This window comes from Euleptes europaea, chromosome 6 (assembly GCF_029931775.1).
Source record: "Euleptes europaea isolate rEulEur1 chromosome 6, rEulEur1.hap1, whole genome shotgun sequence".
Lineage (NCBI taxonomy): Eukaryota > Metazoa > Chordata > Lepidosauria > Squamata > Sphaerodactylidae > Euleptes > Euleptes europaea.
The window spans coordinates 96128297-96200385 of NC_079317.1; the positions used below are offsets into that span (position 1 = coordinate 96128297).

Here is a 72089-nt window from a genome sequence, read left to right on the forward strand (position 1 = left end):
TTTTCTGTTTCAGCCCCCCACCCCAGCAATGTTCCAGCAACCCTCAATATGCCTGCAAGAATCACTTGCAGACCCTCTGGGTGGCTTTCTCATTAGAGAAGCCAAGAACTGCACGAGCTACAGAGAGTTTCCTAGAGAGGGGTATATCTTGTGCTGTTCTGTCTGCCCAGGTGAAATCTCTGTTAAGGCTGATGCTCTCCATCTGTTTAGAATCATAGAGTTGGAAGGGACCACCAGGGTCATCTAGTCCACCCCCCTGCACAATGCAGGAAACTAGCAGTGGCTTGTTTAATTGATGACACACATGTTCCTATGCCTAAAGGATTGTTCATACATGCATGTTCATTGTTTGGCGCAGGATCCGGTGTCAGCTTGCATGTGTGGATGAGCCATTACAGATAGGGCTTTTCATATCACCTCATACACAGTTCTTTTCAAAGGGGTCTGTTTGTGCACTTGGCTGCTACCAATCAAGTGATATACCCCAATCTCTTAGCCTAAGCTACCTCAAAAATGGTTGTTATGGGGATAGAGTGGAGGAGAAGAAAACAAGGTGGATAAAAATCAATTTTTTAAAAATAAAAATAAAAAAATTGGATTTTTTTAAATAAAATGCTTTTGGAGGAAAAATATCTAAAGATAGTTTTCTGTTTAAGATACATTGTAGTCCAAAGGCTATACATCAGGAAATGATTAATTTTTAATAATATTATATATTATATTATGTATAATAATTATATATAAGGCTTTATATTTATGCAATGTTTAATTTTTTTGGTAAATGAATTCCATTAATCCATTCACAATGTCATGCTCTTCCAGAGGTTTCTGTAAGATTATTTGGGGCAGTTTTTCTAATAAGATATTGTCACAGTTCTCAAAAGTGTGACTTTGTGTCTGCAGAGATAACATGCCTCTTCTTCACAGCAAAAATGTTATAAAGTAAACATACAGAGTTGAGGAAAAAACCTTAATCTCATTGTTCCTTTGCTAATCTATATACACTTAATCAACCTCTTAGCTCTTAAATGCTAAATTCCAAGAGGTTCAATGAATAGATTGTTTGGAGTGGAATAGATCTGCACAAGTAGCCAAGTGTGAAGAGGGAGGGGCAAGCAGTAAAAATGAAAATGCAGCCTTGTGAGCCGAATACTCCACAAGTCTTGGGATCTTTGTGTAATAATTGCGCAAGTCAGTTGTGTGCCTGTGCAACTCAGAACTGAGGCAAGCGCTGAAGACACTTCAGGGCTGGCAACCTCTTTCCAACCCCACTGGGCTCCAACAACTGCACTAGCACTTAACAGTACAGGATAGGCACTTGAATGTAGAAGCAAATCCAAAGGGGTGGTGGAAATAGTAACTGGGATCTGTAAGTCCTTGGCGAGGCCTTGGAGTGCTTGCCAGTCAACTAATAAAGAGTTCACTGGTTCCAGTCCCGTCTTCCCAGGGCTCGCCTGACACTGTCCAGTCCTGCAGCAGGAATCCCTGAAGTTCTCTGCTCCAGTCCTTGGTTTCCTTTTCCAGCTTTCCAACAGCCTGTTTCTCCTCCTCGGCCTGTTCTTGCCCACCAACTGTATCCTCCTCCCCTCTGGAAAAAGGAAGGCCAGCCTCTCCAGCTGGGAGATACAGCTCCTTTGAAATCCCATTACATTTGTGTGTATAGCCTGAGGTTTATCACAATATTCTCTCCCTGGAGGAGAAAACCTATAATGGCAGCAGGTCGTAAAAGAGACCCAGTTTGGGGATATTTCAATGAAGTTCCTTTTCCTCGCAATAATTTCATAATTCTCTGTCTGTGTATTTCTAATGGTATAACCAAATCAGTAATTTTTGATATAACTGTAAAAACTGCTCTGAAAATGTATTATTCCAAAAATGAAACCTTCATCTGGTTGTAAATATTATTATACCAGCAAGAATGAGTCTTTCTGTAAAAAACAAAAAACAAAAAAAACCCACCATGATTTACATCAAGTCTTACTTACTAGTGATTTAAATTGTGATTTAAGTCATGATGTAAATCGATTCGATTGAAATCAAATCCACCCTGGAAGAAAATGATGTCATAAGCAGCTGGGGTCCTGCTTCGAGAGAAAAGCGGTATGTAAATAAAAACAATACGAAAATAATATAGAGATGAGGTTTAAATGTGTACTTTAGTATTGACTGTGAGTGACCCTGTTACTGGAAGGAAGGTGATATGATGTTGAACAATTTCTGTGTCTTATTGGATTGTACGTGGACTTGCATAAAACAGCTGCAAGCTGTCATGAAGTTCCATCTGATGTATGATTATGTTGCCTGTATGTAATGTTACTGTTCAAAATAAGGCTTTTGTACAGCATCAAAATGTAAATGCTCCAGCCCTTTAATACGCAGTTAGTAGATCTTCCTTTCTAGGGCATCTCCTACCAGTGAACTGCTTATTGCATTGAATTTATATGTCCACCTGCAAAATGGGAATTGTTAGGCTCTAATGCGAGCTTACTGTGAGAGGGTTGACCTAAAAGCCACTGAAAGTATGAAATCGGGTGGGTTTGATTACTGCTTTCCCCCCAAAAAAGTATACCGAACTAAGCCAAAATGCACAGCAACTTGTTGTGCGTATAGGAGGTCGTGAAAGTGGAATTGCAGAACTCCCAAATCAGGTCTGCCTCGCTCCTACTGTTGCAACGTTTGGGCTGCAAGCTGAGAGCTTTTGGGATGTCTTGATTTCCTTGATTTGAACAGCTGCTGCTATTACCTCTTTGCTGTGGCTTTTATTTGCAGTTTGAGGTGATCTGAGTTCACACTTTGGGGCCTGATGCACTTCTTCTTAGCCCTCTTGAAGATCTCAATCAAAAGATGCGTGATAAATAAAAGCAGGTTAACACAACAGTGTTGTTTTCTTTTTGAATACAAATGTGTAAACTGTATGTGTCGGCACACATGTGGGACAGATCTAGCAGTTTGTTACATCAGCTTTGCCCCACTGTCTGCTGAATCAAATATTCTGCAATCTAATTTTATACATATTTACTTTTGGAGAAACATTATGAATGTCTGACAAATTTGGTTGCTTGTTGGAGTTATTTTGGCCATTGCTAGTATGTCTTTTCTGTGCGCCATGTTTGAGTATCCCAATGACTACAGTCGATAAAAGTCTAATATTTTCATGTAATCTCAAGTAGAATGCGCAATTTACTGCATTTATTATTTTCTTGGGTGTCTACATTTGCCCTATTTGCAGATATATAGGCATGAACAATAAATAATAGTGTTATGTTGGTAGCTTAATGGATAAAAAGGTGTGGACATCTCAATTAAGTCTTGTAATGATATACAGTATTTTTTGCTTTTCTGAATAAAATAACTTTCTGCACAGGAAAATAACCCTCAATTTCACTGTTGACTTTTTCATGACATAAAACACAAGTCTTCAAGTATTAGGATTGCTATACTCTTAGTTCCTGAGAACTTTACCTAATACTTGCTCTGCCACCGGCACATAAATACTCAGAATTGAGAGTATCTGCAGCTATGCATTGTAGTACATTTTGCCTCTAGAATCTTGTGCAGATATGACAGCAAATGTTTCAGGATCACAGTGCAAGTTGTTTATGCAAAGCACAAAGGTTCTCTATGCTGTCAGAGAAGGAGGGATAGTGATGCTTTAAATATTGGAAGAATTGACATAAAAGACTTTTTCTTTCTTAGAAGGTTTTTTTTTTAAAAATTTATTTAAGGGATGTTAATTCTCATCCTTCTGGAGGAGGTAGGCAGAGACCTGTCCAAGGCCAAATGCAGCGGTAAATACCCCCCAAGTCTAAGTCTGTTGGTCAGAACGTCGCTACCAAGTTGGGCTGACAGCAGCATGGGTCTCAAGCACTGGAAAATCACAATACCTTTGCATGAATGTAAGCAGAGGTTTATATAATACCACTTAAAATCAGTTGGCAGGAAATTCCACTGGGAGAGAAAACTTGCTCATCCAGAAACTGCTGGAATCTTCTGATCCAGAAGAGCTACTAAAAAAAACATAAGGCAAGTTGAAAACGGTGTCATCTTCGACCATTGCTTGGGGAAGCATATCTTTTATCCTGACAAACTTACCAGGCTTTTCAAATTATTTTATTTAAGTTCCCTTGCAGCATACCAAGTGTCTTCCATGGAATTAGAATATATAAGAAGAAACTTCACTTATCTGGATGATCTGGCGAACTGATAATTTTTTTTTAAAGGGTGTATTGATGCAGGGTTGAGGGCACATTTGACGAAGACGTGAATTGAGTGAGTGGTTGTACTTCCTTGATTGACACATGTTTAACTTGCAAAGGGCCTGCTGCAGGATGGGTAATCTTGTGGCTGGTTCCTGTAGCCTCTTGAATGCAGAATAGTGCTTGTACATCAGTGGGAAAGGGAAAGGCGTCAGAGTCTGCAGGCTTGTTCTACTATTTTAACACCTTGCTTTTCTGTAACAGGCAATTCCCGAAGAAAGACTTTTCCCAAGTTTACCTGTAGGGCTGTGAAAATGTAAACTGCTCTGAAGGAACAAACAATTGCAGAAATTGCGTGTTTTGCCCAAGGCAAATATTCTGTTCTAGATGTTTCAATCAGGTTGATTTCAAGTATTACACACTTTTTGAGAGGGAAATCAAAACTTTGCTCCTTGCATAAATGAAATTCTTGCATTATGGGGAAGGGGGTATTGATATGAGTGGTCTGGCATGTTGGAAAAAGTATTCTTAAAAACCTGTTACAGGAAAAACAAACCCACCAGCAACACAAGGAGGCGGCACTACATATTCTCTTGGTCCCCCTCCCCCAAATCCCTGGTATCATTTTGATCTGCATTGGGGATGATTCTCTCCCTTTTTCCTCCTAAAATATTGCCCTCTAACTGTTTTTGTTTGCGTGGAGTAAGAGTTGTTGTTGTATACATCTCAACGCTTTGCTTAATGCTGGTACATATAACAGGCTGCGCATTTTCTTCATTGCAATGTGCCACTTTCAGCTTCACTGACTCAGAAGGCACTTCCATAACAGAAGATGACTCAAAGTCGGCTGGTATCCATAATATAAAGCTTGCAGCTATTGCTAGGCGCTGAAGCTGGCGCTCTGGATAATAATGAAAAAGAGAATCCATTGGTGATATCCCTCCCCACAGTGTGACTTCATCAATAGATGGGCCAGAGAATACACCTCTGCATAAGCATGAAGTGCTGCTATTAATCATTTCTTTGTCTAGATGGCAAAGGTTGGCTGGCTGGCATTGCCCAGCAATGCCCAGAAGATCATGTGACATTCCAGCTCGGGGAGTAAACTGTGTCCTTTCTTGGCCAAGGAGTGAAGAACAAACTTTACTATTTCTCCTGGGTTTGTTAAGGGATGGCTTATGGGGGAGAAGATTATTCTATTTTCACTTTTTTTTTTTTTTGCAGGGGGAGAGAAGGAGTATCATTCTGTAAACCACTGAGCTAAAACCGGGATGTTATTTTGAAAACACTCCCCTTCGGAGAATGTGCCTCTTTGTACACGCCAACCTCTTCTGGTGGGTACTCAAATGGAGGGGGGAATGTTTGTACCTCTCTGACTGCACTCCATGCCCAACTTTAGTACTCCCTCCCCCATATCCCTGGACGTATGACCCCTCAACAGATCCTTTCCTATTTTGCAGCCCCATTTGATGGCTGTTTTAGTACCTTTATTTAACTGGCTGTATGATCTCCCTTCTAGTGTGACTTCAGTCTCCATACAATCTTGTTCAGGTGGAGCAATCCTGCAGTCCCACTGTCCTCGTGCCATGCAGTTGTGATTACAGCAGCAGAATTGTATTACAAAAGCGAACACAGGAAAGTTGGCACTCTGTTCCTGGAAAAGCCATTGCCACCCCCAGTCAGGATCTTGTGTACTGATGAAGTCCTAGGCTACCCAAAGAGAATACCTACGTGTATTGCTGTGATGGAAACCAGCTTTTTCTGGAAGTACATACACAAAACCAAAAGCCACACCAGCCAAGTTATGGCAGGTAATACAGTGAGCCACCTGGGTGCTCAGTTGAAAAGGGCAATACAGTAAGCATCAGAAGGTGGGGGGAGGCGGAGTCCTGCTCTGGTAAAATACTAATATGGACCATGTAAGGCCCAGCCTACCTTCTGGACTCTTGCAGGTAACATTGTATGGATAATTAAGCGCAGTGGGAGCCAAGCCCCAGGGTACCACTGCACGAACTGATACTCGTGGTATGTAAGGTTATACATGCAAAGGAGGAAGGGATACACTGATGGGAGTCATGCAGACAGAAGGGAGACCCAAGATATTGTCTGTAATCTGATGGGGGACTGTGATGCCTCCCTCCTCCCCAGCATGGAACAGCTTCCAAACATGTAGCTTAATACTAGAGCCACATTTGGATCTAAAGCTCAGTGGAATGTAGGGTTGCCAGCTCTGGTTTGGAAAATATCGAGATTTTGGGAGTGGAGCCTGAGGAGGGTGGGTTTTGGGAAGGACTTTAATGGGGTATAATGCCACAGAGTCCAATTGCCAAAGCAGCCATTTTCTCCAGGTGAACTGATCTCAGCCTGGAGATCAGTTGTAATAGCAGATCTCCAGCCACCACCTGGAGGTTAACAAACAAAGACAAGCACTGATGGCACACAGTGTATGTAATGAAAATTTTCCTTTTCAAAACAATTACAAGAAATAAACTGAACCCGACAAGCTGTAATATTTACAGAGACATATAACGCTAGGTTGGTGAAGCGGCTGCAGTCAAAACGGAGGCAAGTCAGCTCTCCAGATGAAAGATGGAAAACCCGGAATGGATTTTCGTTGTGTTAAACACTCCAACTGTGTGCTTGCGTTCACAGTGTACAGTTCATCAATATAAGCCACATAAGGTGTTAGGAATTACTTTATCCCGAGATGGGAGACCGGTAAGACCCATTTCGCCATGACTTTGTCCATCGGGAAAGTAAGAAACAGCGAGAGATGGCGCCTATCTCTATAATACAATGCAAATACAAGGGGATTCAATATGTATACAATATTCCAATATAAAGAAGGAATTTTACATACCAACGCTGAAAAGCATGTAACATACAGATCAAGGGATGGCTTCTAGTGATCTTACAACAGAATGAAACTGCCCCTATTTTAAGCATAGTAATTGGCAACAGGTGCGGTTACGAATGGTTACAGAAGACAGTCTTAAAAGAACATGCTAAATACATCTTATAATAACAAGAACAAAAACAATTAATTATACAGCGCAGAAGAGTGCACTATTATGATGCCAATGTGTGGTAAAAAGCCACCATGTGTAATTGGAAATTTATTAATGCTACATTATGCTGTTACAAAAAACAACTCAGATCAGAAGCAGAGTTTAATCCATATGGAATTATCGTATTAAAAAGAAAAATGAAACATGATTCAGCCTGGGAAAGAATCCTATCAATGTTTTGTCTAGTAAAAGGTTTGGGTTTGTACTGCCAAATTACAAAGAATTGAATGTCGGTATCTGAATGGCATAAGGCTTGATAATGGGAGATAAGGGGCGCCTCAACCACATGATTTTTGATGCGTGATTTGTGTTCACCCACTCTAAGTTTTATTTGACATCTCGTTTTACCCACGTACAAAAGCCCACGGGGCACCGGAGAAGGTAAATTACATTTTTACTGGCACAGATTGAAAATTGCCTTAATTTAAAGACAAAATCTGTATTGGTACTTCTGAATTCTTTTACCGGTAAGGCAAATTGACACATGTTGCATTCCCCGCATCGAAAATGGCCGAAAGGTAAGTTAGAGGTTGATTTTGGTAAGATGTCTGTGTGTGTAAGGAAATCTCTAAGGGACCTAGTTTTATAGTAGCCAAAGCGGGGTATAGTATCACAACCTGGCAACCCACATACTAAGTGCCAGTGTTTTGCAACAATAGTTTGTATATCCCTTGTGTAGTGATTGAATTCTAATGAGGAAGTGATGCCTGTGTGTGAGGAACGTTGTTTAGCTGTGAATAATTGAGGGCGGTCCCTCTGGTCCTCTCTAGTTCTAGCGCTTTGTATGATTTGCTGTGGGTAGCCTCTAGTTTGAAGAGTTTGAGCTAAGGTTATTGCAGCTGAAGCATAATGTGAATATTGGGTAGAGTTTCTTTTCAGTCTGAGAAATTGTCCATAAGGGAGATTCTTGCACAAATGCAACAGATGAAAGGATTGAAAATGTAGGAGAGCCCCCTTGTCAGTTACTTTTTTATATGGAGTAATTATAAGTTCATTGGAATTGTCCACAATCACTGTCAAAGCCAAAAAATTAACCTGTTTGGGATGAGCAGTACCTGTGAATGTAATGATTTGATTTCTGGAATTAAGCCGAGAAATAAATTCTTGATAAATAGTCAGATTATCAATCACCATGAAGGCATCATCAATAAACCTTTTATACATCAGAATGTGTTGTGAATATGGGTTATTATTGTATATGTACAGTTTTTCAAAGGCTATCATAAAAATGTTAGCGCAAGCGCATCCCATCGCAACGCCTTTTTTCTGCAAAAAATCTTCCATCAATCGAAAAAAATTATTCTCCAATACCAGATCTAATAAATCAAGGAGGAAGTGGGATGGAGGAGTCAGATTACTGTGGGTGTCGAGGAGCTCAGATATAATAGCTTGCACTTCATCTAAGGGTACACTCGTATATAAAGATGTGACATCCATGGTGACCAATATAGCTCCCTCTGGTGTATTTGTGTTTTCTGCTGTTTGAATGAATTGTTTACTATCAAGAATGTAAGAGGGAGTATCAACTGAAAAACCATGCAAATGAAATTCCAAAAATTTGGCAAGCGGTTCTGTAACAGATTGGTTGCCAGATACAATTGGGCGGCCGGGAGGGTTATCAAGTCGTTTATGTATTTTTGGAAGTGTATAGAATATTGCCATGCGTGGATATTCATTAATTAAAAAATCAGCTTCACGCTTGGTGATGTAGTCGAGGGATAAACCCTCTCGGGCTACCGTGCGGATCGAGAGAGCAACTTTATCTGTGGGGTCAGAAGTCAGTTAAACATAAGAGGCTGTATCATGTAATTGTCTAAGATTTTCTGCAATATAGTCCTTGGTATTTAAAAGGGCTATTGCCCTGCCCTTATCCGCTTCTTTGATCGTGATGTCAGTATTGTTAGTCAATTTTGTAATGGTATGATAGTCCTCCCTGCTGAAATTACTATCACCAAATCTGTGTCTTTTCTCCATTTTTTGTAAGTCAGAAAGTACTAAGTGTTGGAAAGTAGATGTTAAATGACTGCAAGAAGTAGGAGTAAATGTAGACCGGGGTCGAAAACTAACTGCACTACTGGTTGAGGGTCCAAAGTGTTCTCTAAGTTTAATTAAACGCACCAATTTGAAAATGTCAATGCGTGTTTGAAACGCGGAATAGGAAGGTTTAGGTACAAACCTGGAGGTTGGCAACCCTAGTGAAAAGGCACAGGCCTGGTCTAAGGTCTGATGCCTCAATATGGTCTGGCGGGAGGCGGGGAAGAGATTCACTCCTGCATCTGGAAGTGTAGTCTAGCAGGTAATCAGCATGATTGGCACAAGATCCAATAGCCTCACTGATGGTAATCAGTCCTAGAATGCCTTTAATCTCCCCCCCTTTATCCCACCATATCGTGTTCCCCTATCTTTAGCACTCCTCCCCAACCCCTGGCTGATCATTAGGTTAACTTCCAGCACATGCTGGTTATTGTCCTATTAGCAACCTGCCCACCCTCCACAAACAGCAACTCCATGCAGCCAAGTTGCTGAGTTTATCATTACACTTGCATGTAGCTTAAAAGTCAGGAAGACACTGCAATTCTGAGCCGCCCCCCCCTCGCCCGCTATTCTAACATACTATTATCAGGGTGGGACCAGCCCAAGTGAGCATAAGCTACCAATGAGAAGCATGGGGAGGATGAACATGCTTCTAATTATACACAATTTCCCTCTTTGTTCTAGGGGAATCCAGATGTGAGTGTTTTGCTGCAGAAAAGGTAGCGCTTTATTTGCTGATGAGGTAGCTTTGTCTTCAACAGCACAATGGGGGGGGTAGAAATTAATATGTCCAAAATAGTGGGTATAACTTATGGCTGGGACAGTTCTGTTTAGAGAAACGTTAAAGATATTCTTCTATATACTCAGCTAAATCCGTGTGTGTTTTTGTAACTTCCTCTGATGACACTGTTAATTTAACATTATTACATTTCCTTGCTTCCCAATCTAATTCTTCCATTTTTGACCTTTTTTGGTGTTCCATCATAATATTGTTCTAGATATGTTTCTTGCACAGCCGTTTTGTATTTCTCCTCTCTCTGTGTTTCCTCTGGTTAAGATTTTAGACTCTATAGTAGTGAACTACAAGAAATATCCTTTAATAATTTCAGTCAGAAAATTCATATTTTTCTCTGTTGTCCCTTATTGGAACTGTTTTTTCTAATATAATACTTTTCTGTTTGGATTTCCTACCCCCCTTAGCATCTTGATCTGCTGTTTCTTAAAATTACTGTATTTTTCCGTGTATAAGATGCCCCCATGTATAAGACGACCCCTATTGTCAGGCAGGGTGGGCGGTGACCGGTTTGAATGGTGGATGCCGGATGGCCAGGGTGACTTGCCTCTTTCGCCACTCGCTCTCTTCCCCGCCCGACAGCTGACGGACGGGGAAGAGAGTGAGCAAGAGGCCAGTGGCCCTGGCCGGCTGGCATTCAAACCACTTGCTGCCCACCCCGCCCGTCAGCTGTCGGGCAGGTTGGGCAGCGACCAGTTTGAATGCCAGATGCTGGCCGACCAGGGCAACTGGCCTCTTTCACCGCTTGCTCTCTTCCCCGCCTGACAGCTGATGGGAGGGGAAGACAGCGAGCAAGAGGCCAGTTTCCCTGGCCGGCCGGTGGTCAGTGTTCAAACTGGTTGCCGCCCACCCCGCCCGACAGCTGATGGGCGGAGCCAGTGGCAACGTCTTCGGGTCAGGCTTCTGTGTATAAGACGACCCCCAATTTTGGACCAATTTTTTAAAGAAAAAAACATCGTCTTATACACGAAAAAATATGGCATATCTTCTAGTATCAGTGTTTGAGATCCTCAGGCACTGAGGTAAAATATTTTACCAATTAGATAATTTATTTTACCAAATTGTGGACTATCCACAACACAATTTCCTTAGTAGTTTCTACAAATTGCCTTAGTTAATCACAGTGGGGGGGAATCTCTTAAAATCAATTTTCCTCAAATATAATTAACTGAGAATTTTATCATCTGATAGTTTCTAAGTCACTGTCCTAATTAGTGTAATACACTTCTGTTTCACAGTCCTTCTGGTTTGAATACATAACTAATTTTAATTATTTAAGAGCATTCAGAGCCTTAATATATATTAATGCTTTCCTGATAAATCAATATATCAATATATCCTTTCCTGATAAATCAATTAACTGTTAAACATTTAAATTCTCTGAAATTAGGAGAAGCCGTCTTTAATAGATCAGCTCACTAATAAAAAAGAGCAAATTAAATGTATACACAAAATCAATTATTAAAGTAATACTTCGTTAGATCCAAAAAAGGATACAGAAAACATTAGTTGAGTATCAAGATACGTCAGTCATACAGAGGTACCTTAATACAGATAACATTAATCCATTAATCAGGTAAGTGAATCAGAAAATTCTATTTATTACCTACTTGTCCTTGTAAGGTAGTCCCAAAGACAGTAATAAATCAGTTCAGATCTGAATTAAAAGTAGCTTATTAATTTTCAATCTTCTGTAACTAGTTCATTTAATCACTATCATCAAAAGTTCATTTAATCACTATCATCATTATTAATACATTTAAATAAAACAATTCTTCAAACCAACTTCAGTCAAATACAGGTAGTTCGCTAGTCAGAAATTATTATGGCTATTAGTGATTTAGCGCTATTTCACAACAGTCCCTATTCAAATCAGTAACTTCTGTCCAAAACCAGTTCTTCAGTTTTCTAATCAGGTAAAGCTAATCCTTCAAGAGTGATTATTTTTTCCTAGCTAATGGGTCAGATAGTACATATTTCAGGCAAGGCTTGTTTTAGTGCAGGATTAAGCGTTCAATACTTCTTTTCAAACAGTGGCTATTTCATGATGCATTTAAGAAAAATCCCTTAGTAATTTTACTGCAAACTGGGTGCAGTTCTGCTGCAGATTAAGAAAATCCCGTACGATTGAAGAGTTCAGGAGAGATGATCTTCATTTATGGCATATATCTTTGGTCTGGACTTGGTATCCAGATAGATGGCCTAGCTAGCTATACCTTGCTATCAGCAACCAATGTCCTCATAAACTGGCCAGGAGAAATTTTACCCTTGAAAGGGTGAAAGCGGGAAATGGGAAATAAATGAAAAAATGAAAAATGCCCTCCAATCACCATCTTGTTCTGAGGGGGTGGAGCTTTTTATCTACTGTGGGAGTCAAAAAGGAAGGTGTGCTATAACCGATAACGTATCCTTTATGGCTTTTTGCTTTCAAGTGCAGTAGCAACTTTTGAACATGTGGCTTACCAGTTTTGAAGAGGTGAAGCCAGATATTACTACTTAAGGAGGACTTTTGCTGTTAATGCAAATGTATTTTTGTGGTTAAATTAGGCCTCAGTGAGCTGGAAGCATAATTTCATGTTTGACTGGCCATGTGGGATTGTGCAATTTGAAGGAAAAAATTGCATGGGCACTATATGCAAGGGTAACATGCTTTTTAACAGCATGAAATAAACCAATTATTTAACAATCAAATGACTTTTCGTAACAGTCTTGTGGGCATAGGGCTTTCCATGGGAGAGGCACGTGAGTGGGATGTAAAGGGCATTTGGATTTTCAGTACCTTGGATCTTCCCAGCTGTCCTTCAGTGTTTCAAAATGCCACTAGCAAACGTTTTCTAGGAGCTTGTTGGCAATCCATGAGGTCTGTGTTTTATCTGGAGTCAAGCATCCTTTCTAACTGGATTATCAAAGACTGCCCTTTGCATCCTTTGGCGAAATGCATTTTATTTGGAGGTTTGCAAAAAACCCACACTTTTTAAAAGTTTTTCTTGATTGGCAGAAGACTGGAAGGAAGGGGGATGTCAGTTGTTCCCAAGCAGCATCCCTATTTACCAATAGCTTTGGTAAGTACCAACCATCAAAGCTTTGTAAATACAGCTGGCCCTCCTAACTGGAGACCATAGAATAGCCAGTTCACACCTTGGCTGGAATCTGACATGTAGAAGGGGCACAGACCTGGAGGCGCGAGGGCCTAAATGGCACCTTGCTGGAGATTTCAGGAAAGGATCCTTTGACCTACAAGGGGGCTTGGAAAACAAAATCCCTTGGCATGAAGGGAGAGGTCCTTTTTGACCAATTCCATATGGAGGAAGGAGCTCTCACGATTAAGCTCCATTTTGAAGGCTGCCATTGCCACATCGAGTAGACTAAGGACTGCCTGCCTCAACAAAGACTCTAAGGTAATAGGAAACTTTTAGAACACTGTTAACTTCTGAATGAAAGAGCCTGCCTTAAATAAAATCAGCTAGGGCACATCTGCCCTGACCTGGATGGCCCAGGCTAGCCTGATCTTGTCAGATCTCAGTAGCTAAGCAGGGTCGGCCCTGGTTAGTATTTGTATGGGAGACCACCAAGGAATACCAGGGTTGCTGTGCAGAGGAAGGCACTGGCAAACCACCTCTGTTAGTCTCTTGCCATGAAAACCCCCCAAAGGGGTCACCATAAGTCGGCTGCGACTTGAAGGCAGTTTACACACACAGGGCACATCTAGTGTTGAAGGACAGAGGACCATGTGTTCACTCATTTTCTTTGTCCTCCTTGGTCAATCTGTTGCTTTGTAGAGTATATGTGTGGACTTTTCCCTTTTAATAACTTGTTTACTAGTTTAAATGCTGGTAATTGTTTTCCATACCAGATAGACCTCTACCATTCAAATATGTAGGGTTGCCAACTGCCAGGTAGTAGCAGGAGATCTCCTGCTAATTCAACTGATCTCCAGCCTATACAGATCAGTTCACCTGGAGAAAAATGGCCGCTTTGGCAATTGAACTCTATGGCATTGAAGTCCCTCCCCAAACCCCGCCCTCTTCAGGCTCCGCCCCCAAAATCTCCCACCGGTTGAGAAGAGAAACCTGGCAACCCTACAAATATGCTATTTGAAATGGGCACCAGAGAAAGGGAGGCAGGCAGTAGCTGAACTGGTATTTCCCCAGGAATGTGTAAGTGCGATAAGCCATCCCTCATGGTAACCTGTCGTTGGGTAGCCAGAGACAGGGGCACTATGCTTAGCACCACTGAAGCTAGGAGTGCTTGCCCTCTTGGTACATAATTCCCAAAACAGCCAGGTGGTGGCAGCGTACTGAAGAAGTGAGGAAATTCCTCTGAGGATCAGGGTCACATCACTGAGTGGAGACTCAGGACAGTTTCTGACAGCTGGACACCTCAGAGAACTGAAATGGAGTAGCTCTCATGGTCAGTGAGGCCGCACGCACACAAACAATTGAGTGGCAAGTGCACTTCCTAAATCCTTGAAGATTTTCCATACTAGGGTTTTGTGGGGTTTTTTGTGTGTGTATGTGGGGGGTTCTTTTGCTACTCAGAGAAACAAGGAGTATTCACTTCCTTGGCAGCATTCCTGATTATATACTCCCTGCTATATTATTGTAGGGGAGAAAGCACTATTCCTTTAGTAGTCAAGCTGAAACACTAAAGCTCTGGGGAAATGTCCCACTGTAAGCGAACACAACCGTTGCATTTGGAAGTGCTGTGCAGTTAACTTGCTACCACCACCACCACCCCCCCAAAAAAAGCTGCCTGCAGCTATCTTGTAATTTAATAGTGCTTTTAAAAACAAACAAACCCAAAACTGTGTCCTTTACAGGCTGCATTCCATACAATACCACTCCCAACAAAGAACACTTTGGCAATTCCTTAAAAGCAAAATATACAAAGCTTCCTTGGGACTTCTAACCCATGAATAGTGGTTGGTTTGTTTTTTCTATTTTTGGGGGGTTTTTTTGCATTTCTCCCATTTTTATTATTCTTAGCTTGTTGAAGGCGATATGCATGTCTCTTCCTTGGCAGCTCTTACAAAGAAACAAGCTTGCAAGAAATTAGCTGCCCGTTGTCCAGGCAAACCTGTCCCCTCCACTGCGAGGCTCCATCTTTTCACGCCTTGGTAACTCCAGTGGTACTCCATCAGAGCAGCTACCCCACCTTCAGCAGTCTGAATGCAACCACTTTTGTGGGAATTTGGAAAGGGCCAGTGGCATTGACTTATGCTCATTTACTCTGGGTTGTTTTAGTTGAGCGAAAAGCATATTTTGCGTGTGTTGGGGGGGGGTCCCTCTCTTGAGAAAGGAGGAAACATGTTGTTATTGTTGGCCTCTTTGCAGAAACAGGACAACTTGATTAGATTAAGGGAGCCTGCAGTCTGAAGAGATTATTAGTTTTGCTTATGAAAATAGCACACTGTGTGCTCCACGGAGTTGTAATAGGCTACAGAGATTGAATGGGGATGCATATAATACCAGCCATCTTTGTGCTTTTGTGGAGTGAATTGATAGTTAGAAAAGTCCTTCCCCTCCTGTCTCTTTGAATGCAAAAAAGATCTCTTCCCCCTTTTTATTTTGTTCTATATATCACAAGAGAACAGGCAGAACATAATTTGAGTCAGGGTTCATGGGGGGGGGGAGATAATCCTAGAAGTGATTCCAGTATCAGGACTCGGATTGAAATATGAAGCAGAAGAGTATCTTTCAGAAGGTGCTTTGTACATACACATCACCCCAAATAGTCATAGTGACTTCACATACATCTGTAACCAGGAATAAGGTCTTCTAGGGCAAACAGGAGGCACAGACTCCATGTCTGTTTAGGAATTAACATCTTGCATGTCAGGGCTTCACAGTTGCTGATCTCATGGAGAGGAGTGTAACTCCACCATTAAACATGTGCTTATATAGCAGGGCTCAATTCAGGCGTTTCACCAAACCATGGTTCATCCTAAACATAGTTTAAAAACGCCATAGTTTCAGTACACCAAAATGTATAGGCAAGCCATGGTTTAAGAGCTGCTTGTTTGCTTTCATTTTGCATCTGACAGCACCTAGGTGCAGTTCTATGGCTGTTCTATCTATGGTCTGTTAACTTAGATATCATACCAAACCACAGTTTAAGAAAACTCATGATTTGCAAATCCACTTAAAAAATGTTTTTCCTCTGCCCATTGCAAATCAAAATTTAATTCAGCCATCACATCAAGCCAAAGGACTTCCTGCCAAGATGTGTGGGACAGCTATTTAGAGTTCTCCTCTATCCCATATGCCAGAACGTCAAGATGCCTACTATGTGGAAATGTGAGTTTTAACCAACTTCCATGTGCAGGCCTCCATTAACCCTCAAAAAAGCCTTAAAGGGTTTGCTGGATCCCAGACCTCACGTGTCAGTTTTTCAAAATTAGGAATTGTTTGGCAGGACAAGTGCAACGATTATGTCTGGAGCTCTCAATTATGGTTGCAGCTTGGCGCTGTGAAGTGCAGATGGGCCGGTTGTGAAGGTGAATGGCAGCCATTCTAGGAACAAAGGCCTTAGTGGGAAACTCCCGCAAAAGATCTGTAGTAGTGGACATGGGGTGTAGAAAACCATGTGCCGCAAAGACATACCAAGGGGTGGCAGCAGCGCCCTTTAATTACACTTACTCATAAATCAGAAGACACGTATTTATGCAAATTACTTTTTGGAATTTTATTACAATTTGAAACCAGGTAATGCCATTAGTTCATGGAATGTGCATTCACACACGGAACATTTTTTTTCCCTCCTAACCAAGAAACAATATAAACCAGACTCAAATTTCATATACATGATACACAAAAAGGGCATTTTACAAACAAGGTCGGGGCTTCTAGAACCATTTATGGTCTCTCAGCCAAACATACATTCAACCTTCCCATGTCTAGACTTGCCGTTCCTGGCATCAAAATGAGAACATACATCAGCTTTGAACAATGTAAACACAAAAAATCCAACTTTACTGGCCAAATGAACAATTCAGCACGAAATGTTACCAGTAATTGCCATTTCATTCCCTATGTTAAAATACAGCTGTTATAAACTGCAAAAGTATCAGCAATTCTGCTTGGTCTTATTCATCAGCATTCGAGTCTAGGCAGTTCTGAGCTGCTGTCATAAGAAAAAGTGGAACATGCTCCTTAATATTTCAGAAGCAGACTGCATTCGCAGCTTAAAAGCTGGTAGTAAAACGCCACCTACCAAGTTAAGTGCATTAGGGTCATTTTCTGGCTGTAATTCCTCTCACCCTAATTGGAAAGTTTGGGATTCCAGTCAGACCTGATAAAGTGAGTGAGGGTTTTCTTTTTTTAAAATACAAAAATTAAAGGGGGGGGGAAGCAGAACATTTTCTAGGTGGTTTCTCAAAAAGTCAGCTTTTCTCTCTCGCTGAAAAGTATAACCGTTCAACCTCAGCCATGGCTGCACTTTTTAAAGTTTGGGCCGATAAAAGAAGATGTATGAGATCAGTGCTTGCTGAAAAATTATGATTGCATTCCATCTATGTCTGAGATTTTAAATAGAAGACCACCCTGATGTATCATCCTGCCTAGTAAAAAGCAGGTTGTCTCCAGACTTCTATACTACCCAAAAGAGTAATCAATACTTCTAGGGTATTGCCTAATGTACAGAATATGTAACAAGGTGGTTTCCAATCACACTTCTTTCCTGGAAGCGTGACAGGCGGGCCTCATGAATGGTCTAGATAAAACCAATGGGAGCAGCTCCACTTAGCCACTGCTTTTTTCTCCCACAAGCAGTTAGCAGCAATGTGAGGTGCAGAGAGCAGACTTCGCCACTGCCCTAAGAATGAGGTTTCCCCCAAGAATAGCACTCACTACAGGCAACTGCCTGGCATGCCTTGAAAGTAACCACCTGGCTCCCTGAAAGTCCTTCATCTAATAACAGCAAGGTAAGGAGACATGGGCTTGGATCTTTTGACATCATTCTCCGCCCACTGCAGTGGCTTTCATCCACTGTGGCGCTCACTTCCTCTGCTGCTAGCACTTTGCTTATGCATGTGCTGCTAGCACTTTGCTTATGCATGAGCAAGACTCACTTCCTCTGCTGCTAGCACTTTGCTTATGCATGAGCAAAACTCCAGGCATATGGAAGTACCAGGAAGTGACCGCTGCAGTTGAGGAAGGGCTCGGCAGTTTCCAGAGAGAAGGACGAAGAGAACGGTGTCATAGGATCCAAGTAATCCGCCATAGTTTAATTGCAGCAATAAACGGCATGTCCGTGCTGACGTTCATTTGAACTAGGAAAAGAACATTCCACTTCACTGGAAGGTTTAGCCGCTCTTCTGGAAACTGAGGTACTAGCTTATAGGAAGAAACTGGTGACGAAAAGCACTGAAGGCGAGGGTGGGCGGCCTTTTTCCCTTTGAGAACCACCGTCTCAGTTTTAAAAGTGCCAAAGTAGCCACAAGCGAGCAGGCACATGCACTTCCAAATACATGCACACAAAGGCACAGATCTTTGCTTGGTCTCACGTTATTCTTCCCTTTTGTCACATCATCCGTGGCAGCACGGGCAGGCTTGGATAATGCGGCTCCCAGGCAAAATTAATGTCATGAAGGAAGAGCTATTTCTTGCTGCTGCTCTCAGTTCTTTCTTCCCTCTCTCCCAAACCCCTACATGTGGATGATGAGTCCCACTGCAGTAGGACTGGGTCTAAATAAGTAAGGGGGTGTGGTACTCTGGGATGGGCCAGCTGGAAAGGTGTGGAGGCTTAGAATTACCATGTGTGTCAAACACTTACTGCCTTAAGCCAGGCACTTTAATTTGTCACATCTGTTAGCCCCCCCCCCCAAGATATTTGGGATTTTGTCCAGTTATGGACCATTCTAGGTAGACTATTTGTAGTTGTGCTATTGCTTCGCTGGCCTGCGTTCCTGAGCAACAAAGCTCAAGTTACTCCACACACAAAAATTACTATCTCGTGTTTAGATGTTACTGCGCAAATAAGGACGAGACACAAAAAGTCAACCAATCTATAAGGGAGAATAGTTGTTTTATTGCCAACCCGCACTGGCACAAGCTCAAGACTCTCATTCGCCTGCTTAGGAAATTCTATGTTTACAGGCTGGGTTTTGAAAGAAAAAAACACCCTGTCTAATTCAATTGTGCGTGTACACACACACACACACACACACAGCAACTTAATTCTCATATTGCAAACTGGACAATGTAAGACTTGGCACGAGGCACAAAAGTGCAAGAGAGTGCTAGCACCTGAACCTCATTTTACCAGGTCTGAAAGGTCCTTTGTGAGTGGGGCTCAGCAACAGCATGAGTGGGACCTGCTGATGTCCATGAATGCTTGGCTCTCCCATAGAGACATTTCTTTGTGTTTGTAAGCTTACCAGGAATGGAAAACTGTTCATGTCTCCCGTTCCGATGGAAAAAGATGTGTATTTCCACAAAATCTCAAACGTGTATCATAAGTATGTCATGAAGCACCACAGCGCATTGATGCAGCCCAGTACAGAGCCCTGGCTGACAATGTACCCCTTCGTTGTACAGCAGCGGCTTGCCACATAACCAGAAGGGACACAGAGGGCGCGCTACTATAACGCTTTCAGTGGTTTGTTCCCAGCAGGTTTCACACCCTTCCACGGCAGTTGCTATTTAGTCCTAAGTGTTGTTACTTGACGAACTTGTAAAATGGGAAGGCTGTATAAATTTCCAGAGAAGCCGCAAACTGCATCTTCATCTTAAATTATAAGAAAGCACATTAAAAAAAAAATACAGCCAGTCCGTTTACTCCAAATGGGTTAAGCTTTCTTCTTTTTAAAAAGTCTGTAAAATGTTTTTGCATAACCATCTACATCCATCCGTGATAAAAAAAAAAAAAGTCAAAATACATACATGAAATAGGGTTTTATTTCTATATAGTTATACTCGCAAGGCAATCAGTCCTCCTTGGCTGGCCTTTTTACCTCCAGGTGCTCTGCCTTGTTGGTATGACTGTAAGACACACAAAAATAAATGAAGTGACCCCGTTATGACGGCTTAGTGTTTGATAAACAGGGGAGGGAACAGCCAGAGGGGAAAGGAGGAGATGCCATTCCATGCAATTAGAGATTTAAGCAGAAACAAAGAGGCACACATGTCTTCCTAACAGGCTCGATCTAGGTAGGTATTCAGAATATTATGGAAGAATGCAGCAGATGAGTTCTTACTGTAGTAGTAACCGTGGGCATGTAGTAGTAACATAGGACTGCTGCCCTGGTTGCTGCTCTCTCTGCTGCTGTTGTGACCACATCAGAAAGGGGCATCAGTCAGGTACCTGTTGGGGCATTCAGGTGTAGGGGGTGGGAGAGGGCCCCCGACCACCCTACAGCAGAGCTGCCTGAAGGCAACTCTAGAGGTGACAACGGTGAGGGATGGGCACGAGAATCTTCAAAACTGCCCCTAGTATTAATTCATACGAAAGTTCAGTTATTTTCTACCAAAGCACAGAAACGCTCATAAATATATGTATGCTCCGATATTTGAAAACAATATCAGCCCAACACTCTCAGGAGACACCCTGAAAATTAAAAAGACAAAACTCCTCCAGCAGAAGCGGCAGAAGGGAGAAATAAGAGGACACTAGGTTGATTTACCAAAGCAAACTCATTCCATAGACAGGATATAGAATAACTATTCTTAGCTGGTTCTATGCAAGAAGGCTGAAGATTCAAAATCCTGTCAAAATATCACTTATGAGACAACCTGAGCTCAACAATTGGTCAGATTTTGATGCTGAAAATCTGGTGCCTCGTTTGCCTCTAAAATAAGCAAACTGACAAGATCTGACACCTTTTTAGAAAAACCATTCCTGAGGAACACATTTGGAGCTCCCGTGTAGGATGCATGTAAGATGAATGGCATCTTGTCAGAAGAAATAATCTGGTATTAAACCTTGATTTTCGGCCAACATTATTGAACGTTTCGTCAACTTGACCACCACTAAATTGTTCATTGTTTACTCTTAAATTCAAATGTTCCTTTCAACGCCATTGCACTCAGCTCCATATTATATCTTCACTAGCTCAGCCATAAAAACGTTTAAATATTGACCTGTGAAGACAACAATGCAGTCATGCTGCATTGGATGCTTTGTTCAATGTGGGAGACAGACTGCTTTGACTGACCCAGTTGGACAGTTGTCATGTAGTAAAAATTATGGAACGCATCCACTGCGCTGTTAAAAACAGCATAACCGTCACAATTGGCTGTTGGCGTTTAGGCACTGGCTGGGGAACATAGTGCAGGGTGGGTTCCCTGCATGACCAAAAGGAGAGTCTACTTAAGGGGTTCTGGGGGGCAGAGCATGGGATAGCCAACCTCAAGGCTGGCAATGCCCCCAGGAGGATGGTGGTGGCTAGGAACAGCGGTTGCTGCAGCTTCCAGCTCTAATACCCCAACAGGTGGGTTAGGGAAGATGCTGGCAGCGGTTGGGCTGTCAGCTGCACCCACTGGCCTCAGCCTATGCTGTGCCAAGACCTGAGGAACATGTAATCAATGAACATGTGGCCTGATTCCTCCCAGCATAGTGTGTCTGTGCCATCCTTCTTCTCTCCTCTCCCCGCATAGGCTGGTCCCCACTCCAGGCACAATGCATCTTTTAAAAACCCATCATTCCCTACTTAACACCTAAAATATGTAAGTCAGCCAGTACGTTCTCTGTGTGTGTTTATATGTATGTATGTATATGTTTATGTACACACACACACACAAAGTGAAAAGATCCTTTTGCCATCAGCTTTTTAAGAGTCCCATGTGTAAGCCAAAATACTGAAATTTGGCAGCAAGAGCTCAGATGGAGAGATGGCACATGCAGAACCAAGTCCTCATTAGTCAAGTTTTAAACAGGTTTCAACTAGTACACCTCTTCAATAAGCCATATTGCACTGAGTAGCCAAAGCAAACGCCCCCAAAGAGGGGCCATTCTCCAAGTAATCAACATTTCACTGGCAAGCATCTGTCAATAGCTCAACCACCATACAGAATGCTGTTATACTATACAAACTAGACGAAGCCTTTGTCCTGGTCTGACAACTGTTATAACAACTCCCAGGGGTTCTGTTTACTGGCATCTTCCATCTCCCTCCCCTTGCCAATGCCTATCGGTAGCCATAAATATTATAGCTTACAGGTAACGACAACCAGTCCATTACTGCCCTAAAGAAGCTCCTGATCAAGAGGGAGAGAAAGAGGAGAGTAGACCGGGAAGTTGGAAGAGTTTGCAACACAGCCACCTCGTTGCAGATGACAGCCGCCCCTGCTGTAGCAAGGATAGCACTTTTGGACGACTGCTGGGCAAGACCAGGCATTAAAGGACACAAGAGACTTCGGCCAGTTCAAACATACACACCCTCGGGGTTCAAGCTGGACACCAGGGGGTTCTGTAGGTTCCGTGGATTGCCAAGGAACTGCTTGGCTGTAGCTCTGGGAGGTGAATCTGCGCTGGGATCGGACAGATCTACGGAAGAGAATCGAATTACAGTTCAGCTACTCAAGGATGTATTCAGTCCATCAGAAAAGCCGAGGTTTTATTGGAAGCAACGCTTCGGTACATTTAAGCGCAGACTCTGTACAGTGAACATTATCTTACATCCCCGTCCCCTTATGAAGCAGCTTTGCCTAAAAACAGATTTGGGGGTTTCTGAGCATTGTGAATAAGTGACCACAGGAAATACAGATTTTCTTCAGTGCATCTGATCTGTACCTTAAGATTTTTCGTATTTGCAGCCTTGTTCACACAGTACAGGAGACAGGTACGACACCAGCTCTCCTTGCCCTGTCTAGCACGACTCACTCAGCTGGCCTTAAGTAATGCTAACAGGAAATAATTTTACACCAGGATTTTTACCTAGCTTGAAGCCCTGGTTTAAAATTGTTTTGGGACCGTAACTGTTACATCTGCACCCTGACACCTGTATTATCATGGCTTGCTTCCCCAGATTTTTCAGCAGTTGTAGGACTCTGAAAAGCTGTACTTACCATGCAGCTACAGCCTAAACGACTCTCTTCCTTTACAAAAACAGTCACAGTATGACTAGCAACAGCCTGTTTCCAGTTTTGAACTAAGGTTTCTAAATATTTCAGCACCCCCTTCTGTTTCATCCAAGGCTCCCGGATGTTCACAGTGGAGATTCCTGTAGTTTCATCCAGGGTGCATTTTTCTTTCCAGCGTGACAATGAATATAGCATAAAGCAATGGGTGACAACTTCTGTGGCCACTCTTTCACACTGACGTAGTATCAGCATGAAGTCACATTTTTATGAAATCTGCTTCAACCTTTCCCTGCTTCTATGGACTTCCAAAGGCCACCGTCAAGCTTGTGCTATCTGTGGAACGTTGCTAGCAACGAGGTTCCCCCACCTTCTTCCAACTGATAGAAGAAAACCAACGCTGAGGACAAGCTATGCCAGGAGGATCGTGCTTAGAAAGCCCCAGGGAAGACAGTGAGCCACAGATGTGCCATGTGCTGTCCCACAGCCCACAACAAGAGCTTCAGTGCATACATAATTTTCCAGTTGACAATTCTGTCTTTTCAGTCTGGAACACTTAAAAGCCAGGCTATGTAAAATGATAGATTAGCTAGCTGCAAGGAAGGTTAGGCCAACCCCCAAAAAGGTGCCACAATCTTAGGGCCAAACAACATATTACTTATACCATATGACTGCCAAGTGGACTTGTCACAGGATGCCAGCTGCAAGTTCCCGATGGGAACTCAATTCAGAAGTACTGCACAGCCACATGCCCAATTTGGATCAGGGCCACAGTGGGTAGAAGGGGCTCCTGCCTTCCGCCCACATCATTTTCCCAACCCAAAACACCCCAGGGGGGAGTAGGGGGGGATCACATGGATAAGCACTCAGTGCCTGTGCTGATGGGGCAAAGAGCATCCCACTGCCATTTCATGTTGGGAAAACAGCCTGGTGGTAAAGGCAGGAGCCCCTCCTCCCCGTGACCTGGAGTCCTAATCTGAATCAGGCCCCTGTGGTGCTTCCAAACGGAGTTCCCACAGAGAAGCCACAGCTGCCACATGGATGCAAGTCCCTGTGATGACCACACATCTAACACGTCATTTGGCCCTTACGGTTTTGGCTGGAGCATCAGTAGTACTAAACATAACAGAAAACCAACACACCTCCGGCCCACAAATGCTTCTATCACAATACTGAAATCAGTCTTCAAATACTCTTTGCTTGAACAGAGCTGACAGGCAAGACTGCCAGACCATTTACTACAGACTGCCAATACAGGTGCCGTGTAAACAAAGCTCTTCTATGAGTGAGAGAGTGCCCATCTTTCAGGCGCCACTATCTTTGCTGTATCCTTAGATGCTGTCACGATGCTTTTGTTAACTGCTGCCCAGCAGAAGAGAAGGAAAATGCAAAACCTATGAAGATGTCTTTTACTGAAATAATACACTTTGCGAGAAGTGTGAAATGGCACTTGCACACCCTAACAAGTGGAAGCTTATAGCAACAAACAACAGTTTATGAAAACAACAGTGTTTAGATTTGGGACCCACAAAGCAGCGTTCAACCACATGCCCAGTCGATGGAACCTTCACTTGCTGTTGTAAGCTAATGCAGTATATATTTTTATGGCCAGGTTCCCATAAAGGTTTCCTGGCCATCTGTTCCTCCTCTCTCACAGCATATTACGCTCAGTCTGCCGTTCAGCCAGCCAGCCATTTCTTTGGGCTCTCAAACCTAGTATTTTGCCACAGTAACCAGAGAACTACCAGCAGCAGCTCTTCCTACCAGTTTAAAACGGGAGGAAGCGTTAGAGCCTTCTGGGAAGGGCTAACTAAAGCCATCTATCCTCTCTTCCCTCCCTCTTCTGCCCACCCACTCTTTGAGAAGTATTCTGACCTCCATTTCTCTGGTGAGCCGGCAGCTCATGGCTAGTCTGATCCAGCTGGGGTTCCGCCTCTGATCTGGGCTGAGGGACAGTCACCATGGCTCCCGTCTGCTGGATGAACTGCTGCAAGTTACACTGCCTCAGCTCCTTATTTAGTTCCTCCAGCTCTTGGTTCTGGGTCTGCAAAATACAGGAGGGAACAGGCAAGAGTGAGCTCCAAATCGGCAATGCCTCATCTGGACTAAGGTGCTGCAGAAGACAGGGCGATGATCTTGCCCCAGCCTTCCCTCAAATTCCAGTCCATGGGCACTGTCTGGGTCTTCCTCACCAGTGAGCAGAAATTCACCAGCGGTTACAGGTGACCTAGGTAAGCGTTGAGGGAAGGCATAATGTGGAAGAGAACATGGAGGCGAACGTGGACGCTAACGTGGAAGAATATTCATCTTTGGATGCTTACACACTGAAAAAGCTTGGGGGCATTTAATCCCCCCTGACCCAAAATGGAGACAGAACTGAAGGTTCAGCCAGAGATTTCACATTAGCAGCACATGACCAACTCTCCTGCATTCCTTGGATGTGTTCCTCTTTGTTAGTAGGATGACACATTTCTTGTTCCTTCCATACATGGCTGGAAGGAGGAGCAGGATGAATCATGATGCCCTGTAGACCACTTAACCTCCAGGACCAGGGCTGCTTTTTCTGACACAGGGAGGAAAATGGGGGTGGGGACAGCCTTGCCTATCTCACACTGATGGACAACACTGGGATGATCTTCCCATTCTAGGACCTCAGTAAGAAGACTTTCTGCACATCCCTCTTTTCTCAACCAGGTTGGGGAGCAAATCTCAGAAAAGGAGATTTACAGGTGCGGTTCTGGGCAAGTCTGTGTGTGCAGGGAGGGAGGGGTGTCACTGGCCAGCCCCACTTGTGAAACAATGTGAACTGGTCAGAATTTGTGGGTTATGAGCAAAGAAACCGCCTGACCTATCATCACAGTTAATAAAGGGTCTGTCAATGGCACAATTTCCTCATCTCCTCCGCTCACTGTAGCCCAAAATGCCCCTTGAAATGCTCCTTCTAAGAGACAGGAGACTGCCCTGGAACAGCACAAGGGGGAGTTGAAGGTCTGCAGCGGGGGGCAGCATTCAACAAAAATCTCTCTGTGTTAAGTCAGCAAAAATTCCCACTAGATCCAACCCTTTATTTTAAGTTTGAGCTTAAACCTGCAAGCAAATCCATCAAGACCAATGTCTTGCCATACTATCTCCCTATAACACAGCGGTGGGACATTACTTAAGATCAGACTTATGGCTAAGCAAGTGCAAGCAATGGTGAAGCTGAGTCCACGAAGGGCAGAAGGTTCATAGGGGTGATGGTCTCATTGTCTAGCTTCCCATTTGTATTGCAGTGTTCCCACAATACTTAATGTAGGCAGCCTAGCTTGTTCTAGAAGTTTGCACTCAAATCTCACCATGAGCCTTGGTTCACACAGTACCATAATCTCTCAGTTTGCAATAAACATAATACCCTGGTTTACTAATTCTGTACAAAATTAGGTTCGTATCAGAGCTTAAACTCTGGCGAGCTTGGGACCAACCATTTTGCTTTTAAAAATTTTGCAGAGCCCCTCCAAAATTTTTGCAGAGCCCCTCCAAACTGTCCTCTCTCACTGGAGCCCACCACGTGCCGTACCACCCCCTTTTTCAAAGGAAATGGCAAAATGGGCATACCCCATAGAGGATGCCATCCTCTACTGTCCCACGGGAAACAAACAAAAACTGCACAGCCAGAACCTTATCAGTTACACTTACACTTGCCACCACAAAGAGCAGCAACAGGGGAAAAAACAACAACCAGCAACATCGCCAGAGACTTCCACATACAACCTGGAAGTGACAAAAGGATAGGTCTAGAAATTGCCTGGAACCCTATGGTAACCTACCACGTCCCCGCCCCCAGCCCTAATTGCACTTGAAAAACAAGTTTTAAGTTACATGTTTGGATTGTCTGCACGTGGTCTTCAAGGTCAGGTTGCAGAGGGTGACTGATTCTGCAGGGCAGAGGTCCCCAATGTGGCACCTGCCAACACCTTTCCCGGAGCCAGGCGGGGCTTTTGCCCGGCTGGGCTTCTGATTGGCTGGGCTTTGGCAGCAGCTGCCACCTGAGCACAAGAATCTTCAGTACATGGCGGAAGGTAAGCTGCGTGTCTTACCCGCAAACATGTCTTCTTATACTGCCCTCTCCATCATGAGTCAAGAGCTAAGACTATCCAATAAATTTTAAGTACCAGTAATAATATAGGACTATTGGTCCTTGTAGGTTATCCGGGCTGTGTGACCGTGGTCTTGGTATTTTCTTTCCTGATGTTTCGCCCGCAGCTGTGGCAGGCATCTTCATAGGAGTAACACAGAAGGACAGTGTCTCTCAGTGTCGAGTGTGTAGGAAGAGTAATATATAGTCAGAAAGGGGGGTTTGAGCTGAATCATTGTCCTGCAGCTCAAACCCCCCTTTCTGACTATATATTACTCTTCCTACACACTTGACACTGAGAGACACTGTCCTTCAGTGTTACTCCTCTGAAGATGCCTGCCACAGCTGCTGGCGAAACGTCAGGAAAGAAAATACCAAGACCACGGTCGCACAGTCCGGATAACCTACAAGAACCAATGAACTCTTGACCGTGAAAGCCTTCGACAATATTTTAATATAGGACTACCTGATAAAATTTGCATCCAACGACTACTGGAGGATAGCAACCCACAAACTTCGAGATGTGTGGCCAAATTTTGTGTTGCTATATATAAGGCCCGAAAAGATGCAATTTATAAGTAGATCAAATCTGACTGATAAACATTTTAAAAGCTAGCGTATTTGCCTCTTTAGATATTTGATTTTATTGATATATTTTACTTTGTGGATTCTCTGACTGATTGATACTGTTTTTATTGTAAACGTACGTTACTCCTGATTAGATTTGTCCTTTTTTTTGTCAAATGACCGTAAAATAAATGATTGATTGAAGTTGTGTGTATACACAAAAATATTTTAAAACAAGATGTTCATTTTAAAAGGCATCCTGTTAAACAGAGCTTCTGCTTGAAATGTTGAATTGTTAATATCAGAGTTATGCATAACCTCACTCCTGGACATTCTGCAGGAGACATTTCATGCTCAGCTCTGCTTCCTGCAGCATCCATTTCGCAGGGGCGCTTACCGCCCTGTGTCAGAAGTCCAAAGATGCTTGCAGTCTTAAAAGGGTTGGGGACCTGTACTGCAGAGCCATACAAAAATCCCCAATCTAAGTTCCAATTAATCACACCCTTTGACTAGAAGGGATTTTGTACTGGACACGGCAAGAAACTTCTTCATTGGTTAAATGACTTCTAGCCGGAAGTTGTCTGAACAGGGAGAAGTTTCGAAACCAGCACCGAACAAAACCTGAACTTTTGGTAATATGGACCTCTCTCTCACTCTCACTGTTCTGCATAGGACCCCACCTCCAGGGTGCCGCTCAACCAGTTAGGGTTCCTAGGGCTGAGCTACTGGACCCTAGCAACAAAACCGCATGTTTCCTGACTAGTGTGATGAGGTTATCTGGAAGCCCGATAACTGCGAGGGGAAGAAGCTCTGCAGGTGCCTACCCTTTTCCAGAGATGGGATGGAGAGACCCCGTTCCCTAGAAACCTGTGAATGCTCCTTGTTATCTGGATGAGTACAAAGGTGCTTGTCCTCTGACTTTGGACTTATAGACCTCAGGAGTCCCTGGACTCCAGTTTGAGAGTTATTGTGTGTAAATAAAAACCTTTTCAAACTGGAGTCCAGCATGTGTATAATTTTTACACGCACTCAAAGCAGCAGTTCTTCCATTGGTCCATAAGAGGGCGCCAAGGGATAGTAAACAACAGAAGATGGAGTTAGAGGATTTAGCATTATTTTCCCCTAAAGCACCGGTTCCCAACCGGGGGTCCGCGGACCCCCAGGGGTCCACGAGAACTAAATTAAGGTCTGCGAAGCAAAGTTATAAACCCATAATAAATTAATATTTTCAATTAAAAGTTCTCTGTTATAAAAATATATATTCAAATATTATTCTAAGTTTAATGTTTAACTAACAGTTATGATTAAAGTTTATTTTCAAATTCTCGGAATTTTTATTTTGAACCTTGGGGTCCCTGCACCGAACAAAAAAGTCCTAGTGGTCCCTGGTCAAAAAAAGGTTGGGAACCACTGCCCTAAAGCAAAGCAGGGCTAACAGGGAAACAAGGAATAGCTGCTCCTGTTACACATGCACGAAAAGTGAAGCAAAATGCTTGCTCATGAACTGCCTAAGGTCATGAACTGACCTTAGGCAGTTCATGAGAGGGAGGGCATCTTGGCCATCTTCTGGGCATGGAGTAGGGGGTCACTGAGGGTGTGTGGGGGAGGGAGTTGTGAATTTCCTGCATTGTGCAGGGGGTTGGACTAGATGACCCTGGTGGTCCCTTCCAGCTTTATAATTCTAGGTTCTAACACCACCACCACCCAAAAAAAAATTCTGATTGCTGAAGAACAGGCTTTTTTATTTTATTTTTGAATACTGAAAACATGCTTTACTCTTACGCGGGGAAAAAAGATGGGGAAATAGTTGGACTAGATGACCCTGGTGGTCTCTTCCAGCTCTATAATTCTAGGTTCTAACACACACACCCCAAAAAAAATTCTGATTGCTGAAGCACAGGCCTTTTTATTTTATTTTATTTTTGAATATTGAAAACATGCTTTACTCTTACGCGGGGGGAAAAAGATGGGGAAATACTCGAAGTAAGAACTAACCACCCTCAGAGGAGACTGCCTCACATATCTGCACAAGCCACTAATCTGAGATTGAATCAGATTAATTGTATTTGAAAAAGAGCCGGATTGGAAGTTGGCAGGGCCAGAACAAGAAATCCTACAGAGATGCTACAGGCAATCCCGGTGGAGGGTAGATGCGCTTTGTGATCACAGGATACAAACTTTTAATTACATTATTTCTTGCAGCACGTCAAGGGTGTCCCTAGTACACAATGGGAAATTTCTTTCAGTGGTAACATGCACTCAGCTCTTAGCTGATGCTTATATTGCCAGCGCTCCTTGTACTTTTCCAGTGTTGCAGACACACTACCTACAATGTAGTTTTCAGCTTCACACAAACATCACATCATAATATCTTGCTTGATCAAAGCATCAACCATCATCACAGCCAGATTAACTCCACGGCTGTCAGAGTTGCAGTAGGACTCCATTAGTCCTATCAATTTTAGCGGAGAACATCTTTAAGCCCTTTAAGCACGATGACCCTGCAAGAATGCTCATCTCCCTGCTTCTAGCTAAAGCACATCATACTCCCTCTATGGAGTAGTCCTCCAGACCTGACAAGAAAAGCCAAGAGCTTAATGACAGGGTGACCCAGTCCCAGACCATTTAGCACTTGCTTCGATTAGGTTCCATCTATCAAAACTGCAATACTTACACATTTCTAGCCAGAACCCTTTGTAGGTTTATGAAACAAACAGTGCATGCCTAAGGAGAGTTACTCTAGTCTAAACCATGGGCTTAGACTGGAGTAACTCTTAGGAATGCACTGAAAAACTTCCAAGAGCCTACCTTGTCTACTACTAAATGCTAGGGAAAACTCTAAGCTGCAAAGGAGACCCTGATGTTTCCTGTTCTAGTTCAGGAAAGCTTTTCAAGCAGGACTATTTTGCCACTTAGGGATGGGCCACTTTTGGACTCTGGAATTAGACTAGCAGTAAGGCATTTTCAGTGGCACCTGAAGAAGAGTTGGTTTTTATACCCCGATTTTCTCTGCCTTTAAGGAGACTCAAACCAGCTTATAATCTCCTTCCCTTCCTTTCCCCACAGTCTTGTGAGGTAGGTGAGGCTGAGGGAGTTCAGAGAGAACTGTGACTGGCCCAAGGTCATCCAGCAGGCTTCATGTGGAAAAGTGGGGGAAACCAACCCGTTTCTCCAGATTACAGTCCGCTGCTCCTAACCACACCACCACGCTGGCTCCCTGCATTCTATGCCTACCTCTTCCTTTAAACTGCAACGTAAATATAAATAAAAGCTTGCCTTTCAAACAACAAAACGCCTGCTTACACTCAACTGCATCCCAAAACACGCAGAAGTCTAAAAGAACGGGCAAGGTTCTGCGTCAGTCCACCAATGGGTCCCCCTCAGGTAGGGACAATACTGAGCGCATACCTGAAGGCTCTGCTCCGCTTCCTCCAAAGCCTTCCCCACCGTTTCCATACTGTTGTCCAGCTGGATGCTCTGCTTGAGCTTGGCATCCAGGTCCCTTTTCATTATCGCCGCCATCTCCTCTAGTTCAGCAGGGCTCTGAATAGGAGCTTCCTTTGCCCTCTTGGCCCTCTCAGCGATTTCCCATTGGATTTCTTTCTCCAAGGCCTCCGTTTTGAGTGTCAGCTCGTGGATTTTTTCCGTGTACTCCTCCATGGTGGCCTGCAGGCTGCGCACTTTCTCTTGCCGTTCCCTTTCGCATTCCTTTTCTGACCGCAGCTCACGCTGCCAATACTCCTCCTCCTTCAGCTCGCTCTCATTTTGCCGGATCAGCTGCTCCAAACGCAGAACCTCCCCTTCCGGGCTGGCGTTTCGGCTACATTCCCGGTGCCTGAGATCCATTTCCAAGTCGCCCCCCTTCATCTCTAAGGTGTAGAGATGCTCCTGCTGGTGCAAGACAGTCTTGAACAGCTCATCTTTGGAAAGGAAGCCCCCATTGGCACCATCCCGCAAGCTCACCGGGTCCTTTTTGAACTGCCTCAGCTTGCTCTTTGCAAGCAGATCGTTCGAGCTCATAGGGCCCAGGTTGAAGGTTAAGGATTTTTTGGGTGGCCTAGGCCTGGGCATTTCTGTGCTGGCGGGCCGAGGTTTGATAGGCAGGCTAGCCCTGACAAACGTCCTCTCGGGTATTTGGGGGGCACTATCCGAAGAAGGCCTCTCCGTGAGGCTGGGGCCCGTGCGCTGCAGGATGAACTGCACGTCATTGGCATACTGTCCACACTTGGCCAGAGACTCCACAGGGCATTCGTGTGGGAGAAGCTGCCTTTCCTTCTCACGTAGTCTTTGGATCAGAACGTACCGGCCTGTCTGACCTGAGGAGAGGGACAGGAGTACAGTCATTAGGAGCAGAGTACAATCAGAGAAAATTTCCTTCACTACAATAAGCACCAGTAAACCTCACTCCAGTCCAGGTGAAACTCAACATCCCTATCACAACCAAGAGCAAGAGGCTGTAACAGCATTAGGCACATATTGACATATAACAAATATATCAAATGCTTGCAATGTATGTCAATTAAAGTTATTCTCCTGCCGGGAACATGGCATGTATAGCGGTACAATGTTTTGGTTTCACTGAAAGTTGAGAGTTAGGCTCTTTAACATTGATATTAGTGGGGGTAATAGAGATTCATTATTTAGCATCGTTTCTCACATCCCTTTGTGTGAGTAAAAAGTATTTCTCACCATATTGTATATTTAGCCATTTATCTAGCTCAACATTGAGAATCTGATTATTCATGTATATCTTTATCAGCTAACTATATAGCCTTGCAAATAGAACCTTGCTGATATAGTGAAGGGGAAATTTTGTCTGATATCTGAGAATGTTTTAAATCCTTGAGGAGATTTGGTATGAAGATTGTAATAGATAAACACAGATTAGGGTTCCCATGGAGAAAGAGTATATAAGAGGTTAGAAATTGGTCAGTAGTGGGGAATTCGTTAGCAGACTATGCTACAATGCTGTCTGTCTAAAGAATTTTCCCCAGCATGGCCCATCCAGAGGTATGTGAACTTTGTATTTTTAATGTAATTTTTACTGAACAGATCTGTTAATACTTTGCTTATTTTCTGTAACATCTTGTTATATTCTGTAATATTTTGTAAGATTTTTCATACAATGTTGATACGTTTTTTAACTTTAAATATTTCTGGAGTTAGCAATAAAAAGAATCTAACTGATTCAATTAGATTGCCTCATTGCTTTGGATAACTAATTCTAACAAGGAAACATACCTTTTAAAGGTAAAGGTCCCCTGTGCAAGCACTGGGTCATTCCTGACCCCTGGGGTGATGCCACATCCCGACGTTTCCTAGGCAGACGTTGTTTACGGGGTGGTTTGCCAGTGCCTTCCCCAGTCATCTTCCCTTTACCCCCAGCACGCTGGGTACTCATTTTACCGACCTGGGAAGTATGGAAGGCTGAGTCAACCTTGAGCCGGCTACCTGAAACCGACTTCTGTTGAGCTCGTGAGGTATAAATCCTATAGATTTAGTCAATGATAACAGTAATTGAGCATCTTCAAGGCAACATTGCAAGTGACCTTTTATCCTTCCACGCAGCTCCCAACCCTTCCTGAGCCCGGGGCATATAAGTTCACTCCAAATTTAACATGGAAATTCCCCCCACTGAAGACTGTGGTTTGCTCTAGGAAATGCAGGCTGGCATTTGCAGATGATTACTACTCCACCAGAAGTAGCTGCTGTTTGTCCCTGGCGAAGGTGCCGCCCAAACTACTTTCCAACACGAATGTCAGTGTCTTCCTTTTGCATATATATTCATTAGCCAACGGCGCTACGTGCTACGAGAGGAAGTATCACAATGGAGGAGGTAACTTAAAATTGTTGTTTAAATTTACATCCTAAATTGGGAATGGAGCTCAACTTTTCACAAGCATTCGTGCTAAAACATTCTAACTGGAAAGCACTGATGTGCCTACAAATTTGTAAGGTCTGGAACCACAAGTTATGGAAACTAGCTTTGTGGCAAAGGACCTGACGGAACATGAAAAATCGCCTCCTTTCGTTTGGTGGGGGACAAAGGGAGAGCAATAATGGGTAGCAGCATTTGCTAAAAAGACTAAGAGTCCCACAGACTACCTACCCTGCCATCCCTCCATGGTCTCCTTCTCTTTCCCCTCCCCAGCCCCGCACTGTAAAGCTTCAGATTTATTTTTAAAAAAAAATACATGCTGTATTTGGAATTATTTCAGAAAATGCAGTCCAATTCCATCCAGGTTTTTCTTGCGCAGGAATCTAGACCCTTTTAGGCAATGTTATAATTAGCAACATTTCATGAGTCAGCAGGGCTTCTGAAAACATGGGAGAGGGGACAAATCTGAGTCGGCTTTGACTCTTTGATTAGTGAGCCAACAAGCTTCTAACCTATTAAAGCTTCTGCCTCAACAGCCAGATCACGGAGCATTTACATAAGCTGCAGCTGAAGCCTTGTCATGCATGGCCGGGAAGGAAGTACCCCTAAACTTGGTTAGAAGGCAGAAGCAGAGGTCAGTGCAAGCCTCGCTGGCCTCTGTAGTGTATTTCCGCATCACAAGATAAAGCCACCCCTTGTTGTTAGCTTCGGGATACTCAAGCAGCACAATCAGCACTGCTGTGCCCACATAAAAGTTAAAGGAGAAAAAGCGCACGCGCACACACACACAGCTCTGAGTCATGCTTGCACGCCACAGACTGAGTCAGAGATTTCCTCTGACCATGAAGAAGCAAATCCACAGTATGGGTTTTCAGAACGAGGAGGTGGCAAACAATAACCAAAGGCTGTTCTTTTTTTTTCTTTCTTTTTTTAAATGACTAGACACCAGAGCTAACCAACCAGCAGATTAATGCATGTCTCACATTCTCTTACTCAGGACATTATTACGCTGTGGGGATGAAGCCTTTCACCAGGGACTGAAAGGGCAAAGAACCGCAGAACATTTCCTCGTTCAGAAACAGCAGCCCAGCTGGGAGAGGGACGGGGAGAGATTGTGCGTGTATATATAATTATACCAAAAAAAGGGGGTCTGATTCATGTGGAACACCAAGACACGAGATCTGTAGCATTTTTGGTTCGTCGTGCACTTTCCACGGCTCAGCTTTACTGCACAGTATTTCAAAAGCACAGGGGGGACTACCTTTACCTTTTACCTATTTCACAAGCAATTCTACAGCCCACACAATCATTCTGAAAGAAACTTCCAGGAAGTTTCAACCAAACAGAGGTGATCTCAAAAGATTCTGGGGGTTTCTGCTCAACAGTGCCACCCAGTTGTAACCTCCACAGCTGACCACTAGATGACCTGGGATGTTGTGCTACTCAGTGTTTTGTTACAGAGGAAGTGCATTCAGGTATCGCAGATGCTCCTTACCAATACAACCCCCCATTTTCTGATACTTGTCTCTAGCAAACCAAAGTGTGCATTTTCGCTTGGCTTTTAATTCTGTTAAAAGTGAGCTGCTACAATTATCATTCTTCAAAGTTCAATTCCCTCCTCAGGGACTCCAGATGTTCAGAGAGCAAGAGTGGATGCACATGCAAACTTGGAAGCATTAGTCGCCATGCGACTAAATACCTCTGCAGTTACTAAGGCATTTGTAAATGACCGACACACTACTGTAGGACTATTAAGTAAAGTAAAGGTCCCCTGTGCAAGTACCGGGTCATTCCTGACCCATGGGGTGACATCACATCCCGACGTTTCCAAGGCAGACTTTGTTTGCGGGGTGGTTTGCCAGTGCCTTCCCCAGTCATCTTCCCTTTACCCCCAGCAAGCTGGGTACTCACTTTACCGACCTCAGAAGAATGGAAGGCTGAGTCAACCTTGAGCCGGCTACCTGAAACCAACCTGAACTCAGGTCGTGAGCAGAGCTTTTGACTGCAGTACTGCAGCTTAACACTCTGCGCCACGGGGCTCCTTGTAGGACTATTAGGTTTTTCTAATTTATCTAAACCAAAGAATAAAACACTGTTTTGCACATTTAAGTCAATGGAACACAGGCAATTGCAGAGTAAATTAATACAACATATGGGAGATACAATACAATATGCAAATATTGAACTGGGGGGTGGGGGTGAGGATTCAAGCAGTATACCTGAATTGCTCTGTCACCCCCATCATGACACATTTATAGGCTGCACTGGACTGATGGTGTAGAAGCAGTTATGCTTACTAGGTCATGTACATCCACCAGGGCAATACCGGCTGTTGCTGGGAATAAAAGAGAATTCTCACCTGGAAACTTTCACCTTATGGCAAAATTGCATGTTATGAGGAAAACACAGGCTTCCCAACCTGACATTGTCCTCACACAGCAAACATGGGAGTAGGGAAGGTTGCAGGGGAAAGCTGACAGGTAGGCAGGGGCTAATTAATCCTTTCCCCTTGTGGCCAGTTCTTCCCAAGCCATTTTTCCTTTTTGTTCCCCCTCAGTCTGAAACCAGAAGTAAGCCCATGTGGCAGGAACTGCCAAAAAGGCATTTGCAGAGGAAAATCTGTAAGACAAGTTCAGCACTTGCGTCTCCCATCAGTTCTCCCGTACAGGTGCTCCCAATCTTCCTATACTTCCTTGGGAAATTTTGGGAGGTGAACATGCAAAGTACTTTTACCCAGTGACTGTGTAAAATGATCAAGAGTTTTATCAATGGTTGTAATACAACCAGGAGATGTCCTCTTCAGCCTTTTAGCAAGCCTGTGTCCGCTCCAGTATTTATGTTCCTGTCATCAAACCTGTCAGCTCCTCCACACAACTCAAGAGTACTGAAGAACATTCTAAAAAAAGATGCAAAATAGGGATAGGATTTTTTTTTTAACAGAAGTTGCAGTAGCAACTATAAAACTGTGAGAACAAATCTTCATCTACCTACGGGCCTAGATACAAGGATAATTTCTGCATTTGCAAAATAAATCCAAACTGGCCCTTGGGTACAAAGTTCTTGTATCACTTCTAAAAAAGGCAAAACGGTTGCACAACTATAGCAGTGAGCTGTACCATTATCACTGTGTGGCTGCTGAATAAGGGCAGTGATGCTTGCCTATGAATGGGGGGAAATGAAGAAGCACAAATGTGGATAAACCACTTCAATGGCATCCAGAAACTCATTATCAAAGAATCCTAAAAAAGGGGATAACATTTATTTTTACATAAAACAGCACAAAAGATTACTTACCAATGGCACGTGCCAATGCTATGACGATCTCCTGGCATGTGGTCTGATCTGAGACACCACATACGACCCGCTGGATCCCATCCACCCAGACCTTCAGCTCCATCACAAGACGACCAGAGGATCAGACTGTTTGGGTCATTGCAGCAAGTCCTCCCTGCTGTGATTATTTAAAAAAAATGAAATATGAAGGTAAGTATGCATGCTGTCTAGTTTTACTCTCTCACACAGACTCCTGGCTTCTGTCTGCTTCATGATCAAGAATGTTAACTGGCTGAAATTCAGGGCTGTCTTGGGATGTTTGTGCCTCTTCTTTCCCTCCCTATTTCCAAAATCACCCAATAGGTGCCTGATGTGGATAAGAAGTAGCCTATCCCGGCCTCATTCAAGATTTGCTAAACTACCACAACATTCTCAAGTCAGTTTGATCAAAATACCTGGACGTGGCTTTTAAAGGCCATCATCTATATCGGGACATCCCAGGAAAACGGATGGGTCTTGCCTTCCTGTGTGCTGCTAAGACATCCCAAGAGAGCCAGTATGGTGTAGTGGAATGTTCCCCTAGGACCTGGAAGACCAGGTTCAAACTCCACTCATCATAAAACCTCCCTGGGTAACCTCCCTGCCCTCTTCAGCATAACATACCTCTCTGGATTGCTGAGGGGGAAATGGAGGAGGGGGAGCCATGTACACAGCCCCAAGCTACTTGGAGGAATGCCCATGAACAGACAGATCTACAGGCAGCAGCAGAATGCTTAAGCAAGCATTCAGTCTGTCACGTTCTGAAACACTTTCTGTTCCATGTCACTCTTTAGAGGTGCCATCCTGAGCACCAAATAATCCAGATGAGTATTTCAAAGATACATAACCCCATTTTTTTAAAAGAGACAAGCATCTAGAAGCAGTTTACAACTCGTGATCTCCAACAGGTATGTCTAACTCAACTCTTAGCATAGCCACACATCAGGACAAAATCCTGGCTCTCCCTTCCCACCCACCCCCACCGCAGTTTCCCAGATCTCCCATCCACTGCTCAATCACGTGTTACAGAATGCAGATATGACGTGTTACCACAATAAATAACTCAGCAAATCACCCTCCACTGGCTTCAAAAGTCAGATACTATACATACATGCTGCCAAGTACAATTATCCTGTGCCTTTTAAAGCATTTTTGCATTTTAAGCATCTGATTTTCTCAAAGACTGCCTGCACCGAGAGGCTTAAAGCAATGAAGTTTAAGATGTAGTTCTGTTTCATAACCACTTACTCAGATGCCGCAGTAACAAACATTGCACACTGCCTAGATGCGGCCAACCACCATGACAGAACTGGAATGAGATCAGGAAGTATATTCCATTTACGACGGGGTTGGCCACAAAAGGGTGGAACTGCGGCAAGAGCACCTGTAAATAACCATTCAGTGCACACACAAGCACACACACAACGTAGTGACTAACTTCTGTTTGCTCTTAGCCAATATGCAGGTAGGCAAAGTCTGCTGTCACATGACAAGCCACCCAATACCTGGGGGGGAAAAACCACTGAAGTCATGCAGCTTGAATCATACCAATATCAAATAAATATATTTACTTTAGACTCTGTACCATTAATTGGTTGGAATAAGGTTCCTGCAAAGCAGCTAAATGATTAACTAGCTGAAAGATTAATGAAAACAGCTTTGCCCTTTTCATTCTTGTCAAATAGTGCCTGGCTGAAATAGTGTGCTACACACACAACAAAGTGGTGTAGAAGGCCAATGTGCATAGAGCAGGAGGAGGAGTGCAGCTGGACCCACCCATGGATGACTTGGTCCCATCCCTTCATGTACACGTTTGATAACCATACAAGTTGTATGTGCCTAGGCTCCCTTCACCAATCAGGAACCCACAGAGTTTGAGGCTCTGCATACAGGTGACGAACACATATGTGGTGCACGCACATTTAGGTAGGGGCACACTCACTCCCATACCTTTATGCACATTTGTCTTGCATACCAGTGTGGTGCATGCTGCACAGGGCTATCTGGAACAGCTCTTGTTCTTACTACTCTCTGTTCTAAGCTGTCAACATAATCATGTTCCTTGTCATGGTAATGTATGGTGTGCAGCATTGGTGATCTTGGGCAACGTGTATGGAATTCAGCTTGAGAGACTCCAGATAAATCAGGATGTAGTGTGCTACCACAACATGTATTTATTTAAAACATTCTATGCTGCTTTTCCACCCCATTCAGGGTCTCCAAGGCAGAGAACAGTCATTGCATACAAAAATGTATACAAAATACTAAAAAGAAATAAAACCTATGAATGCATAGACTCATAAAAACACAGAAATGGGGAAGAGGGGTAATAAGAGTTTGTGAGGGAATGCCAAACAACAAAAAAGTCTTCACCTGCTGGTGGAAGACAACAACAGAGGGAGACCAACAAACCTCTCTGGAGAGGGTGTTCCAAAGTTTTGCCACCATTACCAAGAAGGCTCTTTCTCAGGTTGCCACCCATCTACACTCAGATGGTGCAGCACCCCAAAGCAGGGTCTCTGAAGAAGATGACTGGCATCATCAGGTAGGTTTGTATGGGAGTAGATGATCTTTCAGGTATGCTGGCCCCAAGCCATACAGGGCTTTAAAGGTCAACACCAGCACCTTGAATTGGGCCCAGAAGCAAACTGGGAGCCAATGCAGATGGAACAAGAATAGAGAGATACAGTCCCTACAACCCACTCTAGTCAACACTCTGGCCACAGCATTCTGTATAGCTTCTGAACAGTCTTCAAGGGCAGTCCCACGTAGAGCGTATTGCAGTAATCTAATCTAGATGTTACCAGGGCATGCATCACAGTGGCAAGATTGCCTCTACCCGGGAATGGCTGAAGCTGGTGAACGGGGCCCCAGCCACTGGTGTCACCTCTTTATCCAATATGAGGCCCAGGTCCAGCAACACCCCCAAGCTATGAACATGCTCCTTTAGGGGGAGTGCAGCCCCAGCCAGAACAGGAAAAATTCAAGTTCCTGGGTCAGACTTTCTCCCCACCTGTAGCACCTTCGTTTTGTCAGGATTAAGTTTCGGCATGTTAGCCCTCATCCATCCCAAAACTGCCTCCAGGCACCTGTTGATAGTGAAATAGTTCACATGAAACTATTGGAAAATAGAAACTTAAGATTTCAGTAATGCAGGCAACAATCCAACTATGTTTAGAAAGCATTTAGGCTTGTACATTTAGCCAAAGACAAATCTCGTATTTCCCACACACACACACACACACACACACCATCTAGTTGTTAATTCAGAGTGGGTAGCCGTGTTAGTCTGTTTGCAGTAGTCAAAAAGGGCAAGAGTCCAGTAGCACCTTAAAGACTAACAAAAATATTTTCTGGTAGGGTATGAGCTTTCGTGAGCCACAGCTCACTTCTTCAGATACGAAAGCTCATACCCTACCAGAAAATATTTTTGTTAGTCTTTAAGGTGCTACTGGACTTTTGCCCTTTTTGACTACTATCTAGTTGTGTGCAACTAGATACCAATGGATAAGAACCCTGTAGATCAGACACAGAATGATGTTGATCAGCTGCCTACCAAACCTATGAAAAAAATTCTGACTTGGGACTCTACTGGCTGCTTATTAGTTTGTTAGAATATTTTTTTTGTGTGCCGTCAAGTTGCATCTGACTTATGGGGACCCCCTTGGGGTTTTCAAGGCAAGAGACCTTTGGAGGTGGTTTGCCACTGCCTGCCTCCACATCACGACTCTGGTGTTCCTTGGAGGTTCCCATCGAAATACTAAACAGGGTTCACCCTGCTTAGCTTCTGAGATCAGGCCACCCTGGGACTATCCAAGTCAGGGCTGTTAGAATCGAGCCCTCATTCAAAAGCCACCTTTGGCTGACAATACCAGGCCTGAGAAATATTCTTTTTTTTTTCCCTTCAGAGCAAAGGGCAAATAGTAAATCACCCAGATAAGAGGGGGGAAGGAACAGAACACACAAGCTACAAAACGCCAAAGTTGGTTTGGACACTGTGGCTGGGTTTATTAGATTTCTCACCCCACAGCTAATATTTACATGTTGGGGTCTATATGTCGCAGAAAAATATATATTAACTATTTAGAACTGTCACACAGAACACTGGTAGAAGAACTCAGGACCTGCATTTTAGAGAACTTTTTTTTAATTGCATTTACCATCCAATGAGTATCCGGAAACATTCAAAAACTTACATCTATACAGAGCTGCTGCTTTTTGCTCTGGACAGACAAAGAAGAGCTATCTTAAAAATTCTTCAAAGATTTTCAGTCTCAGGTAAGGCCGAGGCCAGGGGCAGTCTTGGTGATTCTGGGGCCCTGGGCAAAAATCCAGAATTATTCCCACCCAACTTACTCTGAACAAGAATAAAGTGCCCAATTTTCACAATGCACATCCCGCTGTGGCTGTAGTAGGCTTAACATTACTGCTGCTGCCACCAGCAGACATTTCAAAAGTACTGCACTGTTGCTAGCACTCCTCCATTCTTTTATTTTTTTAAGAAAGTAGTAACTTTTTGTAAACTGTCATGTAATTTCTCTCTGCTTCCCCCCCCCCATTTTTCTCCCCCACTTGGACTTTGTTTCATTACTTCTGGCTAACTTTGCCTAAGTGGGTTATCACATAACCCTAGCTAGTTTGTTAACATCTATGTGTCATTAAAAAACAAGAACAAAAAAAAAACTGGTTAAGACCAACAAATAGTGCAAATCAGATCACTTATATATGGATGTCATCCACAAACATGACTGGAACTGCTCATTTCCAAAGGGCAAGTAAACATCTAGAATTAGTTGTTAGATGTTTTTGCTACCAGTAGAAACTGAATGAGATTGAAACACTATCAGATTTGTCTTTTTTGCTATCAGTGGAAATTGAACTAGATGAAAACACTTCCAGATTTTTCCTTTTACACATTGGATGATGTAATTGGCGGCTTCTTCAGTAGTTCATATAGTATATCACCTCCACTAGTCGTGGATGCCCCACCCCGCCCCACAGGTAAGACCGTCCCTCTCTGACTGATGCATAAGATAGTGGACATACTTTTCTAATTTGGGAACGAGGACAAATACTAACATTTCCAAATTTCTACTATACTATACTTTCCACTATGGTACTGCCTACGTGCTCAGAAAGAAAACAGCGATCCCTCTTGTGCTTTGTGCATAGAAAGCAATTAAAAATCAGAGCAAACTCTTGGGTCTGAGCCTAGCATATTACTCATCACTAAAATAAAGGGACCTTAATGAGGCAAAATCCCTCAATCCACAAACTGCATTACGCAGACGCATCCCTCGGTTCATTATAATAGGTGCAAAACATCACATGAATAACAGGATGGGAACAGAAGTCGGCACGGGGAACAGGGGCGTCCTTTTCTAGGTTGTCAGTTCCATGAAGGCCCGGATGTGGAGCTGGACTGAAGTTTCCTTGCACCCCCAAATTCAGTTAATATCCAAATCCTGGGGCTGAGAGGGAAGGGTGGAGCCTGAGAAGCAATAAAGTCCCCCTGATCCAAGGGTATCACAGGAGTTTTTCCCAAAAGGCAATATGGAGATTAAGATCCTCTGTACCCACACTAGAAACAGACACCGCTGGAATTGCAGTTTTAAGTGACAGTTAAGAGCAAGTTCCAAACAGCACGTCATTTGACAATCCGTTCAATAAAGATGATCTTCCTTAAAATCAGCGTACGTTCTGCTTTAAAAACAACAGCTGCCGTTTGACCGCCCAATATGAAATGAGCAAAACTGCATAACCAGTTCGATGCTCTCCCAAATGGATTCTGAACTGGGCATCATATAGCCTGGAATGGATCTCTAAACGAATAAACCTCATAATAGAGCAGTGGTTCCCAACCTTTTTTTGACCAGGGACCACTAGGACTTTTTTGTGCGGTGCAGGGACCCCAAGGTTCAAAATAAAAATTCCGAGAATTTGAAAATAAACTTTAATCATAACTGTTAGTTAAACATTAAACTTATAAAAATATATATTCAAATATTATTCTAATAGATAACTTTTAATTGAAAATATTAATTTATTATGGGTTTATAACTTTGTTTTGCGGACCTTAATTTAGTTCTCGCGGACCCCTGGGGGTCCACGGACCCCTGGTTGGGAACCAGTGTAATAGAGTGTTCGAAAACTATGCAAAACCCCATTCGCTTGAGCAGTCCTCAGCTCATAGACAGAACTAAACTTCATGCTACCCAGACTAAAAATGTCGCAACAGCAGCTGATATGGGAAGGTGACGGGCTGAAGAATCTGCCATTGCTATTTACCACCTGTTGAGATGGAAAGAAATCTTCTTCCGGAACTGTTTAATGCAGAGATATTATTATTTAAATGGAGTTTTAACTTTAAAATCTGGAAACAGATGGCTAGCGATTTTCAAGCAGTCTGAACAACATTCACCCGACTTTCACATGTAGTTTTTACAAGGTTGAGTACGCTCAGTTGCCACAGACAGAAGAGACTGAAGGGTTATTGAAATGTCATTTTAGTGTAAGAATTACCAGTGTAAACACGTCCCCTCCAACCATTTCATTGATGAAAACAGCGGGCGCTGAGTATGAGTGGGTGGGGCTAAGGGCAAAGTCCGTCTGGAGGGCAACGACAAACCCAGTACAACCTACTTAAATGTGCTCGAAGGGTAAAATGGGAACCAGAAGTATAGGCAAGCAGATGGCTCCAAACGTCACGCCCTGAATAGCAAGCCATAGACCACAAGGCAAATGAAATACAAACAATACACATACGTGCACATTGTATAATGCATTTACATAATTTAGATGACCCTGATCCTATTTGGGGATCGATGCATAGCCTCATGTTTACCCAACGACCAGTCACAGAACCCATTGGGAAGGGGAATCTTAAATGGACTGTATTTAATAAGTGTTTGTAAGCAGACACATTGTGTTTTCATCCAGAGAGCAAATGTAGCCCTCCCACTCCATATTCAGGATTAAAAGTGAGGCTTACACAGTAGTGACATACATCCTACATAAATTTAAGCCACAAATACGCTTCAGCACTGTTCCCAACCTCCATTCCCAAACCCATTCCCATATTCTGGCCCCTCCACACAATAATGCACTTACTTCCCCAGTCCAGAAAAAATACACCCAACTCATATGCAAACAACCATTCCTCTTTATTATAAGGGAAGCTATCCATCCTCCAAAACTTATTTTTTAAAAGTTTCTGCCCTGCTTCTAACTGCATGAAGCAGCTTCAAATAAAGCAATATAATGAAATACAAGGGAAAAACAACTCACAAAACATCAGGCTAGTTGAGAACTCTACAAATTTGTTATCCACCTACAAAAGAATATTTGTTTTACTTCATTTATAGTCTGCTTTCTCCCTCAACAATGACCCAAAGTGGCTTACATCATTCGCCTCCATTTATTTTTGCAAGAACCCTGCGGGGTTGGTCAGGCTGAAAGTTGGTTAGGTTAAGCCTGGCATTGGCCAGGGAGGGCGGGGCATAAACTACATAAATCAAATCACACCTGACTGGCCAAAGGTCACCCATCAAGTTTCCCATGGCAGAGCTGGGATCCGAGCCTGGGTCTCCCAGATCCTAGGCTAACATTTTAACCACTACACCACAGGACAATGCAAAACCTGCCAAAATACTGGGTACTACCAGAAGCCATGGCTGTCAAAATCAGCTGGCAAACATCTGCTAAAACAAACCTGCCTCTCACATTCTGAATAATCTAATCACAGAAGCATGGCATGAGGGCCATCCCTTAAAAAGGAGGGCACAGCGAGGAATAGTACTTGGAAAGTAAGCTGTAAACAATTACAAAATAAGATCTTAAATGAGGATTGGTCCTTAGTGCTTAAGGATGCAAATCGAAAATGTTCCCCTCGCTTCTTCCAGATACCCTTCAACAGAACTTTCTCCTTGCCAGCCTATTTCCGCTGGTTAGAAATTCAAAAGTTCAGACAAGCTTACTTATTGGCGAGATGTAATGCCCTAGACTCAGCCGAGACACGAGGGTGATACAATAAAATTACTGCAGATGAACAAAAATGCCCGTTTTTTCTGGACTCCCTAGCCCACATTGTTTTAGCATGTCCACAAAACAATATTGAACGAAGTAAATACATCACTCCCTGGATAAAACAGCTAAAGGTACTTTCTGAGAAGCGGATACTGGGTTATCTGCTGTCAAATAGATTGGTCAATTGCATGAGAGATGTGGCAACTTTTCTCTTTATAGTGTCAAGGAAATTTTTAATTTAATCTCCCCTTTTTAAAGTGTGAAGTGGTTGATGGACAGCCAGTGGTTGTTAAGTCTAGGAAAAAGAAAGGAAAATGAGGGAACAGAGCAGGCTGAGTAGAGTTGGCAATGAGGTTTATGGGAAGGATGGTCCTTTAATTAATTAAGTTGTGCCAAGATTCATCTGGGCTGGACTCAGGAGTCTGTTTTCAATACAAGGGCTGAATATGGGGTTGGGGGAGGCTGAGCCCACAGTCCCTTTGCAATGCACAAAGACATCTAGCCTCTGCTCCTAAACTCCCTTTCCCTTGCAGTCCAGTTCATGTTTTTTAAAATGCTAGCCCACTTTTCGTTTTTTAATTTTCATTTTTTTACTGCTAAAATCAATAAAACTCAACGGGTAGAGGGGTCGATCTAGTGTCCCCTTGCCCACATTCCTCATGCACTTCATCCTCATTGTTGCAAAGTTCAGTTGCTTCTTCCAACTGGCTTCTTTTTCCATAGCCAGCTAATCAACTGGGCACCTAGGATTGCCAGCTTTGGAGATTTGGGGGATGCAACCTGAGGAGGGGAGGGTTTGGTGAGGGGAGGAACTTCAATGGGGTATAATGCCATAGAGTCCACCTTCCAAAGTAGCTATTTTCTCCAGGTGAACTGATCTCTGTCACCTGGAGATCACTTGTCATAGTGGGAGATCTCCAGCCATCACCTGGCAGTTGGCTACATACTCCCAACCCTAATTTATCCTTGGCTTTTCCCAGTCTCAGTGGGCTGGAAGAAGAACTAACCAATGGGGGGGTGTTTGAGGCTGTTGCTGCATTGGTTAGTCAACTGTTTCTGGGCTCAATTCCAGGTGCTAGTTCTTCTCTTTAAAGCCCTTCACAATATGGAACCCAAATTTCTTAGAAATCATCTCTCCCTGTATGCCAGTTACATTCTGCCTCTCAAAGTTTCCTTATCTCCCAGAGTCGGTGAGGACACCTGATGTCCATTTCAGCCTTATCTGCTGTAGCTTCCACTTTTTGGAATGAACACCCCATTAGGGAGGTTAGGAATAGCCCCACTCTTCCCTCATTTAGAAAAACCCACAAAGTGGTTCTTTTTAATCTTGGTGGCCAGAGCCAGCTTTGTAAATATTCTGTCTACTGATCCAGATTTTTTATATACCTGATTTTTGACTGACTGTTGTTTTTGGAAGCTACCCTGGCCTTCCACTGGTTGCAAGGAAGTTGGGATAAATCCCCCCCTCAATAAAATCTAAAACAGCACTCTCTACCCTACACTGAGGCTGCTGGAAAGAATGATCGGGGTGTGTATATGTGTGTGTGTGTGTGTGTGTGTGTGTGTGTGTGTGACAACTTTAAAAGAATATATTGAATTGGTTCTTGTAAATTATCCGGGCTGTGTGACCGTGGTCTTGGTATTTTCTTTCCTGACGTTTCGCCAGCAGCTGTGGCAGGCATCTTCAGAGGAGTAACACTGAAGAGTAACACTGAAGAGTAACACAGAGGAGTAACACTGTTACTCCTCTTCAGTGTTACTCCTCTGAAGATGCCTGCCACAGCTGCTGGCGAACCGTCAGGAAAGAAAATACCAAGACCACGGTCACACAGCCCAGATAACCTACAAGAACCAATGAACTCTGACCGTGAAAGCCTTCGACAATATATTGAATGCCCGTTTCCTTGGTTGCCTCAGTGAGAATTTTGGCTGTATGATCAACAATTTTTAGTTTTGGAACCACTATAAATTACAGAATATCAAGAATACAGAGGTTTATATACATAAGACATGCTCTGCTGGAGCAGACCAGTGATCCATCTAGTCCAGCATCCTGCTTTACATAATGTTGATCAACCAGTTGCCCTGGAGGGCCAACAAACAGAGAATAAAGGCCAAGGTAATCCCCCAATGTTACCTCCTAGCACTGGTATTCAGAGGTTTACATAATCTTGGTAGGCAGCTCCTTTATGGGTTTCATCTTTGGCCAACGGATACACATAATTAAATAATATGGAGCAAAAATGTAATGGTTTCTTTCAAAATCAAGATGATTGAAGGGTGGGGTATCTCCACAGATAGGGCTTGTGACTATCTCAACTCTATTAGGACACTTGTAACTAAATAAACACAACAAGGAAGAGATTCTTCTAAGCAGAAAATAATGATGCACCAGCCACTTCTTTTGCTAAGGGAGGAATTAAAATCAAACTAACTAGCCTCTTCCCTTCGGCCAAGCAGTTTATATTACAGCAAAACAATATTTTCATAACCAAAAGTAAAATCATTTATTTATTTCATTTATAGCCTAACTTCCTTGCTAAGACTCAAGTGGGATTACAAAATATTTTTTTAAAAAAATTCAGACAGCACAAGGTATCTAATAAATAAGGCAACAGGAATAGGCTTACAGAAATAATTTAAGATTCCAATTTTAAATTACAGAAATAATTTAAAATATTGATTAAAATTGAAGAAAAATATGAAAGCATCTAGATGGTTTGGGGGGGAAATCTGTTCAGCAAGAATTAAAAGGAGAGCAAGAAAAGGAGAGCAAGAGGTGACATCTGCTTACCCAAAAACCTTTGCATTTTTCTACTTTTTTTGTGCATTTCCCCCAAGATATCCTCTAGCGGTATTTCTAAGGACCTGGGGTGGGGGAGGGCTTTCCTATATCTAGTTGTATACCTTTTTCTATGTTAACTTCATTTGGTGGTCTCCAGTTCTTGCATCATATGACATGCTGCAGAAGTAGCACCAATCCCTGTTTTCCAGATCAGACGTCTCTTTTTAAAAAAACACAACTCCCCCCCCCCCAGGATTCCCCAATACTGAAAGTGTTATATGTCTGATCACTGAGTATCTATTTCCTGCACCCTGTCCAGATCTATTATTGGTTAAACAACACCTGTCCAAAAAACAGTTCATTCAACTGGAATGAAATTCTTCCTTTATGGTCAAAATAAACAAAGGCACGTGTAAAGCATGAACTATTAGTTTCTTGGGAGGGAAATAGTTTTATTCTTTAAAAAGTGGACCTCTCTTCATCCTCTGCTGGGAACAAACAAGCAACCTCTAAACCACTGGTTTCCAACCGGGGGTCCACGAGAACTAAATTAAGGTCCGCGAAACAAAGTTATAAACCCATAATAAATTAATATTTTCAATTAAAAGTTCTCTATCATAAATATATATATATTCAAATATTATTCTAAGTTTAATGTTTAACTAACAGTTATGATTAAAGTTTATTTTCAAATTCTTGGAATTTTTATTTTGAACCTTGGGGTCCCTGCACCGAACAAAAAAGTCCTAGTGGTCCCTGGTCCAAAAAAGGTTGGGAACCACTGCTCTAAACTAAGGATTCTCTAGGAAAGAGAAATACAAATTGCATGTGACGGGAAAAGGTAACATTATTTGCAAAATTGCAGAGCCTAAACCCTATCCTGACAGGAAAAGGAATTACAAACGCAAACTGAAGCCATTTTCTAATCACTTCAAATTTCAGTTTCTTGGAATTGGTTGAGTTAAATGCTTCCTTTTGCTGCAGTAAGGATAACATCAGCAGCACCACAAGTATGCCAGCCACTAAGAGGTCGACATTGTATTAAGTGGTGGCTTTTGGGTGCTATAATTTAGGGTTGGCTCTAAATCCTGACTTGAACGGTACTTTTTGCTAACTACCGATGAGGTCTAAATGTCTGGATAAAGTAAACCATTTCCTGAGAATAAGAAAAAGGCAATTGAAAAGTAAGGTATTCAACAGTTTTTAGGATCAAGCCCCTATGGAGTCAAAGAATGAAAATGGCACCAGCGGCAGCTCAGCTATCTGCAATAAGCAATGTGATGCAATGAAGCCACTTTCTGTTCATTTCAATAGTCTTTTCCAAAACGAACTGCAGACACTGGAAAGCGATATGGGAGCTGTCCTTATATCTGATATACACCACACAAGCACAGGAGGCTTTCAGTCTCTTAATCTCATCAATCACCCACTGCCTACAATTTTATTTGTACTTTTTGTCTCCTTTGGGGTACTGTTTAATTTCAGAGTCTTGTCTCTGTTGTAGCATCTGTTGCTGGATTTATGTCTATAATCCCTTGAGGGTGGCAGGAAAAAAAACTGGTGCAATCTTCCTGTTACAAAAATAGTCTTGTCATTCTGCAGGAAGGACTTCTTTCCCAATAATACATGAGAAATATAGTAATTGTGAATGTAGTTAATGAACGAAGGATTCAGGTTATATAATGGTCTCCCTGGCCTCTATATGGAGCATTAAAGCTGTTTGTAGTTATTATTTGTATAGATCTGGCCAAAGTATGGCCATTTTATAACTGCCCTGTATTTTGTATTGGATGACTACCAATGATTGGAATCCAATGGAGTGCATGATCTTGCTACTCTTTGCAGAAGTCAGACACACAATGAACCATACTCGGTCCTTTAACAATTTTAAGTCTCTTCCAGAGATAGAACTAGGGTACCATCTTTAGAAATGTTATACAAAGACTAGGCTATCAGCAAGAATCATACTGCTATGAATGCTAAGAATCCTCTTCTGAGTGGAACAAGGAGAAAGGTGACAGTTCCAGTCAAATCCCCCCTTCTCTCTCATGAGTACACCTAGAGGTGTTATTCCCTCTTTTGCACTGATAATCAGTGCAGGGTCCCAGGGTCTTATATATTTTCAAACAAACTAACATGAACAGCCTGATGTGTTCAGACAAGCTATGTGACCATCAAGAGCCACCTTAAAGACTAATAACATTTGATTCCTTTATAAAGTTTCTTGGGACTAAAGTCAATTTCTCAAGTGGGCTCTAAGGAACAAAAGTTTATGATGGGGAAAAATGTTAGTTTAAGGCACCAGAGGACTATTTATTTTCGCTGCAACAGACTAATCCATCTACCCCTCTGGAATCACTTACCTGAACAAAGTTTTCATACTCTCCTTCACACAGCTGAGAGACAAAATCTCTTTCAAATCAAAGATGCTAAGAACGCATCCACTTGTACACTTATATTGCCTTGGATATGTGCTCACATTCGAACAGGCACCTGCTGAAGTGGGCAGTGGAAGGGGGAGGTAGTTTCTCAGAGGCCAATGATCAAAAAGATATAGGAATCCATAAAAGTGTTCAGCATCAATGTCAGACAGCAAATACGAGCACAGCTTTAATCAGAATATGGACAACAGTTGTACTGTTCACACCAAGAGAAGCAAACAGCACTCCTGATCCTGAACTATGTAGAATCCCCTGCATCTCAGTAAGGTTGTTAAGCTATGCTCTTGCCACAGGCAGCCACATTCCACAACAGTTGTGAGAATGTGAGAAAGGTGTGTGGGCAGTGTAACTGTCAAAACACCGCAGATAAGAGCATAAACAGACTTTCACATTAATATCACTGGTCTCCACTGGGATCAGGAAGTTAAAGGTCTGATTCATGTGCAGATAGCCCTAAATACAACAGTGTGAACGTGTGTAACAACTGGGCAGCCTCTTAATTTGATGGGCTGAAAACAAAACAAAGCTCACATCAATAAAAGCTTCTAAGGCTATTAGCACCTAGTTATGAGGATTAAGTGCAAGCTGAAGCCACTGTGGCCCTACACAAACAGCACTTTTGAAAATTCAAGTATTTTGTGGCTAGCTGGCCCACTTAGATAAATGAGATTGCGGGGAATTTGAACTATTCTCCTCCATCTCCACTGGGCAAATAAACACAGTGCATAAGCTGAAGTGACCTCCAGCTCAAAAACATATGACAGAATGAATTTTTTTAGTTGTTAAAGTGTCACCAGACTCTTATTTTAGAATGCAAACTTGTTACTGCAAATTATTTCCTCTGATACTGCATAAGGAATATGAATTTACTAACAAAGATTACATACATTCTACCACTGTGATGTGTACAAGCAACCCAGGCCTCTAGCAGATCAATTAATGCCATGAGAATGGGCTAATTTTAGAAAGCTGCACACCATTCAAACCAATTAACACATCAGTCTGTGTTATTTAAAGGTCCTTTTGGGTTAGCTTTATCTATTGCTGGTCTATAAATTGTATCATTTACAATTATGACATTGATCTGTCACCCCTATATATAAAATAAGCAGGAAAAAGCTGTCAGTTTCAACTTATTTTTAAAGCTCTACACATTTAAGCCCCTGTTTTTTAAAAAAACATATATATTAGAAATCTTTATAAAAATGCCTACTTACATGCAAACAAAAGATGAATCTCAGCTTAAGAAAAGGCCATTTTAATACAACAGCAAGTAAAACAAAAACCCTTACACCACAGAAACAGGATAAATAGCATGCTATTTACATAAACAGCATCCTATTTACATAAACCACAAAATTGTGTACTATTTAGTTTAGTATATGAATTCAAAAAATAGGTTCATAAGAAGTTACCAAGGCAGGAAGAAGAAAGGAGGACAACATTCAATATCTGCAGGACAGATAAATCGAAACCCCTGAAAGTTCTGACTGAGCCCTCACATTTAAACAGTGCCACCTGAAAATGTAAAAATACTGTAATTGCCTATTGGTTTCTGCACTCATAGGTCTAAAATGCATGGTCGCTGAACCTCCTTTATTCCCCGTTTCAGCCAGGATCAAAGTAACCTGGGCTGGGGGGGAAACTGGACGCATTACCTTGAATGAGCAGGGATGAAACTGTGTGCAAATCGATCCATGAAAACAGAAAATGCGGGAGACGTGGAGTTAGTTTGCCACACACACACACACCCTCCGGTGATTGGTCGTTTCAAATTGACCAATGATGAGCCAGGAAGAAAGGTTTGACTCGGGCCAGAAGAGGAATGGGAAAAACCGGGTTCATTTTGCATCGAAACAGGGCTGAGCCGACATTCAATAAGGTGACTTCCGTTCGCAAAAATTTGATCCTGGCTGAAACAGGGAATAAAGGAGGCTACAGCGACCATGCGTTTTTGACCATAGTGTGTCAGAGGGTTTGTTAAAACATTACCTAAGAATTCACAGAGATTGCACTATAGCAGCTCACATACCATACAGTGATGCTACCATACTCTGGAAGGCAAAATTAATCCTCATCACAAACTTGTGAAATCTTGTGAAATGTCTGCCATCAAAACTCAACAGCAAAACTCAACAAGCAATTGTGTGTGTGTGTGCCGTCAAGTCACAGATGACTTATAGCAACCCTAGAAGGGGTTTTTCAAGGCAAGAGATGTTCAGAGGTGGTTTGCCATTGCCTGCCTCCATGTGAGCTCAGAGAGTTCGGAGAGAACTGTGACTGGCCCAAGGTCACCCAGCAGGCCTCACATGGAGGAGTGGGGAATCGAACCCGGTTCTCCAGATTAGAGTCCAGAGCTCTTAATCACTACACCACACTGGCTCTCAATTACAGCAATTACCACCATCATTAAAAGCCATGCTGCTTTGCCAGTAGCAGTACAACATTGCTTGGCTAAAGAGCTTTCCAAGGAAAGCCAGTTTGTTAGAAAGGAACAGAAACAAAATAGCTACAATTGTTTGCCTGATCTGGTAGAGCAACAAGGTATTTTGGCCTTTCTTACCGATGTATTTTAAGCATGACGCAATTCCCTAAACTAAATTCAACTCAAAGAGAACAATTCACTCCGATTATTTCCCCCCTCGCCTTGCTATCTGCTAACCCTGCATTTGCCACTTTTACCCTCAGAAGCATACTGTGCTTTCAAACAATTTGCTGCACATCCAGCACACACAAACTTTCTGAAGGACACAAAGGAAGTAAACAGACCATTTGATAGGTACAAACCACCATCTCCTCTCCTCTTGCTTGATTTCAGGAGTGGGGAGGGAAGAACAGGCCAAAGATCCCTTGTGTGCAATTCACAACCGGGTCCCTGGCCCAAGGAGTGTCCAGCTGTCCTCGACTAGGGCCAGAGCTTTTTTGGCCTCGGCCCCAGCCTGGTGGAACTCCCTTTCTAGTGAGACCAGGGCACTGGGGGACCTTAAGGAATTCCACAGGGCCTGGAAGATGAAGATATTCTGCCAGGTCTATAGTTGAGGGCAGCAACGTTATGTCATCAGAGCTGGCCTCCCTACACCCCTCTCTTTTAGTTGAGGGCAAGCAACAGTATGTCATCAGAGCTGGCCTCCCTACACCCCTCTCTTTTAGTTGAGGGCAAGCAACAGTATGTCATCAGAGCTGGCCTCCCTACACCCCTCTCTTTTAGTTGAGGGCAAGCAAAAGTATGTCATCAGAGCTGGCCTCTCTACACCCCTCTCTTTTAGTTGAGGGCAAGAAAAATATGTCATCAGAGCTGGCCTCCCTAACCCCCTCTCTTTTAGTTGAGGGCAAGCAACAGTATGTCATCAGAGCTGGCCTCCCGACACCCCTCTGTTTTAGTTGAGGGCAAGCAACAGTATGTCATCAGAGCTGGCCTCCCTACACCCCTCTTTTAGTTGAGGGCAAGCAACAGTATGTCATCAGAGCTGGCCTCCCTACACCCCTCTCTTTTAGTTGAGGGCAAGCAACAGTATGTCATCAGAGCTGGCCTCCCGACACCCCTCTGTTTTAGTTGAGGGCAAGCAACAGTATGTCATCAGAGCTGGCCTCCCGACACCCCTCTGTTTTAGTTGAGGGCAAGCAACAGTATGTCATCAGAGCTGGCCTCCCTACACCCCTCTTTTAGTTGAGGGCAAGCAACAGTATGTCATCAGAGCTGGCCTCCCTACACCCCTCTCTTTTAGTTGAGGGCAAGCAAAAGTATGTCATCAGAGCTGGCCTCCCGACACCCCTCTCTTTTAGTTGAGGGCAAGCAAAAGTATGTCATCAGAGCTGGCCTCCCTACACCCCTCTCTTTTAGTTGAGGGCAAGCAACAGTATGTCATCAGAGCTGGCCTCCCTACACCCCTCTCTTTTAGTTGAGGGCAAGCAACAGTATGTCATCAGAGCTGGCCTCCCTACACCCCTCTCTTTTAGTTGAGGGCAAGCAACAGTATGTCATCAGAGCTGGCCTCCCGACACCCCTCTCTTTTAGTTGAGGGCAAGCAACAGTATGTCATCAGAGCTGGCCTCCCGACACCCCTCTGTTTTAGTTGAGGGCAAGCAACAGTATGTCATCAGAGCTGGCCTCCCTACACCCCTCTTTTAGTTGAGGGCAAGCAACAGTATGTCATCAGAGCTGGCCTCCCTACACCCCTCTCTTTTAGTTGAGGGCAAGCAAAAGTATGTCATCAGAGCTGGCCTCCCGACACCCCTCTCTTTTAGTTGAGGGCAAGCAAAAGTATGTCATCAGAGCTGGCCTCCCTACACCCCTCTCTTTTAGTTGAGGGCAAGCAACAGTATGTCATCAGAGCTGGCCTCCCTACACCCCTCTCTTTTAGTTGAGGGCAAGCAACAGTATGTCATCAGAGCTGGCCTCCCTACACCCCTCTCTTTTAGTTGAGGGCAAGCAACAGTATGTCATCAGAGCTGGCCTCCCGACACCCCTCTCTTTTAGTTGAGGGCAAGCAAAAGTATGTCATCAGAGCTGGCCTCCCTACACCCCTCTCTTTTAGTTGAGGGCAAGCAAAAGTATGTCATCAGAACTGGCCTCCCTACACCCCTCCCTTTTAGTTGAGGGCAAGCAAAAGTATGTCATCAGAGCTGGCCTCCCTACACCCCTCTCTTTTAGTTGAGGGCAAGCAAAAATATGTCATCAGAGCTGGCCTCTCTACACCCCTCTCTTTTAGTTGAGGGCAAGCAACAGTATGTCATCAGAGCTGGCCTCCCTACACCCCTCTCTTTTAGTTGAGGGCAAGCAAAAGTATGTCCTCAGAGCTGGCCTCCCTACACCCCTCTCTTTTAGTTGAGGGCAAGCAACAGTATGTCATCAGAGCTGGCCTCCCTAACCCCCTCTCTTGCACACTGTTTATCAACTTTAATTTGAGGGGCCCTGACTGTTCTTCCAGACCCACCATGGCCCATACTCTAGAGCTGAGCACTGCTTGTTTTTATTATTTAATGTACTAATGACTAGGAACTAGCTTTAATGTTTTTTTTAAGTTTATTGTTTAATATGGTTTTATGATATTATATGTTACCGATGATGTTAGCCGCCCTGAGCTTGGCCTTGGCCAGGGATACAGGGCGGGATAGAAATCAGAAAATAAATATAAATAAATAAAAGGAGGAGAAGGAAGAAACATTCTCTTTGAGTGCAGTTTGCGGCAGCCCCATCCCAGTCCTTCACCCTAAGCGAACATTAACCAGAATTCCTTATGAAGTATTCCTCCCCCTCTCTCCCAAAAAAGTCCAGGAGGCAGGGGGAACAGGAAGCATGCAACATTGACCTTACCATGATTGCTAACCTCTCTCTCCTGTAATATTCTTAGTAAATTAGTAGAAGTTCGGTGTTTTATTTTTCGTTTTCACTGAAAACATTTTAACTATTTGTAAGCTGCCTTGAACCATGACGAAAGGTGGGATCTAAATGTTTTAATAAATAAAATAAGTGTGCTGAACTTGCTGGGGAATACTCGCCTGCAGCGTTTTTTTAAAAAAAATTAGGAATTCCCCCTTTTTGCAGCCTGGAGCCCTACAGCTCTGAGTTTCACAGTTCTGTTTGCTTGCTGAAAAGAATATCCCTTTTTGTTTCAAACTCTCTTGCCCCAACCGACTGCGCTTCCCTCCTCTGGAGGCAGTGGCAGTCAGAAGCTGTTAGCAAAGCAGCTGAAGTGAGAAGACATGGTGACAAGCCCAGGATCATAGCTAAGAAGTTGATGTACATGCAGGGCAGGTAGGAAGCAGGCAGTAGAATCAGACAAGCAAACTAGAGGTAGGTCTCCAAGAAGCATCTTGCTAGAATTCAGGAGACAGCAAGCTAGTGAATGGTCCTATTATTCAGGCATAGCTCAGAGAGATGACAGCATTTCTCCAGGTTTTGTCTAATCCAGCCTTCTGCTGATGGGCAAACAGCCACAAGGACCCATGCAGCACCTCCAGTTACCAGCACAGGCCTGGACGAGTCCCAGGCTGTTACTGCTCATATCTTATATAATTCATAATACTAGGGTCTGGCTTACAAGGGAAGTTCTGGGCTGAGGTCAAAAGATGCACACACACACTAGTATGTATTAGTAACAGAGCTTCTCTATGTTTGTGTATCAAGTGGACTGGAGAGTTGCCTATTGTATTTTTTTCTGAAACAATGCATAGGTTCAGCTCCTCGTACTGAATCTTCCCCCTGAGCTATCCATTTTCCAAACCAAACCATCCTCCTGATTTTGGCACTGCCACATATGGAAAGCATTCCACGCCATTGATTATTTGCCTTTTGCAGCTCCAAGATGAGATGAACCGGCACTACGTATTCAGGGTGCAGACGCACCATTGAGTTATAGAAAGATGCTATTATCTTGCCTACTACAGTTATCCCTTTACTAATTGCCCCAAAATTCTTATGAACTTTTAAGGGGAGGCAGTGCAGATGTCTGGGAGAGCTTTTCACCGACACCAAACTGTCAACTAATAGCAGCAACGAGCTCAGAAACACAATATTGTTTGAAAGCTACTGTGATACAGTAGTTAACATGAGTGGTTTACCCTGTGGCAAATCGAGGTTCAATTCTCCACACAGTAAGCAGTTTGAAGCAAATCTCTCTTAACCTGACCTGGCAGGATTGTGAACAAGGGTTGCCAGTCTTCTGGGGGGACCTGGGGATCTCCTGGAATTACAACTGATCTCCAGCCAACAGAAATCAGTTCTCCAGAAGAATTGGCTGCTTTGGAGGGTGGATTCTACAATGCCGAGGGCAGTCAGTTGGCCTCCCCTCCCTCCTCTCCCTTTTCCCCTTCCTTGTTCCTCCCTTTCTTTGCACTTTCCTCTCTTCTCCCTTTCCTCCCTTATTTCTTTTTCCCTTCCCTCTCATTTGTCCCCTCTATTCCTCCTCTCTATCCTTTGGGTGGGGACAGGAGTTTGAGTCACCATTGGTCTCCAGATCCATCATGGACTACCCTACATCTGAGGAATTTCCTTCTATTTTATGAATGTAGATAGACGCCATCTTAAGTCAAACTCTACCCTCAAGATATCCAGGAATTTCCCAACCTGGAGGTGGCAACCCTATGCTTCTTTAAGGTCTCCGGAGGAAAAATGGGGCTCAGAGACAGTATTTGCCTCTCCCTGTTATTGTGCAACAAAACAGCAAGTGAAACTTTTTCCAATATCGCCAGAGCCTTTTTCTAGATCTCCATAATCTGTTTTGAATAGTACTTTCTTGGAGTTATACCATCTGCAAATATTGCTACTTCACTCTTAACTCTAACAGCCAGCATGGTATAAGAGGCAGGCTGTTGGCCTGGGAGTCCTGCATTCAAATCCCCGTCAGCCATGAAGCTCACTGTGCAATATAGGGCCAGGCACTGCATCTCAATTTAATCTCAATTTATCGTCCCTCGCTGTTGTAAGAACAAAGCAACCTAATGCAAAGACAGAACAAAACAACTTAATGCAATCTGCTCTGCAATCAAGTAACCTTGTGCAAAGTCACTTGATTATCTTAAATGTATATTCTAATACCACCCATTTTACCCATCACCAGATACCGTAGTAGCAGGTATTCTTTACGTTTACGGCGGAAATAAAGCTTCCTACTTACTTCCACAAGGAAACGTGACACCCAACAATCTAACTGAAATAAAAAAGCATCCTGCACAGTTTACAGCTGATTTGCAAGTTGTAGCTTTCAGATACTGGACACTGAAGTGTTTTTGAATACTGGCTGAAGGGGTGGGGAGGCTGCTACCCATTTCCTCGTACTATTACATACACTCTGTGCCCTTGCAAAAGAAATTGTTAAAAATCCCACCACAGTTTTCAGTAGAATTTATGTCAGGAAATTAAATAATTCCACCTCTCGCTCTCTTCTGTTTTTCTCTACCATTCTATCCACAACGTTTTGTTGCAGACTCAGATTCTGGTGGACCCAACTCACATATCTTTTGTAACGCAGACCACATCAGGAAAGTAATGCTTTCATTCAAGACAGCATTTCCCGATTGCCAGTTCCCCAACACAGTGGAAGCAAAAGAGCTTGTGGTTTAAATGTTTTTGTGCTGCAGGCATTTTGGTCCCCTTCTACCTGCATAACACCACATCAGATGGACAAAAACCCCTTACTAACAGCATGGCAGGATCTCCCATCCCTTGTCTCAGAAGCACACTGAGACCCAAGGAAAACAGTGCAACCATCTGCTTCGAAGAATCCACATGCCCAAAAAGGAGCCGGGGGGGGGGGGGAGACCCAAGTTTCTGTTAGGACAGCCAACTCTCTCGGACAGAAATTCACAGCATGAAGCTTTTGCCATCACTGATCATCCTAGGAACAAATTGCATTTGCCACTTTACCCCCAATTATACAGCAACGGAAGGCACCAAGACCTTCTGGGGGGGATGGGGGGATGAGAGAGACTGTCCAACCCTGATATTCAGTGAGTATGCACAATTTCTTTATTGGGCTTTTTATGAAATTGTTTCATTCATTCTCACTACTTACATATGTTTTTAATGACATACCTTCCTCCCCCCTGCCTCCTCTAGGGTTGCCAATCCTATGGCGTTGTACCTTGCTGAGGTCCTTTCCCTTCCTCCCAAATCTCCAGGTATTTCCTAACCCAGAGATGGCAACCTTATCTCACTCCCAACCACCATACTTGCAGGGAGTTCAGCCACTGGTTACTACAGCACCTAGCCAGGCCAGGGAAACCTCTTCACCCATACACACACCCAAAACATACCCCTAACCTTCAGATGTGACCTCCAGGGTGCTGATGGCATCACACCCCAGCATACCCCGGAGCAGCCATTACCCTGCAGCAACCTAATCCACCCCAATAAGCACTGAACAGGTGGGGAGTACACTGTTCTAGTGGGAACAAAACCCTAAATACTAAATAAAAGAGAGAGTAATTCCATCCTGCTAGCTAGACAGCCCCCCAGGTAGCAGCAGTCCTAGCCTGCAACATAGCAAACACATGCAGGCAGAATAGAAAAGGAGACAGGGAGGCCCCAGGCAGTGAATGCCATTTCTCCCTTTTCTCGTTCGCATTTGTTGTCTAAATGTGTCTTTTATCATGTATTTAACTGGTGCCATGCTCTCCAAGAAAGCTTTGGGTAGTTTCCAGTTTTCAGGATTGCCAGGTCCCTCTTCACTACCGCTGGGAGATTTTAGGGGAGGGGCCTGAGGGGGAGGGGTTTGTGGAGGGGAGGGACTTCAATGCCATAGAGTCCAATTGCCCAACCGGCCATTTTCTCCAGGTGAACTGATCTCTATCAGCCGGAGATCAGTTGTAATAGCAAGAGATCTCCAGCTAGTACCTGGAGGTTGGCAACCCTACCAGTTTCTGATCTTTTAAAAGATCAGCCACCACAAAAGCAGTTAAACTAACACATGCAGCAGCATTAAAATTCACTGAACAAAACACAAAAACCAACTGAAACTTCAAGTTTTAAAAAACTGATCTAACATCATAAAAGAGAGCTATAATATGGCAGCAAAATTTCAAGATAGCCAAAATACAGAAAAAAGTCAACCATTTGACAATATCTGGAAGAATAATAGAGCTTTCGCCTAGTACCAGAGCAACTGAGCAGCAGTCAGAGGGTCTTCCACAGACACAGTGCCATGACAGAAGATACCTTGTCCTTAATAGCCACCCACATCGTTTCTGAAGCCAGGATTACACAAAGCAGAACCCAATTTACACACACACACACACACACAGAAAATTAATGTTTACCCCTGGTGTTCTTCAAATTGCAGATATGAACTCTCATGTTTTGTAGTGACAACACAAATGTACCACACAGGCACCCATGAACACAGACACTGCAAATCAGTACAGGAAAACCACTTTTTTATATTCCCTAACTCAATTTGTCTATTCTAACAAACAAACCACCAAAAAAAGCAATTTAAAACTATTTAATAACGTGTGTGTGTGTGTGTGTTAAGTGCTGTCAAGTCGCTTCCGACTCATGGCGACCCTATGAATCAAAGTCCTCCAAAATGTCCTATCTTTGACAGCCTTGCTCAGGACTTGCAGATTGAGGGCTGTGGCTTCCTTTAATAACATACTATAATACTTCCAATACAATTTCCCAAAGTTTAACTTAAATAGTTATAAAAAGGGTTAAACATACTGTATCTGGCTTTCACTTCTCCACTTCACCTTATTCTTCTACTACCCAGAAAACTGATTAAACTGCACAATACTAACCATGGTGTGTGTGTGTGTAAAGTGCCGTCAAGTCGCAGCCGACGTATGGCGACCCCTTATGGGGTTTTCAAGGCAAGAGACTAACAGAGGTGGTTGGCCAGTGCCTTCCTCTGCACAGCAACCCTGGACTTCCTTGGTGGTCTGCCATCCAAATACTAACCAGGGCTGACCCTGCTTAGCTTCTGAGATCTGACGAGATCAGGCTAGCCTGGGCCATCCAGGACAGGGCACTAACCAGGGTACACATTCATAAATATTAAAAACCATCAGCAACATTTCATAACGTAGCCTAGTCTCTCCAACACAGGCCACAATACTCGTGTTTTGCTTCCATCATTTTTCCAGACATATTCCACCAGACTATTGTATTTCTTTTTCTCTCTCCCCTTGTAACCAATCAGCAGAACAATTAGAATACAAGGACCATTAATCCCTGCGCAAATGTGTACAGGGCTTATCTTCAATGCTGCTATCACTGGGGTTTAATTAAAAGACTCCCAAAAGGTAGGAAAAGCCATGCTCGTTCCTCACATGAATATTATGTTCGGGTTCTTAGCACCGGGTTACATCAACAGCTGACTATGGGGAAGTATTGCTCAAACCAGATGAGCTAGTGTGTTTACATTTTAACTGGGGTTTTATACAGATAAAAGCCCACAACTCGGCTTCAAAGAACAGGTCTTTCAGGTTGCTGAGAAACAAGACACTGCAGATAGGGCCCACCCTTTTTAAAGCCACCAGTTCACAAGCAACCCAGACCTTCTTATCTTTCCTCCGCTGTGTTACTTTCTGTATGCTTAATCCTCAGAAAGGGTCACTCCTTATACAAGGAAGTCATGTTCTCTTTCCCACACCCTCTAAAGAGGCACAGAAGTCAAGTGAAGCATTTATTGCCCCAGAATGATAAATTCCTCTTAGATCTGTTTCAGTCTTTACAGTGGTCTAATTCTTCACAGTGGTCCCAGAGAATCACAACATAGTCATTTTATGTACAACTTAAAGAAGAAATGTCTTGCCAACCCAGCTCACAAGCAAACAATCGGATGATTGTGCGCTTCGGTTTGAAATGAAATTGGCTGACACTGTGCCAAAACGATCCAAATGGGATGCTAAGGTAGCACCAATACCACACTTAAGATTTTCAGGCACCAATATTTTGTGCCCAAGTTACAGACTATGCTGTGTCGAAGCCACAAGCTGAACCCTAGAATCTCAGGCTCATGAGGAATTTGCGAGGAAGTTACCTCTGTTCTTGTTGGAATGTCTTAGTACACACACACACACACACACACACACAGTCTTATGCTTATTCAAAAGCAGGTCTATGGTAGAAAAATAAATTCTAAATCAGTGAGTTTAGAATTCAGCTATTCTGTATGCTACAATGCAGCCCAAGTATCTCACTTCATGTATGATGACATACTATCTGAAAATGTAGTGGCATTTTTTCCTTGGGTAAAACATCCTGGCTTGAATCAGTTATAAGATCCATATTTCAGTTCTACTATGTCTGCATGCACTGGAAAAGTTATTCTAGAACTTACAACTTCTAAGGATGCTTTCTTGCAGTACACACTGAGATCAGGCCTAGCTAAGCTGATGCAAAACATAGGCACAGCACTCCCTAGGGAGTCATGTCCCATTAGCTTGATGGTGCTCCAACTAACCTAGGTTATTTCAGGTCACAAACACACAATGCAATGGTGCTATCTCTGACTTACTTGGTCTTTAGCTGAAACAGTTATTTCTGTTTCAAACAAAAAGCATTAATGTGCTGTATTTTAATAAACACAACATATATAACCCCTTGCTTTGTGTCATAACAAGTGCCCAATAACCCTGGCCTCTTTAGTTGTGTGTGTGTGTGTGTGTGTAAAGTGCCTTCAAGTCGCAGCCGACTTATGGTGACCCCTTTTGGGGTTTTCATGGCAAGAGACTAACAGAGGTGGTTTGCCAGTGCCTTCCTCTGCACAGCAACCTTGGTATTCCTTGGTGGTCTCCCATCCAAATACTAACCAGGGCTGACCCTGCTTAGCTTCTGAGATCTGACAAGATCAGGCTAGCCTGGGCCATACTTGTAAGAAATTAGAAGTCATGAGAACTTGCAGTATACAAAGGATGACAAGAGGTCTTATACACTATTTGGGGTTCGGTTTGTTCAGAATCTGAAGACACAGATATTAAGTGGAAGAATCCAAGTGGAAGAATCCAGGGTGGGCCTCCACCATGCTCCATTAAAAAACACAAGCCATCCAAAATGATCCTCAGGTCACAAATAAGGTCGCCAAATACTGTGCTGTTATTATTAGGCTTCGTAAATCTCTGCTAAAATGAGGTTATCTGTACTTTTTGTGCCTCCTTCTCTCTTCACTTAGACTTTTATGTAAAGTGTTTTTAAAATTTATATATATATATATGTGTGTGTGTGTGTGTGTGTGTATGTCCTATCCTTTCAAAGCCGTTTTTATATTGTTTCTGTTGAGGTTTATTGCTGTATAATTTTTACTGGTCTGATTGACTGTATTAATAAATTGATTGATTGAGCCATCTAAAATGCTCTAGACTATAATCCTTTGGTGCTCCACAGAGCTATTTTAAACAGATAGGGTGCTCATAGCAAAGTCATAGCCAAGCAGCAAACGTTGGCTCAACCTCCCAAACAAGCAGCATTCCAAATTGCTGACGTGCAAGAAAATGAAAGGGAGCGGCCTAACTGTTCAATTTTATTATGCCAGATTTTAGTGCCTGGCAGTGAAAGGGCACTCAGCCCTGACAGTAATATAAAGAAACAAAGTATGGTGTGAGAAACAAAGTATGGTTTTTCATTCTTCAAACCGAATGGGGAAAAAAATTCCTGGAGGCACTACTACCTGTGCATTCAAGTTCCAAATAAAGTCAAGCCTAGACCCAAATATCACTATACAGATTCTGAATCCAGAACCCATTGTAATGCACCCTAAAAGAGGCACACAACATTTTAAGAGAAATCCTGCATGTTTTAAAATAAAAATTCAAAGGCAGGGAAAATCAGGACATGGTCATCTGGGGCAGACAGATGAAGAAATACCCTGCAGTGACTACTGCAGTAGGTAAGCAAAGGTGATTGTGTGCAGAAAACGCAAACTGTGTGCGAAAAACACATGAAAGAAGTTCTCTTGAAGTATTTACTGCACTATTTACCACTTACTGCGCTATTGAGAGCAGCCTGAAGATGAGGGTTGCCAACCTCCAGGTACTAGCTGGAGATCTCCAGCCGATAGAGATCAGTTCACCTGGAGAAAATGGCCGCTTTGGCAATTGGACTCTATGGCACTGAAATCCCTCCCCTCCCCAAACCCCGCCCTCCTCAGGCTCCACCTCCAAAACCTCCTGCTGTTGGCAACCCTACTGAAGATCAGACAACGAATCTCCTTAGGATTGCTGGCTGCCCACTGGCAGGAGGAGACATCCCACCCTTTGCTGCCATTCAGCTGGGCAGTAGGAGGAAATACCCCAGGGAAATGGGAAGAGATCAGCATCTCCAGTGAGATGATGTTGCTTCGTGCGTGACCCAGAAATGACGTCATCGTGGCAGGTGAGGCTCTAGCATTCAAGCAAAACACTATGGTTAAACCACAGAGTTCTGAATGTTCCCCCCCATATGATGACATCACTTCTGGACAGCACTGGTAGAACTGTAAGTCCCTGCCCCCAAATCCCCTACATCTGACATTATGCTGCTGCCACTTCACACAAGAGATTTATTTGCAGTTCAGCAGGCTCTTAGTGAATATAACTTTCTTCTAATGCGTGTCTTAGGAGCCCCATGTCGCAGAGTGGTAAGCTGCAGTACTGCAGTGCAAGCTCTGCTCACGACCGGAGTTCGATCCCGACGGAAGTTGGTTTCAGGTAGCCGGCTCAAGGTTGACTCAGCCTTCCATCCTTCCGAGGTCGGTAAAATGAGTACCCAGCTTGCTGGGGGTAAAGGGAAGATGACTGGGGAAGGAACTAGCAAACCACCCCGTAACAAAGTCTGCCTAGGAAACGTCGGGATGTGACGTCACCCCATGGGTCAGGAATGACCTGGTGCTTGCACAGGGGACCTTTACCTTTTTTTATGTGTGTTTAATTGTGCTTTATTATAATAGTTTTTTTGTTCATTTATTGTCCAGAGTTGTTGTTTTTTTTACAGAAAGGAGACAAACAGACTAACAATAAAACTTCAGCACGTAGCAGCACTGGTGTTGTCAAACAATAATCCTATGCTTGTCCAGTTGAGGGGAAACATGAATGAAAAACTCCTTGCCAGACACCATAGCCATTACACTGGAGTCCACAGCACTACAACGTACCAAGCACAGAGCGGCATGTCAACGATGCCCTGGTGACAGACAAATGGAAAAAGCCAACCAGCGCACACTGATGTGGACAAACCCCAGACTGCCACTCCACCAGCCATGCAGAACAGATCAAGGGGAGAAACAAAGGGGATACAATACCATGGCATAACTGGAATGGAAAAAAAAGGTTAAAGTCCCCTGTGCAAGCACTGGGTCATTCCTGACCCATGGGGTGACGTCACATCTCGACGTGACATTTCCTAGGCAGACTTTGTTTACAGGGTGGTTTGCCAGTGCCTTCCCCAGTCATCTTCCCTTTACCCCCAGCTAGTTGGGTACTCATTTTACCGACCTCGGAAGGATAGAAGGCTGAGTCAACCTTGAGCTGACTTCAGTCGGGATCAAACTCAGGTTGTGAGCAGAGCTTGGACTGCAGTGCTGCAGCTTACCACACTGCACCACTGGAATGAACCCTGGAATTAATTTACTCCAGGGAGCTCTGCAGGTTTGATTCCCCTCCTGCTACCTAGTTCCCTTCTACCAGATGCAGAACACTCCAGCTACAGCATTCACATGCTTCTACTGCAACGCCATTACGGCATCCACAGTCTTTTCTGCACGAGGGTTCAGGTACTGGGGAAGGCAGGGTTCACGAGCACCAGCCTTTTGCCAAGCATGAAGGGGATGCTGGCAAGAAAGCAAACAGCAACAGTCCCAGCAGCAGCAAAACACAGGGAAGAGGACAGACAAGAACCCACAATTCATGCACACTTGAGAACAGTCTGCTAAATACACCCCCAACCAAGTACACAGAAATAAGCTGCACCATAGGACCTTAGGATTCCTCTAGCCATCCTGACATCAGTTGCAGCCACATACAGCGGGGCAGGAGAGGACAGTAGAAAACGGCGTAGTTCAGGGGACAGGCACAAGCACATCACACCCACAGACGCTGGTTCAAGTCCCACTGGCGGCTAAGAAGCCCAGAAGGGACCAAGCTGAAAGTTCATGTTCTATTTATCTAATCAATCCCACTTTCCTGGCTAATTGTACAAGACAACAGCTTCAGCAGATTTGCCGCTTGGGTTCTTTGAAAATGTATTGGGAATTCGGCCCCTTGAACTACCAGCTGTATTTTTAAAAGCATTTTTAAAGAAATCAGCAAAACGTACTCATGACGGCCAGGAGCAGGGCTGGCTGATTTCTGTATGCTGTGCAGTCGATGGCCCTGAAAGTCAATTTAACAGTTAATCCTCTACCGCATGGAAATTACAGGTTAATTCCAAGATGTGCATTTAAAATAATTAAGCCAATGCCCTCTCAGGGCAGCTACGTAATTGCTATTTACACGGTAAGGAACTGAATAGAGGTTAAAAAGGCACTTGGCTCCTCCCAACCAAAAGCCGAGACAATAGGTTTTCAAATACCTTTTGATCATGTGGGGGGGGGGAAGAGTAGATTTAACAGGTCTTGATCTTCTCTTTATTTAAAAAAAAAGTGATATTTTAAACTCCTGGGGTTTAGCAAGATCTGCAATGTTCTTCATAGTGCAGTTTTTCAGACCTTAAAGAAATAAAATTATGTAATCTGCTATTTTTACTGAGAAATATGCAAAATATACACAATGCATGCACATCAGTATTCAGCTTTTCTTGGTGCAGAACTTAATTACTGGAGCAGATATGCTGGCTTACTACAGTCCAAGAGAAAAATTGTTTGGCAGAGGGCTCTTCACATAGCCATGACCCACTTTATGACCAGCCTTATTTTCACACATGGCAAGCCTGTTGTTCCAAAATTTATGTTGTTAAACAATAAAGGTTAGTGCAACAGTGCTCAGACATTTTTTTTGTATCATAATTTTGTAACACTGACATTAAAAGACTGCTGCAAATTCTTGAAAACCTGCACACCCTACCCTCTTGTGTTTGCACCACAATGAAAGCCAGGCACCTCACTCCAAAAAGATAAGCGCAGAAGTGCAAGCCCAGAAGAGAATTTAGAGAGCCACTCATGTGTGAGTGTGTGTGTGTGTAAAGTGCCGTCAAGTCGCAGCCGACTTATGGCGACCCCTTATGGGGTTTTCATGGCAAGAGACTAACAGAGGTGGTTTGCCGGTGCCTTCCTCTGCATAGCAACCCTGGACTTCCCTGGTGGTCTCCCATCCAAATACTAACCAGGGCTGACTCTGCTTAGCTTCTGAGATCTGACAAGATCAGGCTAGCCTGGGCCATCCAGGTCAGGGCCCACTCATGTATTTTTCCAATCACTCTTCTCCCTGTGCTTTCAAAGTAAAGAGGCTGTAGCTTTCATTGAACTAAGTAAAGTTTTAAAATACTGCAATATGAATGGCTGGGTTATAGGGAACCTGTCTTTAGGTGCATGCGCGGAAAGCAAGACATAAAAAAAATTAAACTTAGATGTCTCTGCACTGCAGCATCACCTTGTTCTTCAGTGATCTCAAGCGCATGCATGTGTGCACCTACATACACCCCTAGCTGAAAAGAGGTACTTGCCCTTTAAAACTCAGGCAGTAAATATACATGCAGATACTGTAACACTGCGGACTGATTAGAAACAGCTCTGGCTGGGTGGGCAAGCACCATCCACCAAATTTATTTAGGCTGTGTTACATGGCGGTCTGTTAACCCAATCAGCCTCTCCTCTTGGTTTTATTGCACACCCAACTTGGACAGGTTTGTATTTATTAGATCAGATACTGCTTGTTTTTTACGCACACCCCAAAAAAGCAACAACAACAACACTGCAGTAGGCAGTGTGCATACGTATGTCGAGGTCAGCATGATCCCTTTTCAAGTACAAAGTGCTCATTCATCCAGCTCATATTTACTCTCCAGTTTATCCAGTTACTCAAGCTGAAGGTTATTCTACCTGGTTATTCTCTCCTACATACAATAACTTCTCTCTGAACACAAAGAGCCCTTCAGCAGCAGATTCTGGGAAAACTGTCTTGCAGCAGCAGCTCCCTTGGAAGAATTCTCATTTTGAGAGGGCTTTTTGTTTCAATTCAAGGAATATATTAACAGTCCAAACCTAAACAGAGTTATACCCTTCTGAATCTATTGAAGCTAATGTGCGTAGAAGGATGTAACTGCTTAGGACTTCTCCTTCCCTTTCTCTTTTTGAAGAAACTGGCTATATTATGACCTCCTCCTTTATTATTTTAAACCTGTTGTGTTACAAAAGATCAGAGACAGAGCTTGAGAGAGTTGAAAAAAAATTGTCTCTGCAATCAGGTTAATTTGGGGGGATAAGTAATCCAAACATTAAAAAACATTTATTTCCATATACCGATATGTACATTTTCAAAATCAACAAGCCACATTTCCTTGTGCAATACAAGCAGACAATTACAGTAGCTTAATTACAGTAGCTTAATAAAACTAAGTGTTTATATACTACAGTTTAGCTTGAAGCCAGCCAACCTCTTGAACAGCTGCTAATGTTTTAATCATATGCAAGCATTTGCCCAAATTACAAGAGTGTACATTTCTTAAGACAAAGGCACATACCATTAGCTTAATAAATACAAGTTTGTATGAAACCAGGTCCTTAGAAATTTAGCCACGAGACATGAGGAAAACAAGCTAAGAGACAATAAAGCATGCCAATTAAGTTAACGATCATAACAATTTGCTATGCCGGAGCTAGTTTTTCTAACAAGTTCCCCATCTGATGTTTGCTAGCACAGACCCATAGTCAGGACAGTTCCACGCAGGCGGTCCTTGACATCCTGAATGTGTCTGGTTTGGCTCCATCTATGGCAAAAAAGTGATGGTAAAGGAAAAAGACCTAATGTAATCTCCTTGTTATCACAAAGTGTCAGAGGGCTGGTAGTTCTGGCTGCTGTAGTACTCCAGGGAACTGCATGAAAATCACACCAACTTAACTCAGACAAGTGCTGCAAAACAACATGAATTTTTTGGCAGGGGGGAAAAAATCAGTAGATGACAAGACAACAGAAGACCGAGTGAAACCCGGAAGCATTATTTACTTCAAATGATATTAGCACGACGAACAAAAAGACAGAACGAGAATACAGAACGAAACAAAGAATTGTTTGTATCAATACATAGCTACACAGAGAGACCTAGATACGTGGAGGTGATGCTGGCTGTGAAAGCTGAGGTGTTGAAGGACATCGGGCTTCCCACATTTAATGGGACCAACTGGCACTCTCAGTGTGAAGAGCATAGGGTTTATACTGGACCCAGCATTATTACTGAGTTAACTGATGCCAATTAGTTCAAATCCTTCCACGTTCCATTCATTAAAATAACATGGATATCTCCAAAACAGAGACTGAGACAAGCCAAAGAATCTCAAACTGAAAAAATGGCACAATTGAACTGGGGAGAGTTGATTCTGTACTGATTTAGTTTTGGTGCAGATGCTTCTACTACAAAATGAAACTCAAAGGTAACCTAGCAGACTCGTCGTAGAGATTAGCTAACTACTTCACCACAGATACTTATGAATGATTTTTCTACTTTTCAAGATAAGCTTTTGCTGTATCAGACTATTCAGTATGAGCAGAGGGGGACTGATTTGCTTATGGCGAACAAACCCGTTTGAGAGGCTTTAAAATGGACTGAAGTATTTCATTATGGAATTTACCAAAGTTACAAATGACAGTTCTTAAGTAGAACACAATGGTAAACTTTTGATTTTTTTCATTTTAAAGGGAAAATCATTTATTTATTTCCTTCTACAGGAAAATGGAGCCTGTCAGCTCAATATACGGTTTGACTTTACTCGCAAGTCTACCAAACATGTTATGAAGCTCAGACCACCTAAACTACTCCATTGCTACATATTGGTTAAATCCGGCCTCAATCAAACTGTGGACCACATGAACTCAATATAGGAAGTCTTTTCCATTGACATTATGATAAAAAGCAGGGGCTCTTTTAGAATAATTACAGTCACTTCTTCAGTTCAAGAACACTAATTCTTGCCGAAATTCTTCCATGATACCTTGCATATCATTACAATAATAAAATTATATTGTTGTCCTAAACACAGAATGTCAGTTAACAGATATGTAATGTTCATAATGTATGTCCAAGTGATCGAAAGATCACAGGTACTGTTCAATCCCTGATGCTTGGCATGGAAAGATGCTATCATTTTATTAAAGTACAAACAGGAGGCAGGCCTGTGTTCCCCACACAGAAAGCACACTGCATGTGATCTTAGGAAGATTATTGCTCTGAGCTTGTGTAAAGTTTACTTTGGACCAGAGCTATCTAAAGGATTCCAATGTTCTGGAAATAATCATTAGCATTTCACCTCTGAAAAAACTCCACATATATCATCTCAAGAATCTTTACAATAACTCCCTATTATCCCAATAATGCAGATGAGGAATTGAGGTAGGGAAGGTGTGGCTCACCCCAGGCCATCTAGTAAGTCTGTGGCAGAGATCTGAACCAGCTTTCTCAGATCAGAGTTCAATTCTTTTAGAAGTTATGCTAAAACAACTCCCAAACACGACAAATCCTATAAAATAAGGGGTGACTGAAACTCTAATCTGGGAAGTGAAAGAATATAAAATAGATCAGAGGTTCCCAAAATGTGCTCCAAGGAGCACTTGGTGCTCTGCAAAGCATCTCCTAGTGCTCGTGAAGAGACTGGAAAGAAAAATACCACTGTCATTCAGTTTAGTATATAGGTGCTAGGTGAAAATTAGTGCTCGTGACGAATTTCTCTCCTGAAAAGTTCTCCCTGACTCAAAATGTTTGGGAACCTCTGAACTAGATAATTTCCTGCCATTGAAATCGGCCCGGCATGGCAAAATACAGTGAGAAGCACAAAAGCAAGTCCACAGTGTTTGAATCTGTCCTCTTCCCCGTGATGCCTTCTCCCCCAGTTATAATGCTTCACTGGATATCCCTTCAAGTTGGATGCTTGCATGCTGTGTAGATGTCCTGTCTCAAGCTGGTTTTGTCCACTACTCCTAAACCCTGAAATCTCTGTACATTGAACGAAGACTGAATTCAAACAAAGAAAAGCAGCGACCATAAAACTGAAGCAGTTTTGGGAGCACAAACCCTGCCCTTCTGCGTAACTGACCAAAAGCAATGTCACTATTCCAATTCCAACAGAGGCAGGAATTTGGCAGCATTTGAACAGGGAAATTTAATGCAGTGCCCGCTGTGGGGTTTGAGTCTCTCTTCATCACAAAATGTGCATGTCATCTAACAGTAAATGACAATGGCACGTCGATACTGTGAATCAGGACTTTCCTGGTAGAACAGTGTCAGAGAAATGGTATTCTCCACTTATGAATGACTAATCTCTGTAGCTGTTCTAGGAATCACAATGTCCTCCATTTAAAAAAAGAGTCAGACTCCCAAACGATGAGCTATTTCCTGCCAGGTTAAAGATAATAGCTTTGTTAAGGTTCCAGTACATTTTAGATTTAATGTTTAAGGGCCCGTGAAAGTTACAATTGGATAGGGCATCATGTTTTGGCAACCTTAAATTGCCTCTGAAATCTCAGGTTAGTCCATCCCCCCACCCCACCCCAGTGATTTACTTCCCACTTTCAGTATCAACTCCCCGTCATCTGAAAAAAATAGTTCTTGATGCCTGACTCATAATTACCACTGAGACACAGAGAAGCATACAAATGTAGAGTCCTAAATACAACATCAATTTCATTGCCATGCTGGATGTAAAGTTAATAGTTTTCATTGACAGTGCGCTATATTAAAAAAGCCTTATCTATAAAGCAGACCCTACATTTTGAGAAGGCTTATACTTTTTGAAAACCCTTAAGCTACATGCAGCCTGAAAAGCCACTGTTAAATATGCCAGAGATAAGGCCTAAGTATCTAGACCCTCAAAATTTGAGAGGTGCAACAATAGCATCCATTCACTTTTAGGAATTTCGATTTGCAAAATAAATCATTTTTAAAGGTGTTGGAGCCTTAGGAGTTAAAGATAATAAGTGTCAGTCATATTCAGACTGGCACCTTCCCAAGTGTGCAGAAAACGGCTTAGTGCTACAGACCATGTCTTTCAATTCCCCCCTACCTGCTGAGACCCAAAATGCCCCCTGCCCCCCAAAGCACATTTTGGGCTGCAGAGGGAGGGAGGTGAGAAAGTCCTGCAGAAATCCTTCCATCTGCAGAAGCGCTCTGTTGGAGACAAGGCAGCAATACAAGCCGCACTAGGTATTCCCAGCAATGTATCAAGAGTTTGAAACTGTTATAAAAAATACTGTTCGCACTTCGTTTGGCCCCTTTAGCTGTGAAGACGTCTTCCAACCATTTTTTA

At 43.1% G+C, this 72089-nt stretch overlaps 1 protein-coding gene across 2 annotated transcripts; it reads right to left on the minus strand.

Annotated features, from left to right (window-relative positions):
* Positions 1-19861: 19861 nt before the first annotated feature.
* On the minus strand, positions 19862-37130 carry RASSF7 (Ras association domain family member 7). Of its 2 annotated transcripts, XM_056851276.1 has the most exons (5): positions 36961-37130; positions 31197-32104; positions 24983-25151; positions 22467-22574; positions 19862-20071 (listed from the first exon to the last, which is right to left on the minus strand). In XM_056851276.1, exons 1-5 carry the CDS (start codon positions 37061-37063, stop codon positions 20040-20042), a joined length of 1320 nt encoding a protein of 439 aa, XP_056707254.1. In that variant the 5' UTR covers positions 37064-37130; the 3' UTR covers positions 19862-20039. The 2 variants fall into 2 exon arrangements, with proteins under 2 accessions (XP_056707254.1, XP_056707255.1); XM_056851277.1 differs by lacking the exon at positions 24983-25151.
* Positions 37131-72089: the final 34959 nt, after the last annotated feature.

Bases quoted from the DNA above. Each gene is read 5' to 3' on its own strand.
- RASSF7 (XM_056851276.1), bottom strand. From the start codon at position 37,063: ATGGAGCTGAAGGTCTGGGTGGATGGGATCCAGCGGGTCGTATGTGGT. The intron at 32,105-36,960 runs GTAAGTAATCTT...CCCTCTCCTCAG, and splicing joins AGCATTGGCACGTGCCATTG to GTCAGACAGGCCGGTACGTT. The intron at 25,152-31,196 runs GTATGCGCTCAG...TGTATTTTGCAG, and splicing joins AAGCGGAGCAGAGCCTTCAG to ACCCAGAACCAAGAGCTGGA.